The following is a 72,089-nucleotide window of genomic DNA, read 5'->3' as shown; positions in this document are numbered from 1 at the left end:
CTCCTAACCCCAAAATCACTCAACGGAGCTAACAGAGTCGAAGAAATTTCATTCCGGATAAGTCTTCACACAGTTCTAACTACGGTCCAAACTCTAAGGCTTAAACTCACAACTAGGGACTAATTGTCCCTAAACTCCCCGAATTCCATAACCAAACACTCCGGCATATCCCAAAAGCAAAAACAAATATGGGGAAAGCAGATATTAGGGGATCGAGGCTCAAATTCTCAAAATGACCGGCCGAGTCGTTACACATAGATATCGATTGGGTAACGATTCGTAACTCCTTTATGGTTATATTCCACTAATATATGGTTGATTTCATCATTTAATTTCGGATTTTTGGGCTGAAAAGTTGGGAATATGGGGGAAAGGTTCTTCAACCAAATTTCTGAGTTTTGATTGGGATTTAGACATCGGATTTAAGTAATTTTGGTACGAGTGAACTCGTGAGTGAATGTGTGTTCGTATTTTATGACTTTTACCCGATTCTGATATGTGGGCCCGGCTCGACTTTTTAGGAAGGATTTTGGATTTTTTATTGAAATCTTGATTTCAATATTTCATTAAGTAGATTAGTCTATTATAGTTGTATTTATGATATGTAATTGTTTTTAGCTAGATTTGGGCCATTCAGAGTCGGATATTCGTGGAAAAGGCATTGTTACCGATTTATTGAGCTTGGTTCGAGGTAAGTGTCTTGTCTAACTTTATGTGGGGGAAATCCCTTTAGTATTTGGTACTGTTTTGATATGTGAGCATCGTGTACATGAGGTGGCGAGTACGTACACTGGCTAACTACTTTAAAAATCTGATTTCTACTAAGTAATAATCTCATTTTCCTTCTTATTTGAGTCTTACCAATATGTGTAGTATCCTGTTAGACTAAAATAGCATGCCTACTTGCCTTAATTGTTTATCCGAACTCCGTGCAACATGTTTTAGTGAAATTCCTATTTTTTCCTTGACTTGAACAAAGTCTCAATTGTAGTTTTTCCTGTTGTGACTGTTATTTCTGTTGGTTGAGCTATATATTTACTTTGGGACTACGTAACGGTATTACGGGAGATCCCCCTATACTGCATATTTACTTTGGGACAGCGGAACGGTATTACGGGAGATCCCTCTATACTGCATATTTACTTTGGGACTACGGAACGGTATTTCGGGAGACCCCCCTGTCTTGCATATTTACTTTGGGACTACGGAAGGGTATTCCGGGAGATCCCCCTATGCATTTATGTTTGGGACTACGAGACGGTATCTCGGGAGATTCCCTGTTATATTTCTGTGTACTGAGCTGTTACCTTCTATGGATTCTTTCTTGTTAAAATTTAGTCTTTATTTTACTGCGATATTTCATTCTTGCCTTGCCTTATTATTATTTATACCAGTAGGGTCCTGACCTAACCTAGTCACTACTCGACCGAGGTTAGGCTTGTCACTTAGTGGGTACCGATTGTGGTGTAGTCATGCTACTCTTCTGCATATATTATTCGTGTGCAGATCCAGGTGCTCCTTATCATCCACAATAACAGTGAGCCAGGATAACTTTGGAGACTTCAAGGTATATTTGTCGTGTCTGTAGACCTCGGAGTCCTCTTCTACTCTTTCCTATGTCCATTATCTTCCGTATTTTTCTTTTGTTAGACTTTGATGTATAGAGACACTAGATTTTCTTTTTGTAATTTATGATTCATGATGTTCCGGGTTTTGGGATTGCTATGTAATTTTTTTGATAGTTGGTTATTATACATGCCGAGCGGCATGGTACCCAGTATGTTGCTATTGTTATAGTTAGTTTTCAAATTTATGTTTTCATTTCATTATTCCCCAAATGTTAGGCTTACCTAGTCGTAGAAGCTAGGTGTCGTCACGGCATCATACGGAGGGAAAATTGGGTCGTGACAAGTTGGTATCAGAGCTCTAGGTTCGTAGGTGTCGTGAGTCACAAGCCAGTTTATTAGAGTCTCGCGGATCGGTACGGAGACGTCTGTACTTATCTTCGGGAGGCTATGGAACTGTTAGCAAAGTTTCACTACTTTGATTCCTTATCGTGCGAAAATTGTTGACTTCAAAAAATTCTAAACTTCTGTATTCTATTCTCTCACAGATGATGAGGACACGTACAAGAGGATCTGATGACCGGGCACCCGCGCCCCCTCCTAGAGCTGCGAGAGGCCGGGGCCGGGGTAGAGGCCAAGGACATCCACATGTTGCAGCCAGAGCACCTGCACGAGCTGCTACAGAGGAGCCCCCAGTAGCTCCAGCTGGAGGGCAGACACCTGAGGTACCTGTTTCTGCACTAGCCCTCCAGGAGGCTCTAGCCGAGTTTCTCAGCATATTCAGCACCTTAGCTCAGGCTGGATTGATTCCACTTGCTCCTACCACATCTCAAGCCGGGGGAGGAGCATAGACTTCCATCGTCAGTACTCCAAAGCAGCGGGTTCAGGTCGACCAGGTTCCAGAGATTGTACCAATGCAGCCAGTAGCTCCAGCTCAGCCCGAGGTTAGGGCAGCAGCTTCTGAGGTGGAGCAGCTCAGACTTGAGAGGTAAAAGAAGTACCACCCACCTACCTTTAGTGGATTGGCTACAGATGATGCTTAGGGTTTTTTGGAGGAGTGCCATCGTATTCTCCGTACTATGGGCGTAGCGGAGATGAGTGAGGTTTCTTTTACTACATTCCAGTTTAGATGAGAAGCCTATCAGTGGTGGCATGCTTATGAGCCGAGTAGTCCGGATAAGGCAGTTTCATTTACATGGACTCAATTCTCGGACGTGTTTGATAGAGTATGTCCCTCAGAGCCTCAGGGACTCATGGGGCGCGGAGTTTGAGCAGTTGCACCAGGGTGCTATGACTGTTTCAGAGTATGTAGTTTGCTTCAGTGATTTGGGTTCGACGGTTTATTGAGGGACTCCACCCTAGTATCTGTATTAGTATGGACAGGGAGTTAGAGATGGATATTTCTTATCAGCAGGTTGTAAGTATCGCCAGGATATTGGAGGGCATGCTTGCCCGGGATAGAGAGGAGAGGGAGGCCAAGCGGTCTCGAGAGACTAGTTCTTATTCTGGTGCTCGTACCCCAACAACTCGCCATGGTAGGGGTTATGTGAGTCGCCCCGTTCATTCAGCTCTTCCATCCTCCAGTGGTGTTCCCTCTCCTTGTAGACCCCAGGAGCCTTATTATGCACTGCCATTATCTAGTGTGCCTCCTGCATGGGGTGTTCCCAGTGGCTAGTCCAGCAGATCTAGCCCGAGCCAGCCACAGTAGCCACGCCCTCCCAGAGCTTGTTTTGAGTGTGGCAACACTCACCGTATGGTGAGGGATTGCCCCAGATTTAGGAGGGGTGCACCTCCACAGACTTCTCACTCACAACGTGCTCCACCGGGTCCTCAGGCTATGATTACAGCACCAGCTGCCACCCTACCTGCTCAGCCAGCCCTAGGTGGAGGTCGGGGAGGTAGAGGTCTCCCTAGAGGGGGAGGCTAGGCAAGATATTATGCCCTTCCGACTCTTACTGAGGCAGTTGTTTCTGATTCTATCATTACAAGTATTGTTCCAGGCTATCATAGAGATGCGTCGGCATTATTTGACCCAGGCTCTACATATTCCTATGTGTCCTCTTATTTTGCTATATATTTGGGTGTATCTCGGGATTATTTGAGTTCCCCTATTTATATGTCTACTCCTGTGGGAGATTTTCTTGTTGAGGACCGCGTGTATCGATCGTGTTTGATTTCTCTTAGTGGTTTTGAGACCAGAGCCTATTTATTATTGCTCAGCATGGTGGACTTTGATATTATTTTGGGCATGGACTGGTTGTCTCCCCATTATGCTATTCTTTATTGTCACGCTAAGACCGTGACGCTGGCTATGCTAGAATTTCCATGATTAGAGTGGAGAGGTACCTTAGAGTATACTCCCAGTAGAGTTATTTCATTTCTTAAATCTCAATGAATGGTTGAGAAGAGGTGTGGCACATATCTAGCTTATGTGAGAGATGTCAGTATTGATACCCCTACAGTTGAGTCAGTTCCAGTAGTGAGGGACTTTCCAGATGTGTTTCCAGCTGATCTTTCGGGCATGCCGCCCGACAGAGATATTGATTTTGGCATTGATCTATTATCGGGCACTCAGCACATCTCTATTCCTTTGTATCGTATGGCTTCTCCTGAGTTGAAGGAGTTGAAGGAGCAGTTATAGGAGTTTCTTGATAAGGGCTTCATTCAGCCCAGTGTATCACATTGGGGTGCTCCTGTCTTGTTTGTTAAGAAAAAAGATAGTTCTATGCGTATGTGCATTGATTATCGCCAGTTGAACAAAGTCACAGTGAAGGACCGGTATCATTTGCCTTGTATTGATGACATATTTGATTAGTTACAGGGTGCTAGAGTGTTTTCCAAGATTGACTTGCGTTTAGGTTATCATCAGTTGAAGATTCGGGAGCCAGATATCCCGAAGACTGCTTTCAGGACCAGATATGGTCACTATGAGTTTCTTGTTATGTCTTTTGGGCTGACCAATGCCCCGGCAGCTTTTATGCACTTGATGCACAATGTGTTCCGGCCTTATCTCGACTCATTCTTCATTGTGTTTATTGACGACATTCTGGTGTACTCTCGGACTCGGGAGGATCATGAGCAGCACCTGAGGACTGTGCTTCAGACCTTGAGAGAAAAGAAGTTATATACAAAATTTTCAAAGTGTGAGTTTTGGCTAGACTCAGTGGCATTCTTGGGTCATATAGTATCGAGTGATGGAATCGAGGTGGATCTGAAGAAGATTGAAGTAGTGTAGAGTTGGCCCAGACTGTCCTCAGCTATAGGTGGACAGAGGAATGTGAGGAGAGCTTTTAGAAGCTCAAGACAACTTTGACTACAACCCCAGTATTGGTATTGCCTACAGGTTCGGGGTCTTATACTGTATATTGCGATGCATCGCGGATTAGTCTCGGCGTGGTGTTGATGCAGGACGGTAGGGTGATTGCCTACGCATCCAGACAGCTGAAGGTGCATGAAAAGAACTATCATTACCATGACCTTGAGTTAGAAGCTATTGTTCATGCCTTAAAGATTTGGTGGCATTATTTGTATGATGTTCCTTATGATATTTACACCGATCACCAGAGTTTGCAGCATCTGTTCAAGCAGAAGTATGTTAATTTGCATTAGAGAAGGTGGTTGGAGCTGCTTAAGGATCATGATATCACCATTTTGTACCACCCTGGGAAGGACAATGTGGTGGCCAATGCTTTGAGTCGCCGGGCAGAGAGTTTGGAGAGCTTAGCATATCTACCAGCAGTAGAGAGGCCCATGGCGTTGGATGTTCAGACCTTAGCCATCCAGTTTGTGATATTGGATATTTTTGAGCCGAGTCGAGTATTGACTTGTGTGGTCTCTCGATCTTCTCTTTATGATCATATCAAGGAGCGTCAGTATGATGACCTCATCTGCTTTTCCTTAAGGACACGGTCCAGCACAGTGATGCTAAGGAGGTCACTATTAGAGATGATGGTGCATTGAGGATGCAGGACAGGATATGTGTGCCCAATGTAGATGGTTTGCATGAGTTGATTCTCTAGGAGGCTCACAATTTGTGGTACTCTATTCATCCAGGTGCCGCGAAGATGTATCAGGACTTGAGATGACATTACTGGTAGAGGATAATGAAGAAGGACATAGTAGAGTATGTGGCTCGATGTCTGAATTTCCATCAAGTAAAATATGAGCATCAGCGACCAGGTGGATTTCTTCAGAAGTTAGAGATTCCGGAGTGAAAATGGGAGAGGATCACGATGAATTTTGTTATTGGACTTCCACGGACTAAACGAAAGTTTGATGCAGTTTAGGTGATAATAGATAGGCTAACCAAGTCAGCTCATTTCATTCTTGTGATGACTACCTATTCTTCCGAGCAGTTGGCTCGAATTTATATCCGCGAGATCATCAGGCTTCATGGTGTACCGGTATCTATCATATCTGACCAGGGTATACAGTTTACATCATGGTTATGGAGAGTTGTACAGCAAGAGTTGGGTACTCGGGTTGAGTTGAGCACAATATTTTACCCTCAGACGGACGGACAGTCCGAGCGCACTATTCAGATACTAGAGGATATGCTTCGCGCTTGTGTGATAGATTTTGGGGGTGCTTGGGACCAATTCTTTCCACTTGCAGAGTTTTCTTACAACAACAGTTATCCGTCCAGCATTCAGATGGCACCGTATGAGGCTTTGTATGGTAGGTGGTGTCGGTCCCCAATGGGTTGGTTTGAGCCAGGCGAGGCCAGATTATTGGGTAAGGACTTGGTTCAGGATGCCTCGGATAAGGTTAAGGTGATTCAGGATAGACTTCGCACAGCCTAGTCCAGACAGAAGAGTTACACGGACCGAAAGGTTCACGATGTTGCATTCATGGTTGGAGAGCATTTCTTGCTCCGGATTTATCCTATGAAGGGCATTATGAGGTTTGTAAAGAGGGGCAAGCTGAGCCCAAGGTTTATTGGTCCCTTTGAGGTGGTGTGATGAGTTGGGGAAGTTGCTTATGAGCTTGCCTTACCTCCCAACCTAGCAGGAGTTTATCCGGTATTTCATGTTTCGATGCTCTGGAAGTATCACGACGATCCGTCTCATGTATTTGATTTCAGCTCAGTCCAGTTGGACAAGGATCTATCTTATGTTGAGGAGCCAGTGGCTATTTTAGACAGGCATGTCAGAAAGCTAAGGTCAAATAACATTACTTTCGTGAAGGTTCAGTGAAGGGGTCAGCCGGTCAAGGAGGCGACTTGGGAGACCGAGCATGATATGTGCAGCCGTTATCCTCATCTTTTCACCACTTCAGGTATGTCTCTATACTCGTTTAAGGATGAACGATTGTTTTAAGAGGGGGATGATGTAACGACTCGGCCGGTCATTTTGAGAGTAATAGCCCTGATCTCGTATTTACTGCTTCTCCCATATCTATTTCTGCTATTGTGACTTGTCGGGAGGTTTCATTTTGGTTTTTAGAGTGTTTTGGGACACTTAGTCCCTAAATGGAGGTTTAAGCCTTAGGATTTGGACTGTAGTTAGAACTATGTGAAGACGACTTCGGAATGGCATTCAGTCGGTTCTGTTAGCTCCGTTAGGTGATTTTGGGCTTAGGGGCGTGTCCGGATTTTGTTTTGGAGGTCCGTAGCTTATATAGGCTTGAAATGGCAAAAGTCGAATTTTTGGAGATTTGGACCGGTAGTGAAAATTTTGATATCGGGATCGTTTTCCGATTCCAGAAGTTGCAGTAGGTCCACAATGTTGAATATGACTTGTGTGCAATATTTGGGGTCAATCGGACGTGGTTTGATAAGTTTTGGCATCGGTTGTGGAAATTTGAAGTCAAGTTCTTTAAGTTTGAATTGGAGGGTGATTCGTGATTTTAGCATTGTTTGATGTGATTTGAGAGATCGACTAAGTTCGTATGGTATTTTAGGACTGGTTGGTATGTTTGGTTGAGGTCCCGGTGGCCTCGGGTGTGTTTCGGATGCTCAACGGGCCATTTTGGACTTAAGGAAGATAGCAGATTTTTTCGGTGTTTTGTTGCAGACTTTTTCTTCATCGCGTTCTCGAGGGAGGTCTCGCGATAGCGTAAGGCAATATGAGAGGCCAGCCAAAGTTGTTCTTAGCATTCGTGAATTTGAGGACGCGATCGAGTAAGCTAGCTGGGTGAGAGGATGGAATTTTTCTTCGCGTTTACAGATAGGGGCATGCGAACGCGTAGTGAAGTTAGGTGGTGCTTCACGAACGCAGAGGCAAGGTCGCGTTCGTGTAGGGTTAAGTGGACCAAAGTTGGGCCACGCACTTTGCTCACCGCAAACGCGAAGGGTTGTTCGTGATCGCGTAAGTATGAGAGTCAAAGCATCGCATTCGCATGGTGTTTTACGCATTTGCGTAGAGTTAATCCTGAGGCAGCGAAGTTGTTCTTCGCGATCGCGAGGCTATTTCCGCAATCGTGGTTAAGGAAATGTCTGGGCAGTAATAAAGTTTCCAAAACGGGGGTTTTGCCATTTTATCAAAAACTTGAGTTTAGAGCTCGGATTTGGACGAGATGTTTTAGGGATTTTTAGAGATATCGATTGGGTAACGATTCTTAACTACTTTATGGTTATTTTCCACTAATCTATAGTTGATTTCATCAATTAATTTTGGGATTTTGGGTTGTAAAGTTGGGAAAATGGGGGAAAGGTTCTTCAACCGGATATCTGAGTTTTGATTGGGATTTAGACATCGGATTTGAGTAATTTTGGTACGAGTGAACTCATAAGTGAATGGGTGATCGTATTTTGTGACTTTTACCCGATTTCGAGACGTGGGCCCGGGTCGACTTTTTAGCACGGATTTCGGAATTTTTATTAAAATCTTGATTTCAATATTTCATTAATTAGATTAGTCTATTATAGCTGTATTTATGATATGTAATTATTTTTGGCTAGATTTAGGCCATTTGGAGTTGGATATTCGTGGAAAAGGCATAGTTATTGATTGATTGAGCTTGGTTTGAGGTAAGTGGCTTGCCTAACCTTATGTGGGAGAAATCCCCTTAAGATTTGGTACTGTTTTGATATGTGAGCATCGTGTACGTGAGGTGACGAGTACGTACACAGGCTAATTGCTATAAAAACCCGATTTCTACTAAGTAATAACTTGTTTTTCCTTCTTATTTGAGTCTTACCAACATGTGTCCTGTTAGACTAAAATAGCATGCCTACTTGCCTTAATTGTTTATCTGAACTCCGTGCAACATGCTTTAGTGAAATTCCTGTTTCTTCCTTGACTTGAACTTAGTCTCAATTGTAGTTTTTCCTGCCATAACTGTTATTTCTGTTGGTTGAGCTGCATATTTACTTTGGGACTACGGAACGGTATTACGGGAGATCTCCCTATACTGCATATTTACTCTGGGACTACGAAATGGTATTCTGGGAGATCCCCCTGTCTTGCATATTTACTTTGGGACTACAGAACGGTATTTCGGGAGATCTCCCTGTCTTGCATATTTACTTTGGGACTACGAAACGGTATTTTGGTAGATCCCCCTGCGCATTTATGTTTGGGACTACGAAACGGTATCTCGGGAGATCCCCTGTTATATTTCTGTGTACTGAGTTGTTACCTTCTATGAATTCTTTCTTGTTAAAATCGAGTCTTAATTTTACTGCAATATTTCATTCATGCCTTGCCTTATTGTTATTTATACCAGTAGGGTCCCGACCTGACCACGTCACTACTCGACCGAGGTTAGGCTTGGCACTTACTGGGTACCGATTGTGGTGTACTTATGCTACTCTTCTACATATGTTTTTCGTGTGCAGATCCAGGTGCTCCTTATCAGTCGCACTATCAGTGAGTCGGGATAGCTTTGGAGACTTAAAGGTATATCTGCCGCGTTCGCAGATCTCGGAGTCCCTTTCTACTCTTTCCCATGTCCATTATCTTTCGTATTTTTCTTTTGTTAGACTCTGATGTATAGAGATACTAGATTTTCCTTCTGTAGTATGTGATTTACGATGTTCTGGGTTTTGGGATTGCTGTGTATTTTTTTTGAATAGTTGGTTCTTGTACATTCCAAGCGACATGGTACCCAGTATATTGCTATTGTTACAGTTAGTTGTTAAATATATGTTTGCATTTTATTATTCCGCAAGTGTTAGGCTTACCTAGTCGTAGAAACTAGGTGTCGTCACGATGTCATACGGAGGGAAAATTAGATCGTGACACATCTGCAGCTCTGCTTCTGCTCCACATTTCCTCAACATCTTAAGGAAAGCTTTTGCCTCCTCCATACACCCTTTCTTAATGAGAAACCCCGGGGTCTCACTAAGAAAGAAAGACAGTACAAGAAATGGCAAAGCAAAAAACCTACAACTGGAAAAGGACCATCTCTAACCATAACAGAAGTTGTGACATTCTGCCATATTTACTGCTTTCATGGTGGTATTGCCACAAAGCACCATGGAGTTATAAGCAAGGGAAATCCACTTTAGTGTCTTTCCAAAATTGATGTCACTCAATATAATGGGAATAACCACTAACATTGTAACTTGTTTAAGTGTGACATGCAATATGAAGGACAAAAAATTTAAAACTATATATTATGATATTTCCTATTTCACAACATAGCAAATGGTAATAATGGTTCGTTGGATAATACTAACCTTGAACACTCATATTTTCGGCAACTAATTTGGCACAAGCCAATGGAGAAAAGATTAAACCTACATTAACTCATCCTCCACGACCAGGGCATGGATATATTAAAAGTAAATAAATCTTATTACGAATATTATAATAAAAGAATTTATATGCATACTAGAGAGATTAATGTTACTTGATAAGTATTTTTCACAACAATAAAGTAAATATGAGATTTTAGTCCTTAAAGAAGTTAACAAATGAGTCATGTGCATGTTATGTGCATCTTTTTCCATGTGAATGAACTACTAGGGTGAGGTTTTATTTTTGCGTAAATTATTTTAGTAATAATAATATGTGCATAATGCTAGCATAAAATTCAGTTTAGTAGATTCCAATTAAATATGAAAGAAAATCAAAGTCACTTGATAGACATTTCTATCATTCTTCAGTAAGGCTTTGGCTTGCACTTGGAGAGAGAGAGAGAGAGCCTCAGTGAAGAATATCTCATGTCTTTTAACTACGCCTACATTATCAAGGTAATCAACTAAAAAATTGATTCCACGTAGCAATGTGTTGCTTGAAACCTCTCTAAATTCATTGGTTGGTTAATATGCAGATTTAAGCTCCTGATCTGCCACATAGGTAAAGTGTTGCTGCCTTCCTAGAAAAGAACATATACCCCAAATCTCAGGAATACATAAGAACAATAAATGTAAATTATAATTTTACAGTAAAAGAATAACTTACAGCTACATGGCTTCACCATTGCCATCTTTTGGAAGAAACCTCTTCCAAAACCAATGTTATTTGAAGAGATCTTCCTCAACTCCTTCGCCATCTTTCTTTTCTCTCTCGCACAAAAATTTATAAATTGAGATACACATTCCCAATGTCAGAGCAGTAAATAGCATAAATACCCATGCCTTGAGAGCACAAAGGTGCACCAAAACAAATGGATTCATGATTAGGGACATGAGCAAATATATGCTCGTCTCCCAGCATGCGCCTAACGCCCTAATCTCTTCGACGTACGATTCTTCTGTCCACTCAAAAGAACCCGAGAATATTGAATAGCAGACTATGAGGGGGATGGAAAATGCCATGCCAGCATAGGCACTCTTTTGTCTCAATTGAAAGATATAGTCTCCTACCAAAACGTAGAGACCCGACAAGGAAACCTGAAAAAATCTGAGAAAAGTGATATTAAATTAGATATGCTATATTTCAGTTAATAAAAATTAATCTATATAAAGGAAACCTAAATAAGAAAGAAATGAAGAAGTCCATGTGCTAAAATCATGATTAAACATGCCGAGACATCTGCAGCTCTGCTTCTGCTCCACCTTTCCTAAACATATTAAGGGACGTTTTTGCCTCCTCCATACGCCCTTTCTTAATGAGAAACCTTGGGGTCTCACTAAGAAAGAAAGATAGTACAAGAAATAGCAAAGCAAAAAACCCACGACTGGCAAAGGACCATCTCTAACCATAACAGAATTTGTGACATTCTGCCATATTTACTGCTTTCGTGCTGGTACTGCCCTAAAGCATCATGGAGTTATAAGCAAGGAAAATCCACTTTGGTGCCTTTCCAACATTGATGTCACTCAATATAATGGGAATCACCACTAAGATTGTAACTTGTTTAAGTGTGACAGGCAATATGAAGCACAAAAGATTTAATACTATATATTATGACATTTCCTATTTCACAACATAGAAAATGCTAATAATGGTTAGTTTAATAATACTAACCTTGAACACTAGTATTTCCAGCAACTAATTTGGCACAAGCCAATGGAGAAAAGATTAAACCTATATTAACTCATCCTCCACGACCAGGGCATGGATATATTTAAAGTAAATAAATCTTATTACGAATATTATAATAAAAGAATTTATGTGCATACTAGAGAGATTAATGTTACTTGATGAGTTATTTTTACAACAATAAAGTTAATATGAGATTTTAATCCTTAAAGAAGTTAACAAATGAGTCATGTGCATGTTATGTGCATCTTTGTCCATGTGAAAGCACTATTAGGGTGATGTATTATTTTTGCGTGAATTATTTTAGTAATAATAATATGTGCATAATTCTAGTATAAAATTTAGTTAAGTAGATTCCAATTAAATATGAAAGAAAATCAAAGTCACTTGATAGTCATTTCTATCATTCTTCAGTAAGGCTTTGGCTTGAACTTGCAAAGAGAGAGATCTCCAATGAAGAATATCTCATGTCTTTCAACTACGCCTACATTAGCAAGGTAATCAACTAAAAATTTGATTCCCCGTAGCAATGTATTACTTGAAACCTCCCTAAAGCCATCGGTTGGTTAATATGCAGAAGTAATCTCCGGATCTGCCACATAGCTAGAGTGTTGATGTCATCCTAGAAAAGAACATATACCCAAAATCTCAAGAATACATAATAACAATAAATATAAATTATAATTTTACAGTAAAAAAATAACTTACAGCTACACGGCTTCAACATTTCCATCTTCTGGAAGAAACCTCTTCCAAAATCAATGTTATTTGAAGAGATCTTCCTTAACTCCTTCAGCGTCTTTCTTTTCTCTCTCGGGCAAAATTTATAAATTAAGAAGCACATTCCTAATGTCAGAGAAGCAAATAGCATGAATATCCAAGCCTTGAGAGTACAAAAGAGCAGCAAAATGAAAGGATTCATGATTAGGGACATGAGCAAAGATATGCTCATCTCCCAGCATGTGCCTAACGCCCTAATCTCTTCGGCGTACGATTCTTCAGTCCACTCAGAAAGGCCCCGAGAACATTGAATAGCAGCTTATGAGGGGATGGCAAATGCCATACCAACATAGGCACTCTTTTGGCTCAGTGAAAAGATATAGTCTCCTACCAAAAGGAAGAGACCCAGCAAGGAAACCTGAAAAAATCCAAAAAAAGTGATGTCAAATTAGATATGCTATATTTCAGTAAATAAAAATTAATACATATAAAGGAAACCTAATTAAGAAATAAATGAATAAGTACATGTGCTAAAATCATGCCTATGCATGCCGAGACTAGATTCATCCGTCGGCCGAAGAAGCGGTAACTCGGATAAGTGAGTCCAGCAACTCCAGCTCGAACAACTTCGGCAATGAGTGGAGAGACGAATGAGGCATTATAGGTGTATCTAGCTGACTGTAGAAGTAATGGTCCAAAGAATAGTAATGATTCTAAGCCCAATACTTGCTGGAAAATTTGAGTCACTATGTTAAGCAGTAAAAGTGGCGAGTGTGACAATTTCTTTCTTTTTCTCTTGCCTTCATTTTCCATCATGCCTGCCAATATTTGTAGCTCTACCTCTGCTCCACATTTCATCAACATCTTAAGGGACTCTTTTGCCTCCTCCATACACCATTTCTTAATGAGAAACCTCGGGGTCTCACTAAGAAAGAAAGACAATACAAGAAGTGGCAAAGCCAAAAATCCACTACTGGCAAAGGACCATCTCCAACCATCACGGAAGTTCTGACATTCTGCCATGTTTACTGCTTTAGTACTAGTACTTCCCCATAGCATTATGGAGTTATAAGCAAGGAAAATCCACTTTGGTACCTTTCTAACATTGATATCACTCAATATAATGGGAATTGCCTGCATGATTGTAATTTGCTTAAGTGTGACATACAATATGAAGCACAAAAGTTTTAAAACTATATATTCTAATATTTCCTATTTCACAACATAGCAAATGGTAATAATGGTTAGTTGGATAATACTAACCTTGAACACTCATATTTCCGGCAACTAATTTGGCACAATTTAATGGAGAAAAGATTAACCCTACATTAACTCATCCTCCACGACCAGGGCAAGGATATATTTAAAGTAAATAAATCTTATTACGAATATTATAATAAAAATATTTATGTGCATACTAGAGAGATTAATGTTACTTGATGCGTAATTTTCACAACAATAAAGTAAATATAAGATTTTAGTCCTTAAAGAAGTTAACAAATGAGTCATGTGCATGTTATGTGCATCTTTTTCCATGTGAAAGCACTACTAGGGTGAGGTTTTATTTTTGCGTAAATTACTTTAGTAATAATAATATGTGCATAATGCTAGCATAAAATTTAGTTTAGTAGATTCCAATTAAATATGAAAGAAAATCAAAGTCACTTGATAGATATTTCTATCATTCTTCAGTAAGGTTTTGGCTTGCACTTGCAGAGAGAGAGAGAGAGAGAGAGAGAGAGAGAGAGAGAGAGAGAGAGAGAGAGAGAGAGAGAGAGAGAGAGAGAGAGAGAGAGAGAGAGAGTCTTAGTGAAGAATATCTCATGTCTTTTAACTACGCCTACATTAGCAAGGTAATCAACTAAAAAATTGATTCCCCGTAGCAATGTGTTACTTGGAACCTCCCTCAAGCCATTGGTTGGTTAATATGCAGAATTAAGCTCTCGATCTGCCACATAGGTAGAGTGTTGCTGCCATCCTAGAAATGAACATATACCCCAAATCTCAAAAATACATAATAACAATAAATATAAATTATAATTATACAGTAAACGAATAACTTACAGATACACGGCTTCAACATTGACATCTTTTGGAAGAAACCTCTTCCAAAACCAATGTTATTTGAAGAGATCTTCCTTAACTCCTTCAGCATCTTTCTTTTCTCTCTCGGGCAAAATTTATAAATTGAGAAGCACATTTCTAATGTCAGAGCAGCAAATAGCATGAATATCCAAGCCTTGAGAGCACAAAAGAGTAGCAAAATGAAAGGATTCATGATTAGGGACATGAGCAAAGATATGCTCATCTCCCAGCATGTGCCTAACGCCCTAATCTCTTCGGCGTACGATTCTTCAGTCCACTCATAAAGGCCCCGAGAACATTGAATAGCAGCTTATGAGGGGGATGGAAAATGCCATACCAACATAGGCACTCTTTTGGTTCAGTGGAAAGATATAGTCTCCTACCAAAAGGAAGAGACCCAGCAAGGAAACCTGGAAAAATCCAAGAAAAGTAATATCAAATTAGATATGCTATATTTCAGTTAATAAAAATTAATCTATATAAAGGAAACCTAATTAAGAAATAAATGAAGAAGTACATGTGCTAAAATCATGCCTATGCATGCCGAGACTAGATTCATCCGTCGGCCGAAGAAGCTGTAACTCGGATAAGTGAGTCCAGCAACTCCAGCTCGAACAACTTCGGCAATGAGCGGAGCGACGAATGAGGCATTATAGGTGTATCTAGCTGACTGCAGAAGTAATGGTCCAAAGAATAGTAATGATTCTAAGCCCAACACTTGCTAGAAAATTTGAGCCACTATGTTAAGCAGTAAAAGTGGCGAGTGTGACAATTTCTTTCTTTTCCTCTTGCCTTCATTTTCCATCATGCCTGCCAACATTTGTAGCTCTACTTCTGATCCACATTTCCTCAACATCTTAAGGGACTCTTTTGCCTCCTCCACACACCATTTCTTAATGAGAAACCTCGAGGTCTCACTAAGAAAGAAAGACAGTACAAGTAGTGGCAAAGCCAAAAATCCACTACTGGCAAAGGATCATCTCCAACCATAACGGAAGTTGTGACATTCTGCCATGTTTGCTGCTTTGGTACTAGTACTCCCCCATAGCATTATGGACTTATAAGCAAGGAAAATCTACTTTGGTGCCTTTCCAACATTGATATCACTCAATACAATGGGAATCTCCTGCATGATTGTAATTTGCTTAAGTGTGGCATGCAATATGAAGCACAAAAGTTTTAAAACTATATATTCTAATATTTCCTATTTTACAACATAGAAAATGGTAATAATGGTTAGTTGGATAATACTAACCTTGAACACTCATATTTTCGACAACTAATTTGGCACAATTTAATGGAGAAAAGATTAACCCTACATTAACTCATCCTCCACGACCAGGGCAAGGATATATTTAAAGTAAATAAATCTTATTACGAATATTACAATAATAAAATTTATGTGCATACTAGAGAGATTAATGTTACTTGATGAGTAATTTTCACAACAATAAAGTAAATATGAGATTTTAGTCCTTAAAGAAGTTAACAAATGAGTCATGTGCATGTTATATGCATCTTTTTCCATGTGAAAGCACTACTAGGGTGAGGTTTTACTTTTGCGTAAATTATTTTAGTAATAATAATATGTGCATAATGCTAGCATAAAATTTAGTTTAGTAGATTCCAATTAAATATGAAAGAAAATCAAAGTCACTTGATAGACATTTGTATCATTCTTCAATAAGGCTTTGGCTTGCACTTGCAAAGAGAGAGAGAGAGAGCCTTAGTGAAGAATATCTCATGTCTTTTAACTACGCCTACATTATCAAGGTAATCAACTAAAAAATTGATTCCCCGTAGCAATGTGTTACTTGGAACCTCCCTCAAGCCATTGGTTGGTTAATATGCAGAATTAAGCTCTCGATCTGCCACATAGGTAGAGTGTTGCTGCCATCCTAGAAATGAACATATGCCCCAAATCTCAGGAATACATAAGAACAATAAATGTAAATTATAATTATACAGTAAACGAATAACTTACAGCTACACGGCTTCAACATTGCCATCTTTTGGAAGAAACCTCTTCCAAAACCAATGTTATTTGAAGAGGTCTTCCTTAACTCCTTCAGCATCTTTCTTTTCTCTCTCGGGCAAAATTTATAAATTGAGAAGCACATTTCTAATGTCAGAGCAGCAAATAGCATTAATATCCAAGCCTTGAGAGCACAAAAGAGTAGCAAAATGAAAGGATTCATGATTAGGGACATGAGCAAAGATATGCTCATCTCCCAGCATGTGCCTAACGCCCTAATCTCTTCGGCGTACGATTCTTCAGTCCACTCATAAAGGCCCCGAGAACATTGAATAGCAGCTTATGAGGGGGATGGAAAATGTCATACCAACATAGGCACTCTTTTGGTTCAGTGGAAAGATATAGTCTCCTACCAAAAGGAAGAGACCCAGCAAGGAAACCTGGAAAAATCCAAGAAAAGTAATATCAAATTAGATATGCTATATTTCAGTTAATAAAAATTAATCTATATAAAGGAAACCTAATTAAGAAATAAATGAAGAAGTACATGTGCTAAAATCATGCCTATGCATGCCGAGACTAGATTCATCCGTCGGCCGAAGAAGCTGTAACTCGGATAAGTGAGTCCAGCAACTCCAGCTCGAACAACTTCGGCAATGAGCGGAGCGACGAATGAGGCATTATAGGTGTATCTAGCTGACTGCAGAAGTAATGGTCCAAAGAATAGTAATGATTCTAAGCCCAACACTTGCTAGAAAATTTGAGCCACTATGTTAAGCAATAAAAGTGGTGAGTGTGACAATTTCTTTCTTTTCCTCTTGCCTTCATTTTCCATCATGCCTGCCAACATTTGTAGCTCTACTTCTGATCCACATTTCCTCAACATCTTAAGGGACTCTTTTGCCTCCTTCACACACCATTTCTTAATGAGAAACCTCGAGGTCTCACTAAGAAAGAAAGACAGTACAAGTAGTGGCAAAGCCAAAAATCCACTACTGGCAAAGGACCATCTCCAACCATAACGGAAGTTGTGACATTCTGCAATGTTTGCTGCTTTGGTACTAGTACTCCCCCATAGCATTATGGACTTATAAGCAAGGAAAATCTACTTTGGTGCATTTCCAACATTGATATCACTCAATATAATGGGAATCTCCTGCATGATTGTAATTTGCTTAAGTGTGGCATGCAATATGAAGCACAAAAGTTTTAAAACTATATATTCTAATATTTCCTATTTTACAACATAGAAAATGGTAATAATGGTTAGTTGGATAATACTAACCTTGAACACTCATATTTCCGACAACTAATTTGGCACAATTTAATGGAGAAAAGATTAACCCTACATTAACTCATCCTCCACGACCAGGGCAAGGATATATTTAAAGTAAATAAATCTTATTACGAATATTACAATAATAAAATTTATGTGCATACTAGAGAGATTAATGTTACTTGATGAGTAATTTTCACAACAATAAAGTAAATATGAGATTTTAGTCCTTAAAGAAGTTAACAAATGAGTCATGTGCATGTTATATGCATCTTTTTCCATGTGAAAGCACTACTAGGGTGAGGTTTTACTTTTGCGTAAATTATTTTAGTAATAATAATATGTGCATAATGCTAGCATAAAATTTAGTTTAGTAGATTCCAATTAAATATGAAAGAAAATCAAAGTCACTTGATAGACATTTGTATCATTCTTCAATAAGGCTTTGGCTTGCACTTGCAAAGAGAGAGAGAGAGAGAGAGCCTTAGTGAAGAATATCTCATGTCTTTTAACTACGCCTACATTATCAAGGTAATCAACTAAAAAATTGATTCCCCGTAGCAATGTGTTACTTGGAACCTCCCTCAAGCCATTGGTTGGTTAATATGCAGAATTAAGCTCTCGATCTGCCACATAGGTAGAGTGTTGCTGCCATCCTAGAAATGAACATATGCCCCAAATCTCAGGAATACATAAGAACAATAAATGTAAATTATAATTATACAGTAAACGAATAACTTACAGCTACACGGCTTCAACATTGCCATCTTTTGGAAGAAACCTCTTCAAAAACCAATGTTATTTGAAGAGGTCTTCCTTAACTCCTTCAGCATCTTTCTTTTCTCTCTCGGGCAAAATTTATAAATTGAGAAGCACATTTCTAATGTCAGAGCAGCAAATAGCATTAATATCCAAGCCTTGAGAGCACAAAAGAGTAGCAAAATTAAAGGATTCATGATTAGGGACATGAGCAAAGATATGCTCATCTCCCAGCATGTGCCTAACGCCCTAATCTCTTCGGCGTACGATTCTTCAGTCCACTCATAAAGGCCCCGAGAACATTGAATAGCAGCTTATGAGGGGGATTGAAAATGCCATACCAACATAGGCACTCTTTTGGTTCAGTGGAAAGATATAGTCTCCTACCAAAAGGAAGAGACCCAGCAAGGAAACCTGAAAAAATCCAAGAAAAGTAATATCAAATTAGATATGCTATATTTCAGTTAATAAAAATTAATCTATATAAAGGAAACCTAATTAAGAAATAAATGAAGAAGTACATGTGCTAAAATCATGCCTATGCATGCCGAGACTAGATTCATCCGTCGGCCGAAGAAGCTGTAACTCGGATAAGTGAGTCCAGCAACTCCAGCTCGAACAACTTCGGCAATGAGCGGAGCGACGAATGAGGCATTATAGGTGTATCTAGCTGACTGCAGAAGTAATGGTCCAAAGAATAGTAATGATTCTAAGCCCAACACTTGCTAGAAAATTTGAGCCACTATGTTAAGTAGTAAAAGTGGCTAGTGTGACAATTTCTTTCTTTTCCTCTTGCCTTCATTTTCCATCATGATTGCCAACATTTGTAGCTCTACTTCTGATCCACATTTCCTCAACATCTTAAGGGACTCTTTTGCCTCCTCCATACACCATTTCTTAATGAGAAACCTCGGGGTCTCACTAAGAAAGAAAGACAGTACATGTAGTGGCAAAGCCAAAAATCCACTACTGGCAAAGGACCATCTCCAACCATAACGGAAGTTGTGACATTCTGCCATGTTTGCTGCTTTGGTACTAGTACTCCCCCATAGCATTATGGATTTATAAGCAAAGAAAATCCACTTTGGTGCCTTTCCAACATTGATATTACTCAATATAATGGGAATCGCCTGCATGATTGTAATTTGCTTAAGTGTGACATGCAATATGAAGCACAAAGGTTTTAAATCTATATATTCTAATATTTCCTGTTTCACAACTTAGCAAATGGTAATAATGGTTAGTTGGATAATACTAACCTTGAACACTCATATTTCCGGCAACTAATTGGCACAAGCCAATGGAGAAAAGATTAAACCTACATTAACACTTCCTCCACGACCAGGGCATGGATATATTTAAAGTAAATAAATCTTATTATGAAAATTATAATAAAAGAATTTATGTGGATACTAGAGAGATTAATGTTACTTGATGAGTTGTTTTCACAACAATAAAGTTAATATAAGATTTCAGTCCTTAAGTAAGTTAACAAATGAGTCATGTGTATGTTATGTGCATCTTTTTCCATGTGAAAGCACTACTTGGGTGAGGTTTTATTTTTGCGTAAATTATTTTAGTAATAATAATATGTGCATAATGCTAGCATAAAATTTAGTTTAGTAGATTCCAATTAAATATGAAAGAAAATCAAAGTCACTTGATAGACATTTCTATCATTCTTCAGTAAGGCTTTGACTTGCACTTGCAGAGAGAGAGAGAGAGAGAGAGAGAGAGAGAGAGAGAGAGAGAGAGAGAGAGAGAGAGAGAGAGAGAGAGAGAGAGAGAGAGAGAGAGAGCCTCAGTGAAGAATATCTCATGTCTTTTAACTACGCCTACATTAGCAAGGTAATCAACTAAAAATATGATTCCCCGTAGCAATGTATTATTGAAACCTCCCTAAAGCCATCGGTTGGTTAATATGCAGAATTAATCTCCGGATCTGCCACATAGGTAGAGTGTTGCTGTCAATCTAGAAAAGAACATATACCCAAAATCTCAAGAATACATAATAAAAATAAATATAAATTATAAATTTACAGTAAAAAAATAACTTACAGCTACACGGCTTCAACATTGCCATCTTTTGGAAGAAACATCTTCCAAAACCAATGTTATTTGAAGAGACCTTCCTTAACTCCTTCAGCATCTTTCTTTTCTCTCTCCGGCAAAATTTATAAATTGAGAAGCACATTCCTAATGTCAGAGCAGCAAATAGCATGAATATCCAAGCCTTGAGAGCACAAAAGAGCAGCAAAATGAAAGGATTCATGATTAGGGACATGAGCAAAGATATGCTCATCTCCCGGCATGCGCCTAACGCCCTAATCTCTTCGGCGTACAATTCTTCAGTCCACTCAGAAAGGCCCCGAGAACATTGAATAGCAGCTTATGAGGGGGATGGCAAATGCCATACCAACATAGGCACTCTTTTGGCTCAGTGGAAAGATATAGTCTCCTACCAAAAGGAAGAGACCCGGCAAGGAAACCTGAAAAAATTCAAGAAAAGTGATATCAAATTAGATATGCTATATTTCAGTAATAAAAATTAATCTATATAAAGGAAACCTAATTAAGAAATAAATGAAGAAGTACATGTGCTAAAATCATTCCTATGCATGCCGAGACTAGATTCATCCGTCGGCCGAAGAACCTGTAACTCGGATAAGTGAGTCCAGCAACTCCAGCTCGAACAGCTTCGGTAATGAGCGGAGCGACGAATGAGGCATTATAGGTGTATCTAGCTGACTGTAGAAGTAATGGTCCAAAGAATAGTAATGATTCTAAGCCCAACACTTGCTGGAAAATTTGAGCCACTATGTTAAGTAGTAAAAGTGGCGAGTGTGACAATTTCTTTCTTTTCTTCTTGCCTTTATTTCCCATCATGCCTGCCAACATTTGTAGCTCTACTTCTGCTCCACATTTATTCAACATCTTAAGGGACTCTTTTGCCTCCTCCATACACCATTTCTTAATGAGAAACCTCGGGGTCTCACTAAGAAAGAAAGACAGTACAAGAAGTGGCAAAGCCAAAAATCCACTACTGGCAAAGGACCATCTCCAACCATAACGGAAGTTGTGACATTCTGCCATGTTTGCTGCTTTGGTACTAGTACTTCCCCATAGCATTATGGAGTTATAAGCAAGGAAATTCCACTTTGGTGCCTTTCCAACATTGATATCACTCAATATAATGGGAATCGCCTGCATGATTGTAATTTGCTTAAGTGTGACATGCAATATGAAGCATAAAAGTTTTAAAACTATATATTCTAATATTTCCTATTTCACAACATAGCAAATGGTAATAATGGTTAGTTGGATAATACTAACCTTAAACACTCATATTTCCGGCAACTAATTTGGCACAATTTAATGGAGAAAAGATTAACCCTACATTAACTCATCCTCCACGACCAGGGCAAGGATATATTTAAAGTAAATAAATCTTATTACGAATATTATAATAAAAAAAACTTATGTGCATACTAGAGAGATTAATGTTACTTGATGAGTAATTTTCACAACAATAAAGTAAATATGAGATTTTAGTCCTTAAAGAAGTTAACAAATGAGTCATGTGCATGTTATGTGCATCTTTTTCCATGTGAAAGCTCTACTAGGGTGAGGTTTTTTTTTGCGTAAATTATTTTAGTAATAATAATATGTGCATAATGCTAGTATAAAATTTAGTTTAGTTGATTCCAATTAAATATGAAAGAAAATCAATGTCACTTGATAGACATTTCTATCATTCTTCAGTAAGGCTTTGGCTTGCATTTGCAAAGAGAGAGAGAGAGCGCCTCAATGAAGAATATCTCCTGTCTTTCAACTACGCATACATTAGCAAGGTAATCAACTAAAAAATTGATTCCCCGTAGCAATGTGTTACTTGAAACCTCCCTAAAGCCATCGGTTGGTTAATATGCAGAATTAAGCTCCTGATCAGCCACATAGATAGAGTGTTGATGTCATCCTAGAAAAGAACATATACCCAAAATCTCAAGAATATATAATAACAATAAATGTAAATTATAATTTTACAGTAAAAAAATAAATTACAGCTACACGGCTTAAACATTGCCATCTTTTGGAAGAAACCTATTCCTAAACCAATGTTATTTGAAGAGATCTTCCTTAACTCCTTCAGCATCTTTCTTTTCTCTCTCGGGCAAAATTTATAAATTGAGAAGCACATTCCCAATGTCATAGCAGCAAATAGCATGAATATCTAAGCCTTGAGAGCACAAAGGAGCAGCAAAACGAATGGATTCATGATTAAGGACATGATCAAAGATATGCTCGTCTCCCAGCATGCGCCTAACGCCCTAATCTCTTCGGCATACGATTCTTCAGTCAACTCAGAAGGCCCCGAGAACATTGAATAGCTGACTATGAGGGGGATGGCAAATGCCATGCCAGCATAGGCACTCTTTTGTCTCAGTTGAAAGATATAGTCTCCTACCAAAAGGAAGAGACCCGACAAGGAAACCTGAAAAAATCCGAGAAAAGTGATATCAAATTAGATATGCTATATTTCAGTTAATAAAAATTAATCTATATAAAGGAAACCTAAATAATAAAGAATTGAAGAAGTCCATGTGCTAAAATCATGCCTAAACATGCCGAGATTAGAGTCATGCGTCGGCCGAAGAAGCTGTAACTCGGATAAGTGAGTCCAGCAACTCCAGCTCGAACAACTCCTGCAATGAGCGGAGCGACGAATGAGGCATTATAGGTGTATCTAGCTGACTGCAGAAGTAATGGTCCAAAGAATAGTATTGAGTCTAAGCCCAACACTTGCTGGAAAATTTGAGCCACTATGTTAAACAGTAATAGTGGCGAGTGTGACAATTTCTTCCTTTTCCTCTAGCCTTCATTTTCCATCATGCCTGCCAACATCTGCAGCTCTGCTTCTGCTCCACCTTTCCTAAACATATTAAGGGACGTTTTTACCTCCTTCATATGCCCTTTATTAATGAGAAACCCCGGGGTCTCACTAAGAAAGAAAGATATTACAAGAAGTAGCAAAGCAAAAAACCCACGACCGGCAAAGGACCACCTCTAACCATAACAGAAGTTGTGACATTCTGCCATATTTACTGCTTTCATGCTGGTACTGCCCCAAAGCACCATGGAGTTATAAGCAAGGGAAATCCACTTTGGTGCCTTTCCAACATTGATGTCACTCAATATAATGGGAATCACCCCTAAGATTGTAACTTGTTTAAGTGTGACGGGCAATATGAACCACAAAAGAATTAATACTATATATTATGACATTTCCTATTTCACAACATAGAAAATGCTAATAATGGTTAGTTTAATAATACTAACCTTGAACACTAGTATTTCCAGCAACTAATTTGGCACAAGCCAATGGAGAAACGATTAAACCTACATTAACTCATCCTCCACGACCAAGGCATGGATATATTTAGAGTAAATAAATCTTATTACGAATATTATAATAAAAGAATTTATGTGCATACTAGAGAGATTAATGTTACTTGATGAGTTGTTTTCACAACAATAAAGTTAATATGAGATTTCAGTCCTTTAGGATGTTAACAAATGAGTCATGTGCATGTTATGTGCATCTTTGTCCATGTGAAAGCACTATTAGGGTGATGTATTATTTCTGCGTAAATTATTTTAGTAATAATAATATGTGCATAATTCTAGTATTAAATTTAGTGTAGTAGATTCCAATTAAATATGAAAGAAAATCAAAGTCACTTGATAGCCATTTCTATCATTCTTCAGTAAGGCTTTGGCTTGAACTTGTAAAGAGAGAGAGCCTCAATGAAGAATATCTCATGTCTTTCAACTACACCTACATTAGCAAGGTAATCAACTAAAAATTCGATTCCCCGTTGCAATGTATTACTTGAAACCTCCCTAAAGCCATCGGTTGGTTAATATGCAAAATTAATCTTCGGATTTGCCACATAGGTAGAGTGTTGCAGTCATCCTAGAAAAGAATATATACCCAAAATCAAATGAATACATAATAACAATCAATGTAAATTATAATTTTATAGTAAAAAATAACTTACAGCTACACGGCTTCAACATTGCCATATTTTGGAAGAAACCTCTTCCAAAACCAATGTTATTTGAAGAGATCTTCCTCAACTCCTTCGCCATCTTTCTTTTCTCTCTTGGGCAAAAATTTATAAATTGAGAAGCACATTCTCAATGTCAGAGAAGCAAATAGCATTAATATTCAAGCCTTGAGAGCACAAAGGAGTAGCAAAACGAATGGATTCATGATTAGGGACATAAGCAAAGATATGCTCGTCTCCCAACATGCGCCTAACACCCTAATCTCTTCAGCGTACGATTCTTCAGTCCACTCAGACGGCCTCGAAATCATTTAATAGCAGCCTATGAGGGGGATGGAAAATGCCATGCCAACATAGGCACTCGTTTGACTCAGTTGAAAGATATAGTCTCCTACCAAAAGGAAGAGACCCGGCAAGGAAACCTGCAAAATTTCGAGAAAAGTGATATCAAATTAGATATGCTATATTTCAGTTAATAAAAATTAATCTATATAAAGGAAACCTAAATAAGAAAGAAATTAAGAAGTACATGTTCTAAAATCATGCCTAAACATGTCGAGATTAGAGTCATCCATCGGCCGAAGAAGCTGTAACTCGGATAAGTGAGTCCAGCAACACCAGCTCGAACAACTCCAGCAATGAGCGGAGCAACGAATGAGGCATTATAGGTATATCTAGCTGACTGCAGAAGTAATGGTCCAAATAATAGTATTGAGTCTAAGCCCAACACTTGCTGTAAAATTTGAACCATTATGTAAAGCAGTAAAAAGGGCGAGTGTGACCATTTCTTCCTTTTCCTCTTGCCTTCATTTTCCAATATGCCTTCCAACATCTGCAGCTCTGCTTCTGCTCCACATTTCCTCAACATCTTATGGGATTGCCTCCTCCATACACCCTTTCATAATGAGAAATCTCAGGGTCTCACTTAGAAAGAAAAACAATACAAGAAGTGACAAAGGAAAAAATCCACGACTGGCAAAGGAACATCTCCAACCATAACAGAAGTTGTGACATTCTTCCATATTTACTGCTTTCGTGCTGGTACTGCCCCAAAGCGCCATGGAGTTAGAAGCAAGGGAAATCCACTTTGTTTCCTTTCCAACATTGATGTCACTCAATATAATGGGAATCACCACCAAGATTGTAACTTGTTTAAGCGTGACATGCAATATGAAGCACAAAACATTTAAAACTATATATAATGATATTTCCTATTTCACCACATAGAAAATGCTAATAATGATTAGTTGGATAATATTAACCTTGAACACTCATATTTCCAGCAACTAATTTGGCACAAGCCAATGGAGAAAAGATTAAACCTACATTAACTAATCCTCCACGGCCAGGGCATGGATATATTTAAAGTAAATAAATCTTATTATGAATATTATAATAAAAGAATTTATGTGCATATTAGAGAGATTAATGTTACTTGATGAGTTATTTTCACTACAATAAAGTAAATATGATATTTTAGTCCTTAAAGAAGTTAACAAATGTGTCATGTGCATGTTATGTGCATCTTTGTCCATGTGAAAGCACTATTAGGGTGAGATATTATTTTTGCGTAAATTATTTTAGTAATAATAATATGTGTATAATGCTAGTATAAAATTTAGTTTAGTAGATTCCAATTAAATATGAAAGAAAATCAAAGTCACTTGATAGCCATTTCTATCATTCTTCAATAAAGCTTTGGCTTGCACTTCCAAAGAGAGAGAGAGCCTCAGTGAAGAATATCTCATGTCTTTCAACTACGCCTACATTAGCAAGTTAATCAACTAAAAATTTGATTCCCCGTAGCAATGTTTTACTTGAAATCTCCCTAAAGCCATCGGTTGGTTAATATGTAGAATTAAGCTCTTGATCTGCCACATAGGTAGAGTGTTGCTGCCATCCTATAAAAGAACATATACCCAAAATCTCAAGAATACATAATAACAATAAATATAAATTATAATTTTACAGTAAAGAAATAACTTACAGCTACACGGCTTCAACATTGTCATCTTTTGAAAGAAACATCTTCCAAAACCAATGTTATTTGAAGAGATCTTCCTTAACTCCTTCAGCATCTTTCTTTTCTCTCTCGGGCAAACTTTATAAATTGAGAAACACATTCCCAATGTCAGAGCAGCAAATAGCATGAATATCCAAGCCTTGAGAGCACAAAGGAGCAGCAAAATGAATGGATTCATGATTAGGGACATGAGCAAAGATATGCCCATCTCCAGGCATGCGCCTAACGCCCTAATCTCTTCGGCGTACGATTCTTCAGTCTATTCAGAAGGCCCCGAGAACATTGAATAGCAGCCTATGAGGGGGATGGCAAATGCTATGCCAACATAGGCACTCTTTTGGCTCAGTTGAAAGATATAGTCTCCTACCAAAAGGAAGAGACCCAGCAAGGAAATCTGGAAAAATATGAGAAAAGTGATATAAAATTAGATATGCTATATTTCAGTTAATAAAAATCAATATATATAAAGGAAACCTAAATAAGAAAGAAATGAAGAAGTACATGTGCTAAAATCATGCCTAAATATCACGTGACTAGAGTCATCCGTTGGCCGAAGAAGTTGTAACTTGGATAAGTGAGTCCAGCAACTCCAGCTAGAACAACTTCGACAATGAGCGCAGCGACGAATGAGGCATTATAGGTGTATCTAGTTGACTGCAGAAGTAATGGTCCAAAGAATAGTATTGAGTCTAAACTCAACACTTGCTGAAAATTTTGTGCCACTATTTTAAGCAGTAAAAGTGGCGAGTGACAATTTCTTCCTTTTCCTCTTGCCTTCATTTTCCATCATGCTTGCCAACATTTGTAGCTCTGCTTCTGCTCCACATTTCCTCAACATATTAAGGGACGCTTTTGCCTCCTCCATATGCCATTTCTTAATAAGAAACCTTGGGGTCTCACTGAGAAAGAAAGACAATACAAGAAGTAGCAAAGCAAAAAACCCACGACTAGCAAAGGACCATCTCCAACCATAACAGAAGTTGTGACATTCTGCCATATTTACTGCTTTCGTGCTGGTGCTGGTACTGCCCCAAAGCAACATGGAGTTATAAGCAAGGGAAATCCACTTTGGTGCCTTTCCAACATTGATGCCACTCAATATAATGGGAATCGCCTCCATGATTGTAATTTGCTTAAGTGTGACATGCAATATGAAGCACAAAAGATTTAAAATTATATATTATGATATTTCCTATTTCACAGCATAGAAAATGATAATAATGATTAGTTGGATAATACTAACCTTGAACACTCATATTTCCAACAACTAATTTGGCACAAGCCAATGGAGAAAAGATTAAACCTACATTAACTCATCCTCTACGACCAGGGTGTCGATATATTTAAAGTAAATAAATCTTATTACGAATATTATAATAAAAGAATTTATGTGCATACTAGAGAGATTAATGTTACTTGATGAGTCTGTTTCACAACAATAAAGTAAATATGAGATTTTAGTCTTTAAAGAAGTTAACAAATGAGTCATGTCCATGTTATGTGCATCTTTGTCCATGTGAAAGCACTATTGGTTTCATGGCTTAATTTACTTTTTTCACTTCAGCCTTAGTTTTCTTAAGTTGCTTTCATGGCCAAAACTATCAGATTAGGGACAGGGGCGACCCAAGAAGATTGGTGGCCTAAAGCCAATTTTTAATTTGGGGCCTTTCAGAAGGAAAAAAAAAATTATCATAACATCGATAATTCATTCCAATGTTCCTACATATAGAACAACACAATTTAGCGCAATTGTCGCACAATAACTCACTTAAACCAACAAAATATAGGGCGAGTAATGTGCTAAAAGTATAGAATTTTGGCCTAACATCAGTTGTTAATAGTTTCTTTTATAAATAATTTAGTCTCTCCTAAGATATTGTTGATCTTAGATAATAGAATCAAATTCATATAGATACCTCACTAATGATATCACTCGTAAAATTTAAATAATGAAAAGTTTTATATTCGCGACAAGGGTTTAGGGGGAGTGATTCTCTTTCTGCATTTTTTGCTCAAACGGTTACATCACTACTAAATTAAAAGTTATCTTGAATTTTTATAAAATATTTTATTTCTTATTTTAACATACCCAATATATTTAGACCTTGCCTCTAATGATTGTTGTGAGATGTATTTGATCCAACTTATCTTAATTAAATATATTGGATTCGAGTCCTATGGTTAAAAAATCCTATTAAAATGTGTTCTCTCTTTTATTAGGTCTTACGCGGTACGAATCTAGATTAGTCGGGATCTCAATACAAATACGAGTAAAAAAATAAAAGAAAAATTTGGGGCCCTCGAAATTTGGGGGCCTAAAGCCTTTGCTTTAGTGGCTTGACCCTTGGGCCGCCCCTGATTACGGAGATTGAACATAAAATACTTGAAAAGCAACCTTCGTAGTAGGTCATCTCACTTAGTATATGCAATATTACCTGAGATTGAACATAAAATACTTGAAAAGCAACCTTCGTAGTAGGTCATCTCACTTAGTATATGCAATATTACCTGAAGTCTCAATTACTAAGTATCTATTGCATACTCAATCTCTCGCGAAATTATTAACATACCTCAATAGAACACTAGGAATATCTATAAAATTGTAGTTTTGAATGCAAAATTCATGTTTTACTTTGAATTAGATGCTAATTTTATTTTTTAAAATATATGATTTTTCAAGGGTGACAAATGATGTTACCTTCTTGTTAGGTCATTTCTCCTAAAAGATGTAATCACCTGATGATCCTCAGGAATTTTAATCCCAGCACATACAAGCAAGTGAATTCACATTTTTTCGACATATCTTGTTCAGATATTGTGGTATCGAATTAATTTATTGCCTATGATAAGTTCCCTTATGCAGCTATCTCTCGGCAAACTGCAGTGTGACAGAATTGTGTATACCTCCTGGTCCATAACATATTTTTTCTGTAGGCAGTCCTGCCTCTTTTAACCGAATGTGAAGGTTAACATTAGCTCATTGACTGGATCGGATGTTCAATTTACACATAGTTATATATATAATTTAAAAACAAAAGCAAATGATGTCAATGCATTGAGTCTCTTTGACTATTTGGTGTATCTTTTATGTGTTGTGCTAATAATTTTTCATTTAAACCAGCTTGGCAAAGAACGTGTACTTCCTTCAAAATTCAGAAGGTGCAGGCTTAACCCCATTTGATTGCTGGCTTTGTTTAAGAGGGGTCAAAACGATGGCGCTGCGTGTATTAAAGCAGCAGGTATTAATTTTTCTTGCTTTTTAGTTTTCTGTGCTGTGATTACTTGCTATACCACCTTTTTCATAGACATATACCTTCCCTCGTCAAATCTATTATTCTTGTTCCTAGAGAGTGAGAAACTTTTTGGTACTATTGAGACCCCCATATGCACGGTCCATAGATGCAGCAATATGATATCTGAAGGCGCTAAAAGAGGACAAGGTAGACCAAAAATTACACCGGAGAGAAGCTGTCTCAAAAGTTTTATGATCTCTCAGAATCAATAAGGATTTAGCTAAAAACAGAACAAAGTAGAAGCACAGGATTTGGGAATATCGAAAAGTTGGAACTAAACTTAGTTTTCTTTGGTACATAGTCAAAACTTAGTTGTTGTTTTACATTAGGTTCAGAGTTTGTACAATCTTTTTATTCTAGTCAGAAACTTGTATATTCGTGTAGAGTAGTCGTGTTGCTCTCCAATTTTACCTCATTGCCTCGAGTTCTTTTTTCCTCCTATTTATACTTTTACTGGTGAGTGCTTGCCTGATAATCATAGCATTCAGAAAAGATTCTGTCGAAGTTACATTTATATATGGGCGCTATGTGTTTCCACAATATGACAGGAAAATGCACAAAAAATTGCTGAATTTTTATCATCCCATCCTCGAGTGAAGAAGGTTAACTATGCTGGTCTTCCCAACCATCCTGGCAGATCTTTGCACTATTCTCAAGTATCATTATTTATTCCTAACTTCTACTTTTCTAAGTTTAGCAGCAATACTCTTTATGTTTTCAGTTGGCATTTGACTTTTTCATGCTGGTATTACAGACAAAGGGTGCAGGATCTGTACTGAGTTTTTTTACAGGGTCATTGGCACTCTCTAAGCATGTAGTTGAGGCTACCAAATACTTCAGCATTACTGTCAGTTTTGGTGAGTTTCTTCTTATACTCTATCCTCTCTTTCCTATATAAAAGTTCAAATTTTACCTATAGAAAATGCATAAAAATGCCTGTCAACTTTTGTATCTGCACTTTTGTCTTCTTTAACAAAAGCGACATTTGCTTCGTCACTAGACAAACATATTCCACCAGAGGCTTTAAAATTCAGAAGGACAATGGATATTCTTAATTCGTTGTGGACCGCTATATAGAATAGATAGACAAGTAAGAAAAACTAAAGCTGCATGTGATATTAAATTCAGAAATTTATTAACACTTTCATTTTAGCTCTGGAAGTGAATTCCTTGGGAATAATGTGTCGAATCAGTTCCCTCTTATGCCAGTTTACTTGAGGAAATGTGTCATTTTGGTCCGTTGGCGGTCTTCAGGGAAAATAGCTGAGAACAGATGATCTTTTATAGAGTTGTCATGCAGTCCATTATACCCCCTTGAAATTTTGGGTTCTTCGTGACAGCAGAGAATAAAAAGGATATAAGGGAAAACTAAAAAAGGGCAGTCCGGTGCACTAAGCTCCCGCTATGTACGGGGTCCGGGGAAGGGTCGGACCACAAGGTTCTATTGTACACAGTTTTACCCTGCATTTCTGCAAGAGGTTGTTTCCACTGCTCGAACACATGACCTTCTCGTCACATGGCAGCAACTTTACCAGATATGGCAAGGCTCCCATTTAAGGGAAAACTGAAATTTGTAAATTACTCTACCATGGAAAAGCAAAAAAAGTATCCTTTTGTTGGCTGTAATGAAAAACCTGCCATCCACAGGATGAATTAGAGACTGAAGCGAATGATTTCCTAGTGATCTATCTTGGTTCTTGCTAGAAGGGTGTTTAAATCTGCAAAGTATGCCTCATTTACATGTCTTCTGTTCTATTAGTACATTTTACTTTGACTCAATCCTCATTTCTGGTCCCCCACAAAATTTGCAGGAAGTGTGAAGTCACTCATATGCCTGCCTTGTTTCATGTCGCATGTGGCTATACCTGCTGAAGTACGCCGAGTCTAGAGGTCTTACTGAGGATCTAGTTCGAATTTCTGTTGGGATTGAAGATGTTAATGATTTGATAGCCGATCTAGACAATGCACTTAGAACTGGGCCAGCATAACTTGAAACGGTTCACTAGAGTTTATCTCATGGATTACAGATGCCAATCTTGATGCCCTTTCAAATAAATGCCAGTATGCATCACGCGAAGAGTCAAGATTGCCAGCAAGGGGATCGTCAGCTGGCACTCGTATACTCAATGTGTGCTCTCTCTTGTAGTTACCAGTTTGTTCATAAATTCAAGAGTTGGCTTAACTAAAGGTGATGAAAGGCATGGTGTTAAACGTGATCTTGTTGTTTCTGCACCTCTTGGTTTTGGAAAGAATGATAAGCAAATGAAGTTGCGCAAGTTCAGTAGTCGAATATTTCTACTCTTTTGGTCGAATTTATCTGACTCTATAATAATCCAGAACATTTAATGACAAGAAAACAGTTGTCAACTGTCACGACCCAATTTCACCTATAGGTCGTGATGGCGCCCAACACTATAGCTAGGCAAGCCAACTAATAAGTCATACGTACATTGGTTAAACTTTTATTCCAAGAAAATAATAAAATACCAACTTCTATAATGTGTGTGTGCCAAGACCCGGTGTCACAAGTGCATGAGCATCTAGTAGATTATACAAAACTCCAAATACTGTCTGAAATGAAATAGACAGAATATAAATATAAGAAGAGACTCTGGTAGCTGCAGAACGGCTCAGAAAGGCAGCTCACCACTATACATCGGGATGACGTGGGTATGTGATGATAGGTCCTCCACTAGCACCTGTCTCAGATCCTACACAAAAAGTGCAGCAAGTGTAGTATGAGTACGTAAACAACGTGTACCCAGTAAGTATCAAGCCTAATCTCGAAGTGGTAGAGACGTATTATGTGCGTCACCTCCAAACAATTCACATAATACGTATATTCTGAGTTCATACCCTCAGCTCCAAGATTAGAAGAGTTACTTACCTCAAATCGTGTAATTATTTACTCCGCTATGCCTTTGCCTCGCAATTTTGCCTCTGAAAGCCTCGTATCTAGTCACAATTAATTCGTTTCAGTCAATACAACTTACAGGAATTAATTCGATAGGAAAATACTAATTTTCCAACAAAATCCAAAATTGCACTCAATAATTGATGTCTCGGAATCTAAAAAAACTCACAAAATCCGACAACTCATTCAATTACGAGTCCAACCATACTAGTTTCATTCAATTCCGACTTCGAATCGACATTCAAATCCCAAAAATTCATTTTATAAATTTCTATAATTTTTCCTTAAATTTCCATCTCAAACTACTAATTGAATGATGAAAATGATGATATATTCATGTATATTAACCAAATCTGAGTTAGAATCACTTACCCCGATGAATTTCTTGAAAATCCCACGAAATATCGCCACAAACCGAGCTCCCAAAGTCCAAATGGGAAATAATACCCAAACCCTAGGTTTTATAATACACAATAATCTGACCCCTCATTATGCCGACCGCACAATTTTTGTGCGGTCCGCACATTCCAAGTTCTGCGGTCGCACTCCAAATTGTGCGGCCGCACTTCGTTGTGGCTTAAAGGATATAAGCCTCCGAAGTCGGACCATCGAACGTGCAGAACCCCCTGAAGTGCGACCGCAGAAAAGATTATGCGGTCTGCATTTTTCTTCTGCGGTCCGCACATTTTCATCTGCTGCAGCACTGTTTCATATGCTACAGCATTAAAAATGTGCCTCATCACATACAATTGTGTGGTCCGCAATTCCAACATTCCAAAACAACATCAGAGTGCCAAAATGCCTGGATATCGCTCAAAACTCACCCCCGAAACTAACCGAGCCACTCGGGATCCCGTTCAAATACACCAACAAGTTTCATAACATAACACGGACCTATTCGAGGCCTCAAATCACATCAAACAATATCAAAACGATGAATCACATCACAAATCAAAATCTATGAACTTTGAACTTTTAAATTTTATATCTTGTGCCGAAACACATCAAATCAATCCGGAATGACTTTAAATTTTGCACAAAAGTCATAAATGACATAATAGAGCTATAAAAAATTTTAGAACTGGATTCCGACCCCGATACCATAAAGTCAACTCCCCGGTCAAACTTCCCGAAAAATTAAGTTTTCGCCATTTCAAGCCAAATTCCACTACGGACTTCCAAATAACTTTCCGGACACGCTCCTAAGTCCAAAATCACCATACGGATCTATTGGAATCATCAAAACTCTATTCCGGGGTCGTTTACATATAATTTGCCATCCTGTCAAATATTTCAACTTAAGCCTTAATTCTTGGAACTAAGTGTTTCAATTCATTCTAAAACCTTTCCGATAAGTCTTATAATTATACTTGAACATATAATAAGCAGTAAATGGGGAAACGGGGCTGTAATACTCAAAACTACCGGTCGGGTCATTACATTCTCCCCCACTTAAAATACGTTCGTCCTCGAACGTGCCAAGAGTTATTTCCAAGCCCTCACATCATTATTCCATCTTACCATGCATATACCCGGGGGTGATCCCATGCCACCCTATTCCATGGACCTGACAACACAACATAATTGAAGATCATTACATTAACCTTAGTCCGTAAACTTAGAACCCAATTTCCAACATCCGGAATTTCTTATAAGACACGAGTCTCACATCTACACATTGTATAAGTTTGAACAAGCTGTATCATGCCATAACCATAACCCCAGATATAATCACATAACTTACTACACAACTCGCATACTTGCAACACTATTCCTGATCACTGTAACTACTCAAAACCAACCTGGTACTGATATTAAACCCCATATCAAACAAAACCCCGTTCCAAAACCTTCGTACACTGCTGATAATGAAAGAAACACGTATAAATCTCATGACCCCTTATCATATCAACAAGTCATGGAGATCTCTCGCCCCAACTATAACCATAATCACTTCCTAAGCCGACTTTCAATAATATACTCTCGAATATACCGTAATCAAATATGATAGTACCCATTCTAGGTCCAATGACCTTATATTATTAAACACAACTATCCCACAGACATGCCACATCAATATAACTCTAGCCACCACTGCGCAATCCGTGTACCTAAATATGGGAGATGTATCAAGGAAGAGAACCATATTGCAAGTTCAACAAGCACCACCACAACCACAATATTACAACCAACTCCTCAAATTTCATGAAGAGGATAACCGTAGGCACATGTGCACAATTGTAGATGAAGGAAATTAATGAATCATATAAATTATCATAGAAATAAATTCCCACACATGGCACGGACAACTCGTGCCAATAATATGAATCACCCGACATGGTCACAGACCTCCAGTCACAGCATATCATACAGAAGCAATTAAACAAGTACACTTGTATATGATAATGAAATAAGATTCTCGTGCTCCTGGACTGGTATAAATAACACATCATAGTGTAAACATGTGCAAAGTCTGCTATCACACTTCAAATCGGCAATTTAACACAAAAATAGTAACTACCTCGTTTATTCAGGGAATTAGCCTCTTTGTAACCTCAAGTGTAGCCCAAATAGTTCTCAACAAAGGTAAGAACACGAGAAATATTATAACTTTATGCTTAACAGTCAACTCTAGGCATATCATAGCCTAAGCATTCTTTCGAGTATAAATACCTGCCCCAATGCCCGCACTTGGCTCAAACCTCACATATATGCCCACTTATAGCGCGTGGCTATCACAAATAATTAACGCAACTAGTGCCTCAACTGAGTTAAAATAAAATACTCACCTCAAATAGGCCGCAACCCGAAATAATATACTTCTGAGAACTCCTAGTCTCCAAATTCATCGAACGCATGAATCACCGTAACTGATCCCAACTCCAGCACTAAAATGACTAACACATCTTCCATTCACGATAATCCCATGAGAAATACTTTCATAATTCTTCCGTTCCACATAGTAATAATTTGAATATCAGCAGTCTATCAACCAGGTGAGTACTGCAATACCGATGAACATTTGTAAGTCAAAACACAACGCGCCTTCTGAAATGCGCATCCTTCTCAGGAATTACCGGGCAATTATAACATTCATCGAAATATCTGAAACTGACCATGTTGTCCAACATTCGTTAGCTTCTCTTCAAGACTGAACTGTCACCTTGTACATGTAAATCCTAATCCCGCATAACACACCACATCTATTATGCCATCATATGACAAGCACAAGAATCCCATTATCAACTCTGAGTCACCAACAAATTACACAACCAGTTAGTTAGAAACCTTCCTATTGCTTCCTTCCAGGGGGAAATCACAATCACCAAAACCTAAGAATATTGCCACCAAAACATTTGTAGAGTCTCACCACATCATAATTACCCCTATAAATACCACAACTGAAACACCCACTCTGAAAATACCTTATTTGAGTCTAAGGCCGTTTCATTCACCTTCCTGATACCGAAATATAAAATCCATAATTATATACAAAAATGCCACAAGTCTCGACACCATCCAACTTAAATCTCATATTTTAGCCATAAATAAATCCGCCAAAAATTCTCAATTGCTACATATTAATCTTGAATCCATTAGAACTTTCTCAAGAGTCGTCCACTCTGCTCAAATATCAATTGCACCGCCCAAATGGGCCGAAAGACACATGCCCCATTAGTACAACAACACCTAAAGAAGTACCCCTGCCTTAACACCATCAATCAAATTTATACTACGTGCGCACTACATCCTTCATAAATAACAATTCACTCATTCCATGATTTTCATATATTCATAAGTACAATATAACCCGTATCCAGGAATTTTCTTATTCGAGTCATCCTCGATCTCAACCTCTGCAAGTAATAACTAACCCACAAGTATGCCTTAGCCCAAAACTAAACCTTTACATATAACCATGAAATTGAATTGTCAATAGCAGGCTCCCCCACTTGGCTCAAAGTCATAAATTAAAACACTCGATAACTCACAATACACATACTCTATTACTGCCATAATACCGACATCAGTTCAACAAAAATTTTTCTCAAGCTCATGTAACGCCAACCATAAAAATACCTCAATCATCCGCTAAACTCGCATTCATTCTCTTGACACTCAAGTCAACTTTCTCAACCAGATTCAAATTCAAGTCTCAACACCTATGCCCCGCTGGCAGAAAAGAAACTCTCCACTCAACATTATAAGGAACACACCTACGTAGATTACTTTCCACGAGATAACCCACCTTCTTAGCCTCAAATTGGCATCGTATTATACCCTTTCGCATCCACAATTACTACGCAATCACTTAATCTTCCTGAGTCCAAACTCATTAACAAGACATGAAAATCTAATTCTCTCCACAATTAAACTGTATGACATATCCTTCAACACACTCACAATTTGAGACTATACGTTACATCAAACAAAAATCAAGCACCCAATATCCCTCTTTACATTCCAAGGAAACACTTCTCGCCACATTCACATCGTCTTAACACATCTCGTGATTACATCATACTCATCACAAAGCCATTTCACCACTCATCGAGCCACAAATTCCACTCGTAGGGACATTACCGAACATATGAGTCCAAATGTACATGTTACAACTGAAGCTACCGAGCTTAAGCTGCGGTTCAACCATGGCCTCAAGTCCTCCAGACTGGTCCATCACCAAAACACAGAATACACATCTCGCACATCATCCCTGAAATCACAATCCAGTGATACACAGCTGATACGGAGTGCTCACATGCGCACACGAATGTGTGGATGGAATTCAAAGAGTTATATATCAAGCTGAATAAATTTCGCACGATAAAGAAAGAAAGATGGGAAATTATCCTAAATGCCTTGTAGCCTCTCGAAGATAAGTATGGACGTCATCATACCGATCCGTAAGACACTACTAGACACTTGCTCATGACTCGTAGAACCTATGAACCTAGAGCTCTGATACCAAATTGTCACGACCCAAAATCCAACTAGTCGTGATGACACCTAACCCAACCCGCTAGGTAAGCCAATTATCAACTATTCAATTCCAATGAATTTAATAAGGCAATTAATTAAAAGAAAATATATGAAACCAATACATTTCCCCAACAACTGGTAGTACAAATCATGAACTTCTAAGATTAGAATTTACAAAGCTGGTGTAAAATAAAAATACACCATCTGTTTGAAAAGTACATAAACAAAGTTTTATGAATCTAAGGCTACCATGAACAAGAGACAGCTACAACCGAAATGCAGGTACATCTTCAGATCCAGTTCCCAACGAACACAGCAACATAATCTGCCAACATCTGCACGCAAGGTGCAGAAGTGTAGTATGAGTACAACCGACCCCATGTACTAAATAAGTAACAAACTTAACCTTATGTCAAAAGTAGTGACGAGCTTGTACAAAGGTCGGGTCCAACACCAATAGCTAACAACAATTTATAACAACATAACGCAAGTAGTAAAAGAAGTAACTCAAAGATATAACGCTCAGCTAAATCATAATTTCTGAAAATAGTTCTGCCTTTCCAGTACATCCGGGAAAACCCAAATCGTTTACCGAAGTTACCAAAACATGAGTAAGTTTGAAAACAGTAATTTTTTCAAAAATATCCATTCCACAATAAATAAGATGTTTCATTTTTCTTTCCAGATAGCTAGTGAAAATGCATCATTATGCCCATAGGCCAGTATGTGTGAGAAGTCATGAATGACATGATACCGTACAGCATAAGAAAAAAGCATCTATATGCATGTATGTCAAATATGCATGCCAATGCGATGCAACTCAGTGATAAAACCATATGCATACTCTTAGAGTATCATTTCACTCAGTCCTCCCAGTCACTCAATCCTCCCAATCGCTCAGCACTCGGCACTCAGCACTCGCACTCAGTAGGTACCTGTGCTCACTATGGGTGGTGTGTTCAGACTCTGGAGGGGCTCCTTCATCCAAGCCCTATAATCTGCACGGATAACTCACGTGATGCACGGACAACTCACGTGCTATAGTATCAATATATGTATCCGCACGGACAACTCACATGTTATAATAAGTCAATCTGGCCTGCTGCGGCGTGCAACCCGATCCCATAATAATAAAATATATAAAGCCAATATGGCATGCTGCGGCGTGCAGCCCGATCCCATAATTATCCTTACAATTAAGCCCTCGTCCTCACTCAGTCATCAATCTCTCCAGTCTCTCGGGCTCACAATACCATAAAACTAGCCCAAAATGATGATATGATGAATCAATAAATAGCAACAGAAACTGAGAGATGATATGAAATGAATGAGCATGACTGAGTATGAAATTTCAATTTAAACAAATAATTCAACAGCAATATAACATATGTGGGTCTCAATAATACTGGCACGTAGCCTCAGCATAATTTTTTAATATGATTCTAAGCTCAATTTCTTTAACACATAAAACTACATAGAAAATGCCAAGATTATTTGACTACAAAATTCCACGAAACCAATTACGTCACAATTTATATAGTGCATGCCCAAACGCCCGTCACCTATCATGTGCGTCACCTCCAAACAATTCACATAATACGTATATTCTGAGTTCATATCCTCAGCTCCAAGATTAGAAGAGTTACTTACCTCAAATCGTGTAATTATTTACTCCGCTATGCCTTTGCCTCGCAATTTTGCCTCTGAAAGCCTCGTATCTAGTCACAATAAATTCGTTTCAGTCAATACAACTTACAGGAATTAATTCGATAGGAAAATACTAATTTTCCAACAACATCCAAAATTGCACTCAAAAATTGACGTCTCGGAATCTAACGAACCTCACAAAATCCGACTACTCATTCAATTACGAGTCCAACCATACTAGTTTCATTCAATTCCGACTTCGAATCGACATTCAAATCCCAAAAATTTATTTTATGAAATTTCTATAATTTTTCCTCAAATTTCCATATCAAACTACTAATTGAATGATGAAAATGATGATATATTCATGTATATTAACCAAATTTGAGTTAGAATCACTTACCCCGATAAATTTCTTGAAATTCCTACGAAAAATCGCCACAAACCGAGCTCCCAAAGTCCAAATGTGAAATAATACCCAAACCCTTATTTTTATAATACACAATCTGACCCCTCATTGTGCTGGCTGTACAATTTTTGTGCGGCCCGCACATTCCAAGTTCTGCGGTCGCACTCCAAATTGTGCAGTCGCACTTCAACACTTTGCACTACCAGGCTTTAATACAATGCCCATAACGTTCTGTACAAATGTCCAAATGATTATTGCTATACATTTTGGGAAACTAGATTCAAAGAGCTACAACTTTAGTGTTTGAATCATCTCCAAATTCGTTGTGGATTAAAGGATATAAGTCTCCGGAGTCTAACCATCAAACCTGCAGAACCCCCTGAAGTGCGGCCGCAGAAAAGATTGTGCGGTCCGCATTTTTCTTCTGCGGTCCGCACATTTTCATCTGCTGCAGCACTGTTTCATTTGCTATAGCATTAAAAAATGTCCCTCAGCACATGAAATTGTGTGGTCCGCCCTTCCAACGTTCAAGAACAACACTAGAGTGCCGAAATGCCCGGATATCGCTCAAAACTCACCCCCGAAACTCACTGAGCCGCTCGGGATCCGGTTTAAATATACCAACAAGTTTCATAGCATAACACGGACCTACTCGAGGCCTCAAATCACATCAAATAACATCAAAACGATGAATCACATCACAAATCAAAATCTATGAACTTTGAACTTTCAAATTCTATATCTTGTGCCGAAACACATCAAATTAATCCGGAATGACTTCAAATTTTGCACACAAGTCATAAATGACATAACATAGCTATAAAAAAAATTAGAACTGGATTCCGACCCCGATACCACAAAGTCAACTCCCCGGTCAAACTTCCCGAAAAGAATCAATTTTCGCCATTTCAAGCCAAATTCCACTACGGACTTCCAAATAATTTTCCGGACACGCTCCTAATTCCAAAATCACCATACGGATCTATTAGAATCATCAAAACTCTATTCCGGGGTCGTTTATACATAATTCACCATCCTGTCAAATATTTCAACTTAAGCCTTAATTCTTGGAACTAAGTGTTCCAATTCATTCCGAAACCTCCCCGATAAGTCTCATAATTATCCTTGAACATATAATAAGGAGTAAATGGGGAAACGGGGTTGTAATACTTAAAACGACCGGTTGGGTCGTTACATTTATATAGGTCACGTATAGATCAGAATTAAATTCTATTTATAGAAAGACTTCTTGCTAGTCTATATATAACAAACACATCATGCCTTAGAACATCATAAGAAAAAGATTTCTTCATGAGGGTCTTTAGTGGTCCCTTGGTCTGATTTTGCAATTTGGTTCTTCGCTCAATTGCTGCAAAGCTTTTTGTGAAAGACACTCTTTTTTCCTTCTTTATATTTCGGTGAAGTCATCGTTTCTCCAGCAAAAGTTAAGAATAAGTCGATTTGCTAACTCCTCCAACTAGACTTTGCATCAAATGTCTGAATAGAGAAATGGAGGAAGCCAAGAGAATAAATACACGAGACTATAACTTAAAGATTAACCCTTCTTTTGGTCAAAAAGAGAATACTTAATTTATTAATTAAGCAGTAGAGTCATTACAAGTTGGGATTTGCAACTACTAAAGAACAGAGTTGCATTACAAATTTCCCCACGTGGAATAATTCCATAGCCATTGACACTAACAGCTCCGTGCTCTTTCAGAACACATCAGCAATCATCCAAGTTCAAGCATTGGATTGAATAAATCATAATGTCAGTACCCCCAAAAATTTGCAAAACCAACATAAAAGAGATATTTGAATCCCCCCACCCCCTTCTCCCACCAGAACAATAAAATTAAAAGGAAAGAGAAAATAGTACCCGAGAAAAACAAAAGTTCAAGTATTCTCGACTACACATTACATCAGATCTTCACAATCACAGCCCTATTTACAACTTATACATCATAATATGCTTTGTTTCTACTTACTAGGACTGACCTCATTTTGCGAAACTTCTTAGCTTACATTATTTCCTACTCTTCATACAACAGGCATGATACCATACTGATTGAGTTATAACCTTGATTGTAACCAACCAATGCCTGCAAAGGGGGTTGAAGCATTTCCTCATTTACAGAACATTATACTGGAATAATTGGACCTGCAAGCATTGAAATCATTCAAACTAAATAAAATGTGATAGTCATAGGAGTTAACCCAACAAATACTATATAAAGAAAAAATTGCTCAGCTTAACTAAGCTGGAGTATAGGTGCAAACTATATTTCTAAACATGATAGTTTACATATTGAGGATAAAGTTGCACGATGGTACCATCAGAATGAAAGTTCACTCAATCGCTGGCAAAATCATCGTAACTCAAGCCTTCTGATATAGCATCCAATCTCTTGATATCTGCAGAAAGTTAAGTAGATATCATTATTGGTAGGTGCCCATAACTCATCTTCAAAGTTCACCTCTTTTTGCTGCTTCATGCGAGCGCTTTATGACCTAAAACAAGCACCCAACCTATAAGTCCAATACGGGCTTTCTTCTAACAATCCCTTATATTTGGTATGTCAGGAAATGACATTGTTCTGTTTCAAATTGATATGTGCCGAAATAAGACAGAGAGAGCTATTGAGTAGTGAGACTTTCTTTTCCAAATTAACCATAAAAACAAATACCAGAATTGAGATGCCACACAACCTTGATTTTCTTCACTACCATGAGGATCCAGGAAATTGCCAGTATCTGTTGCTAGGAAGGCCGGTCCAGAGTAGCTCTCCATTATATCTGTAAGAGCAGATATGAGAAAGATAAAGCTCTGGACAGAAGTGATATATTAACTCAGAAGAAGGCAGGCACAAACCAGAACTGTTGGAAAAATCTGCTGTTAAATCTGACAAACTGAAGTTTCGAGGAATATGCCCCAAGAACCCAAACGAAGTTGAATAAGAGGGGGGTGAATTGTGGACTATTAAAACTTAGTTGACTAAGATTTAGTTTAGTCGACTAGTTTCCGTACAGTACACAGATAAGACAGATGAATGCAGTGAATTTGAAGGCAACACAAGACACAACAGTTTTTATATTGGTTCAGTAGCGGTGTGTTACTTACGTCCAGTTTCCCTTGGGTCACAAGGGTTCTTTTAGATCTTTGATAAAGAATTACAACAGTGATGGTTTTTGGCTCGTTCACCACTAACGATGTTTAGCAATAATGATTTTTGGATGTTAACACAACTCTCTTTTGTATTCTAACTCCTTGTATCTTTTATGACACTTGTATACTCAACAATACAATGTTTGTACTTAGATTTAGAGAGACTTAGAAGACAGTGTTTGTAGTTGCGCACAGCACTCCCTTGAGTTCACTAGTTACCTTATAGGCAAGTATTGTTGTGTGTTTGTGTCTGATTCCAGCAAGGTATCTTTGATTTCTTCAAGAGAGATGATTGTTGGATTAGAGCAGGGTGTCTCTGATTACTGAGAGAGAGATGGGGTGGAGTTTGTTAAATCATGGAGTGCTCTGTTCCATGTCATTCCCATGCCGAGATGCTTCATACTTTCTTTGAAGAGATGAGCGCATGTCAAATGGTTTCCAGTTGGTGGGCGGATTAAATAATGAAGGAGTGCTTGATGACAAGAAGCACCACTTCCGATTGTCTCACACTATGATGTGTTTTCCACCCAACTTGTCTCCCATTTCTTTTGTCATTCTTTCTTGATTTTTGTTAGATTTGAGTTACTGTCGTTTTGATAGCTTGATCAACAACGAAGGGCCTGATGTCTTGTTCTTTGCAGTCAAAAGTAAATAGTTATTAGTTTTGTACACTTGTCATCATTGAAACTTAGATATAACAATCTCCTCTTTTTGATGATGACAATAAAGAGAGAGTAAACAGAGTATACTTCCCTTTAGAGTTGTACCCATTATTGCTCCCCCTGAGTTGTTGATTTACTTCTCCATACATGTTCTTCCCCTTTGACATCAATAAAAAAAAATCGGTGCAACTTTCGAGTTGTACTCATTACTGCTCCCCTTGAGTTGTTGATTTATTTCTTCATACATGTTCTCCCCCTTTGACATCAATAAAAAAGAAAGGTACAAGCCCAGTATATAATAATATGCATTCAGATATTATGCACACTAGATGAAAAAATAATATACAGATAATATGCATACTAGTTAGGGCAGCATAAGTAATGCCTTCAACAGAGGCATAGAGTGATGGTTCATACATACAGATGCAAAAAATAAGTTTTTCAAACAAAAGCAAGCACGAGAGATTGTTTTTAGCCACGCCTTAATTTCTTCTTAGGAAGTATTTGAGGGTATTGATCACTTTGGTGCAGAAGGATTCATAGGAGGTTTCAACATCTTTGACGAGCTTGTCTATTTTTTCTAGCATGGAGTTGAATGCCCTGGTTCCTTGCCTCTGTGTGGCTCCCATATCCATCCTAAGCTTGGCCACATTTGTACTTGTTTCCTTGGTGACTTCTCTGATTTTGTTAATCTGCTCTTTCATCTCAACTAGCATAAGTCTTACACTGTCTAGATATTGTTGAATCTGTTGAAAATTTTGAGAGGCAGTTGACTGAGACTCTGGTGGTTCAGTGGGAGCTTCAACCTGGGACAGTCTCAACTTTGGCGCGCTTAACCCATCCATCATCACTTAAAGTGTAACCCATCATAGAGAATGTTGTCTCATCATAGGTACTGGTAATGTGCTTAGGTATGAAAGGTGTCAAGTCAACCTTCATAACTCCAAGAATATGTGAAATAAGGAGGCCATAGGGTAGACAAGCAGCAGAAGAGGATATATCCTTGATACTCTCAAGCATGTATTGACGAATCCATACAAACCAGTTGGGTCTTTTGTTGTTCACAAGACAGTAAAGAACAAAGATATCTCTCGTGGATAAGGTGCTAAGGGACCCGGTCCTAGGAAGTAGAGTGGTGGCTATCATGTGGGCCAAGACCCGGTGTTCAAACTTTAGAATTTTGGGACCAATGTCGGGAGGATTATTAGACAGGAAGGCTTTTGCTTCTTCTAAGGAAACTTCAAGTCTTTTGGCCAAGAATTTTGCACAAAAACTCATACCCATTAAACTTAGCAGAAAAAATCTTCTCAAATTGATAAGAGTCGAGAACAATTTGAGTGTCTAAAACCATAGATTCCAAGTCCTCTTTATCATTCACAAACAAATTTGCATAGAACATTCTCACAAGCTCTTCATATACGGAGCTCTGAATAGTATCGAATAGAGAGGAAAGGCGTTGAAAATCGAAAACATCAATCACATCACAGTGCAGATTTTTCATAAGAGAGAGGCTTACAGTGCGTTCATAGGCCATAGATTTCGACTTATAGGACTCAAACCTTGATTTCTCATTTGGTCCATAGAATATTAATTTGTCCTCTGGCCCAAATTTAGTACTCTCCACTTTCCCTTTCTTGCATGCAGATTTTTGGGGGTTTGCTCCATGGGCCTCTTTCCTGCCTTTTTCTGGCTAATGGGAAGGTCCTCAGACAATTTACTGCTTTCATTATCAGTTTTGAGAGGGTCTGAGTCGATGGATGATTCCAAATCTACAGTTTCTTCAGGGTTGAGGATTTTCCGAAACCTTCTGCTTCGTCTGGTCGTAGTGGAAGATGAGAGGTTTTTTTTCACCATGGTGAGGGTTTCTTCGGAGGATATGAGAAGTGAGAGGGAGTAGGAGGATTCTTATCTAGACTTTGGAGGGCTGAAGAGTTTCATTGGTTGAAGGTGAGGACGGATTCAGAAAGGAGTGATTCTTCTGAGGGGATGTTTCGGCGGTACTAATGTAGGTGTAATAATTACACTTTTATCAAAGTAAACTTAACACTTATAAGAGGAAAGTAAAGAGTTTTAATTGTATATAAAAAATTTGTTTTATAAAACACACATGATGCCAATCTTTTTCCGCAGTAGACAAAATCTTTCTTCTAAAAGAGGTTTTGTAAAAATATCAGCAAGTTGAAATTCAGTACTAATGAATACTAATGCAATATCACCTTTAGCAACATGATCACGAATAAAATGATGCTTTATTTCTATATGTTTTGCTCTGGAGTGATGCACAAAATGTTTTGCCAAACAAATAGCACTAGTATTATCACAGAATATGGAAGTTGTGGTAAGAGATAAACCATAGTCGAGAAGTTAATGCATGATCCAAAGAACTTGTGTACAACAACTTCCAAGAGCTAAATATTCTACTTCAGTTGTTGATAAGACAACACAATTTTGTTTCTTACTATGCTAGGAAACTAGTGCATTTCCCAATAGTTGTCATGTGCCGCTAGTACTTTTCCTGTCGATCATATCACCTGCAAAATCTGCATCTGAAAAATCTTGACACGAGACTTTTTTAACCTCCCCACTAGACACTTTCCAATCTTCCAATGTGCAATGCACTCAGTAGAACCTCGATGTGATCCGTGTTGACAAGACTTGGCAAAGGAGAGTTTGATCAGCCTACACATAACAATACATAAATTAAAATCTATTTTGTCCTGCGACAAATTACAAAGTACCCTAAAAGGAGAATTTTAATTAAAGGAATAAATATTCTTGCAAATTTGAAGGACATGTAATGCTATAGTATTAGTCAACTACATCAAAATACAGGTTATGAAAGTTGAGAGAGTCGATAAGGAACTTCCAGAAGCATTTGGTATTACCAGTCTGACATTTGTCCATTATATTCCTTGTATCCTTTTATATCGACTAGCTCCCTATTTTAGTTTGTTCTAAATACATGACCTATTAACTAAAATAGCAAAAAAATTATTTCTAGCAAATTAATAAAGTAATAAAAAGAACGGTTCACCAGAACCTAGTGCAACAGGGAGACATTAAAAAGGAATTACAATTTTCAACATATAGTGTTCTTCAGCCTACTTACACATAACAAGAGATTCATGCTCAAAAAGAAAAAGAAAAACATGTCATTTACAGTCACTGTGTTAAGAACAAGACACCACGTGAAAGCTTCGATCTTTACTTCGAACTTCCGCTTTCCCTATGAATGATGCTGGAGGCAAAAGCATGTAGTTTGAACAAAACAATCAGGAGAAAAAAGACTTGCATGAAACGTATTGAGCACAACTACCTGTTTCCTACTCCATAGCCCAAGACAGAACAAAAAGGAAGACACGTTCCTGTTCCATCAATCAGATATAGAAAATGAGCACCAATCTAACCGTAATATTTAGCCTAGGTAGAAGCTGTCTTCTAGTAAATAAAACTAAAAATGTCCATTGCTCTTGCTCAGCTCCTTGCACTACTAATCACCTTAAAGGTTCGACTACCAAACTATCAGTTTTTCCAAATTAAGACATGTCAAAGTTTTCCTTGGATTGGTATGCCCTTCAAAAACTATACATAAATCAACATCAAGTTGCTTTTTATATCATACAACCCGAGCAACCATGAACAACACAAACGGAACAGAAAATAGCTCACAACTATAGGAAGACAATGGGAGATTGCGCAAAAATAGCCTTCCACTCGCCATTTGCTACATAAAGTGAACCTCCTCCCTCCTATATAAGTATTCAAAACCCGCAGCTGATAACAAGCTAGGATCTTTATCTTTGGAACACAGGGGTATGGAACATGATTCAAAGTTCTAGTTTTAAATTCATTCTTAATTATTTAGTTTTAGATTTTTGTTTTTGCAAATAATTACAAATTAACCACAGAGGAACGGGAAAAAAGGACAAAACACCTAGTAATGTATAGCCTACCAAGTTATAAATATATATGTACACGGATAAAACCGATTTCGGGGATCGATTTCACTCGATAAGATCGGTGCTCGACCTAGATCGAGGCCCGGTCGAGCCTAGTACTTGATCGAGCTTGGTATTAGATCGAACTCGGTCTCGAAGGTCGACCAGATTTCTGGAGCAACATGAATATCGAAGACAAAGGTAAGACCGGTCCCGATCGAGCTGTACCAAATTTCAGAAATAAGAGGACTATCAACATCGATCAAAATCATCAAACTCGTCCTCGACCGCTATAAAGGGCGTGCCCGGTCCTGCCTTGGGAACCTCGGAAAAGCATCGCCAGCTCAACCGACAAGGGTCCGTAATACTCTCCACTAATCAATGATCACAGCGCAAATCACGGTGCTAGTGGGAACAGTTTCCAACTGTCATCAAGGCCCATACTTTTCCATAGAATAATGTAAAAAAGGAGGAGACTCCTCCCCTTTAAAGGAGTGAAGATGAATTAGTGATAGGGACATTGTAAGATATCAAGAAAACATATAGCCAATTCTAATTTCTTGCTCATTTTATGCTCTGCTCTTACTTAGTCATTATTTCGTGTTGAACAGAAATCAATCTCATAAGCGAAGGCTTGCTCCATTAGTAAAGGTTGTATTTATATTTATATTGCTAATCCCTACATCAATCTATTTTCTCGCCTTTGTATCAGATTGTGTCCTTAGAACTACGCACAAATTTAATTGTTATACAATTTTAAGGGTAAACAGTTTGGCGCTCACCGTGGAGCTAAGGATAATAGTAGTTATTTGAAACAAACCTACATAACACACTGCTTTACGCTTGTTCTTGGGAGTATCTTTGATTTCAGGTCTAAGATGGCTAACCCCCGACTAGCATTCCAAAATATCGATAACTAGTCTGGCCACCAAGGTGAAAACAACAGCGCGACACTTAGTAACGCAAGGCCACCTGATGAAGCCCTCAGAATCAGGGCGGTAGATCCAAATGATGTAAACTCTCATGTGGCTATCGACGTCAACTTGAACACCAATCCCGAAAACAGCATTCGTGGAGGAACTCGATCTGTGGCTCGAAGCACGCAAAACGCCGAAGGAGACGGAATCAGCCTACGCATGATTTTCGAAATGCTTCAAGCTCAACAGGTAGAAATTGCTCATTTGCAAAGTCAAAGCCAGATCCCGAGTAGGAACGAGCCCGATCCACCTAAAGAAACTACCCACGGGGCAGAACCGGCCGTGGTAAGATCAAATGAACAAGAGTCAGGCACAAACCCCGAAGTCATGAGGATGCTCGAAGAACTGACGAAGCGAGCCGAGACATGGGAAAAGAAAATCGAAGCTAATGACAAGAAAGTCGAGATCTACAATTCCAGGGTGGATCAAATTCCGGGGGCACCCCCGTTATTGAAAGGGTTAGACGCCAAAAAGTTCGTGCAGAAACCCTTTCCTCCAAGCGCATCCCCGAAACCAATTCCCAAAAAGTTTCGTATGCCCGAAATACCCAAATATAATAGGACAACCGACTCCAACGAGCATGTGACCTCTTACGCTTGTGCCATTAAAGGAAATGACTTGGGGGATGACAAGATCGAGTCAGTCCTATTGAAAATATTCGGAGAAACCCTGTCTAGGGGAGCCATGATATGGTATCACAAATTACTTTCTAATTCTATTGACTCTTTTGCTATGCGTGCAGACACTTTTGTAAAAGCACATGCAGGGGCTATCAAGGTCGAAACCAGAAAATCAGACCTGTTCAAAGTTAGGCAAAAGGATAACGAAGCTCAGAGAATTCGTATCCCGTTTTCAGATGGAACGGATGGACCTACCCCCGGTCACCGACGATTGGTCTGTTCAAGCCTTCACTCAGGGATTGAATAATCGGAATTCTGTTGCTTCACGTCAGTTGAAGAAAAACTTGATGGAATACCCTGCCACTACATAGGCCGATGTACACAACCGGTACCAATCGAAGATCAGGGTGGAGGACGGTCAGTTCGGGGCCCATTCAGAGTCTTACCCTAGCAGGAGCCTTAAGAGAACCAAAAGAGACACCGACCGAGAGCCAGGGTCTAGTAGAGATCGATACCGATCGTATAATGATGATAGGAGGAACGGTGGATTTGCCCGCAACCATACGCGAAACGAAAGAAAAAATGATCGGGGGCTCATGACCAAAAACGGTTTCGACAGGTCGATCAGGCCAAAAGAGGCACCGAGATTGTCAGAATATAACTTCAGTATCGATGCAGCTGCCATCGTATCGGCCATTGGGCAAATCGAAGACACTAAGTGGCCTCGACCCCTACAATCCGACCCATCTCAAAGGAACCCCCGCCTAGTATGCAAATACCATGGAACCCATGGTCATAGAACCGAAGATTGTCGACAGTTAAGAGAATAGGTGGCCCGATTATTCAATGAAGGGCATCTTCGAGAATTCTTGAGTGACCGAGCCAAGACACAATTCAGAAACAGGGACTCCAACAGGCGAATAGAGCAAGAGGAAGTCGAACCTCAACAAGTCACTAGCATGATCATTGGTGGGGTCGATGTCCCACAAGAACCAACATCGAAGCGCACCAGCATGCCCATCCTTAGGGAAAAGAGAGTTAGAGAGCACGAACCGGAAGGAGTCATATCTTTCAGCGATGAGGATGCCAAAGGGATCATTCAACCTCACAATGACGCCCTGGTAATATCTGTACTAGTAAATAAAACTAGAATTAAACATGTGTTGATTGATCCATGTAGTTCTGCCAACATTATCCAATCGAGGGTTGTAGAACAGCTCGAGCTATCAGATAAGATCATCCCCGAAGCTCGAATCCTGAATGGGTTCAACATGGCATGCGAAACCACTAAAGGGGAGATCATATTACTAGTGAACTCCGTATGAGTTATATGCAGAACCAGATTTTACGTGATCGAAGGAGACATAGGTATAAATCCCTTCTCGGGAGGCCGTGGATCCATCATATGAGGGAGGTACCCTCGACCCTCCACCAAGCATTAAATTTCCCAGTCCCGGAGGGGATCAAAACAATCTATGGAGAACAACCGACAGCAAAAGAAATGTTTACCGTCGAGGAAGTGATCCCAATATCGACTCTCACAACACCAGTGAAATCTAGTTCGAGCCCCGACCTTAAGGCCAAATAGCAATCACTGATTCCAGCCTCGACACAATCGAGTGAGCGAAAAACGATCGAGGACGACGATCATGAAATACCTCGGTCTTTCGTGGCGCCAGATGACTCCGATGTTACTAAATCAACGATCGAAGAGCTGGAACAGGTCATATTGATCGAGTATATGCCCGATCGCAAGGTATATTTGGGCAAAGGGTTAACCCCCGAGCTTAGGAAAAACTTTATTCATTTTCTCTTGATTAACATTGATTGTTTTGCTTGGTCCCACTTCGACATGACAGGGATCCCACCGGAGGTGACCACTTACAAACTAAGCCTAAACCCAAAGTTCATTCCGGTCAGACAAAAAAGGAGGCCCCAGTCCGAGATAAAACACACTTTCATCAAGGACGAGGTATCCAAACTTCTTAAAATAAGATTTATTCGGGAAATGAAATACCCGGAATGGTTAGCGAACGTAGTGGTAGTCCCTAAGAAAGGAAACAAAATAAAAATGTGCATAGATTATAAAGATTTGAATAAGGCGTGTCCCAAAGATTCTTTTTCTCTACCTAACATCGATCGTATCACTACCGGCCACGAGATCCTTAGTTTTCTTAAATGAAGATAATTAAATCAAAATTATCTAGGGATTGCATTTAATAATTAAATCAAAATGAGTTAAACATAAAAAGAGCCATTTCTTAAATGAAGATAGAAAAAGAACGAACTCTAGGACAAAATTACCTTCCTCGTAATCAGTTGGCCGGAAAATCAACTCGCTGACGGAGCTGAACTCCAGATTCCGCTTTCCTCCTTTTGCAAAGTTTGTTCCGACACCAGATTCTTGATAAAATACAAAAATGGCCCATTATGTTTGATATAAGTTTAAATTAATCCCTTAAATATATTCTTGAGCAATTTTAAACCTTTAAATTAGCCAAAGGTGAAAACTTTTAGTTTGTGTCGAATATTTAACTGACGGAGCTGAACTCCAGATTCCGCTTTCCTCCTTTTGCAAAGTTTGTTCCGACACCAGATTCTTGATAAAATACAAAAATGGCCCATTATGTTTGATATAGGTTTAAATTAATCCCTTAAATATATTCTTGAGCAATTTTAAACTTTAAATTAGCCAAAGGTGAAAACTTTTAGTTTGTGTCGAATATTTAACTGACGGAGCTGAACTCCAGATTCCGCTTTCCTCCTTTTGCAAAGTTTGTTCCGACACCAGATTCTTGATAAAATACAAAAATGGCCCATTATGTTTGATATAGGTTTAAATTAATCCCTTAAATATATTCTTGAGCAATTTTAAACTTTAAATTAGCCAAAGGTGAAAACTTTTAGTTTGTGTCGAATATTTAACTGACGGAGCTGAACTCCAGATTCCGCTTTCCTCCTTTTGCAAAGTTTGTTCCGACACCAGATTCTTGATAAAATACAAAAATGGCCCATTATGTTTGATATAGGTTTAAATTAATCCCTTAAATATATTCTTGAGCAATTTTAAACCTTTAAATTAGCCAAAGGTGAAAACTTTTAGTTTGTGTCGAATATTTAACTTACTTTGATTGTTAGATTTAACAAGGAGAGTATTTCCAAAATTGGTGGGGAATAAAGTTCTATTATTGGTGCATTTTTCTAAAATGGCTATGAGCAAGGATAGAAGAGTGAACAAGGCGACTTAATTTATTTATTCTTTCCAACTTCAAAGGATCCTATAACTTTTTGTTATTGCTTTTATATTTATTTGTTGTCTTTCATGTTGTTGGTTTTATTTTTCAGGTTTTGTTGTCACATGTCCATTGTCTCTGAGCCGAGGGTCTTCCGGAAATAACATTTCTACCTCTTTGAGGTAGGGGCAATGTCTGCGTACACTCTACCCTCCTCAGACCCCAGTGGTGGGATTATACTGGATTGTTGTTGTTGCTGCTTTATTCAACATGATTTCATACAAATATAATTGTATGAAGTTTCAAAATTATAATGCTATTTGATCGAGGGTCACAATGCCCAACTAATAATATACATTAAAGATAGAGCTACTTTCATCTTAATGGAACAAGATACTATATTTATTTGTTTGTTCTAGTCCCTTGTGATTGATTGAATAAATTTGTGACAAAATTAGAAGAGTATATGGCTAGTGTTAGTTTAACCTAAAGGTATAAACGATATTACAATATCAAAAGAGTTTTTTTATTTTGCAAGTAATCCTTACAAATACTAGCTCCATCAGAAGATGTTTAATTTGTCAAGAATGCCCTTAAAATTTAAATAAAAAAAACAATAAAGATGAAACTAATGTGAGATTTTTTGACAATCTTTCGAATAATTTCTAAAGATTGAAAACTGCTAAAACCATTAGAATTTCAACGAGATAAAGTCCTTGGGATTTTAGGGGAGTAAAAAAGGTTGATTTTTAATTTATAAATTTTCAAATATTGATCAAATTCCACTAACTTGAAAAAGAAAAACAATTTATTTGCCAAAACGGACAAAAATAGACTATGATTTACCAAAACGGAAAACTTAGGTTTAACAAAATTTAAGTGTTAACAAAAACACCACTTTTGTATATTAAATGCTTCTCCATTCATTTACAAGAAGAAAAATGAACACATTTCTATCTACAATAAAAAGATCTATTTACCTCTTATGTTAGCAAACAAAATTGGCTGTGATGTTATAAAGAGACAAAAACAAAGTTATCTGACAAAAAAAAAGGAAATTATATTTGCATTGATCATAAGATTAGACAGTAGTTAGGCCACTGTATCTCGGCCTTGTTCTCTCTGGAGATAGACCTTCTTCAATGGACTTTCTCTTATTATTATTGCCTTGAGATTGCTGAATTTGCTGTATTTGTTCTATACTGTCTAATTCTATTTTTGGTTGTGGTTGTGATTGTTCTGATGGAACCTTTTCAATTTCTGATGATTCTTGATTTTCCTTTGTGACAATTTTCTCAGGTTCATGAAAGCTTTTGCACTTGGTTTTCATCATATGGGGTTTAAGCTTATTGACATCTGATAATCTGACTGGTTTCAAGAAAAATTCTTCAGCCCCTTCTTCTAAGCATCTGATGAATCAGTCAGAAAACATTATTAACCTTTATTGTTTATCCAATAATCTTCAAGAAAATAAGATAAAATTAAGGTAACATTGTGCTTGTTAGTAGTTGCCTATTGATTCTTGAAGGAACATTCTCAGATGACATAATGACTACTGGAATGTTTCTAAATGATGAAGACTCCTGTCACAAAAAAGAGTACAAATATTAATTTACCAAATAGATAAATTGATTGGCAAAAGAATCTAGTTGTTTCAGCAGGGGTCCAAAAAAGGAAAGACATAAAACCATAGGCACATGTCCTTTTAACATCTAATTATGCGGTACACATACATGTGGGCAAGGTAGTCTGGTGCACTGAGCTTCCGCTATGCACGGGATCCAGGAAAAGGCCGGACCACAAGAGTCTATTGTAAGCAGTCTTACAATACATTTATGCAAAAAGCTATATTCACGGATCGAACCCATGACCTCCTAGTCATATGGAAGCAACGTTACCATTTACGTTGCAAGGCTCCTTTCTCAACTTTGCCAGTACACATACAGGTGGGCTAGATTTCCTAACAAGATTCTCAACTGATCTCAAAATTGAAAGGTTAGAAAAGGACCCCATAAAGCTAATGGGAATGCCAGAAACAATTTGATGGGGAAAATTTGTCCTAAAGTATATTACGAAGAAAGGAAAATGATGTACAAATCAGAAAAAGAATTAAAAGAGGAATATGGCAGCAAGATGAAAAAAAGAAGAAACTTTAAAGCATACCTTAATTTTCTTGAGCAAATCATAGCCTGTCATACCAGGCATACAGTAGTCAGTGATAATAAGATTTACTTCCACTTCCTGCAAATTCCAGAAAACAAAAAAGATTAAATTTTTAAAAAGAAGTTTTGGCGTAACTGATAAAGTTGTTCTTAATCGACTCTTGCAGAAATGCAGGTTAAGACTGCGTACAATATACTCTTATGGTTCGGACTTTTCCCGGACCCCACGCATAGCCGGAAACTTGGTCCACCAAGTACAAGAAAGTTAGTGAAGTGGGAAAATGAACATTACCTGATGGTTATGAGGACAAGCACAAGGAGGATTTGGGTGATTATGTTCATGTTCTTGTAACCCCAAAAATTCTAAGGCTTTATTTTCAGAATCCACAGTAGTAACTGCCATTATAAAAAAAGCAGATGCACACAGTAGAAAATCAATAAAAATCTTATCTTGGAATCCCTTTGACAAGAAAAATAAATGGAAATAAAAACAAGAAAACTTAAAAAGTTACCTTGGCAAGCAGAGGTTCTAAATAGCCTCTCAATGAGCTTTCTGTCAATCAAGCTATCATCTACAGCTAAGACATGAAACTGTTGCTCAGCAGCTGCCATTCCCATTGCTCTAATTCTTTTGAGGAGAAAAGTTTGGATTTTTACTTAACCTTGGTGGGGTTTGTTTGTTTGTATTGGTATTGGTTGTGGTGTTTTTTTTTCTTTGTCTATATTTCTGTTATGAGTATGAGGAAGAGGAGTTTGGAGGAAGAAGAGTGGGGGAGGTTTGGCTTTGTAATGAAATAAGTCCTACCAAATTCCACAACAAACAAAGCAAGATCTGACCAGATTTCATCCCAAAGATTACAAGACTAACCAAGTGTTAAATTTCACAAATAGTCATATAATTATGATATTTTTTCACTAAAGTCATATAATTTTATTTTCTCATACAAAAATCATAAAACTTTCGCTATTTTACTCAAAAAGTTATAGTTACCGGCAAAGACAATTCTCCGGTAATTTTTTCGGATTCTACCTTTTTTTAAAAAAATTTAAATTCAATCTAATAAATTATGACTCAATTAAAATAGAAAAAAATACATCATATATCACTTGGGTCATACAGCCCATCCGAAAATAGTCCACATTTGAAGCCCTAATCTCGTTTGGCCCAGGTTGTATATATTTTAAAATTTTATTTTCACCCGATCGCCCACAAATATTATTAACGGTATTTTAGTTTTCTTTTTAAATTTTTCTCTCTCTGTTCTTCTCACGCTTTTTTCACAGAAGTACGAAGGCAACATTCCTCCATTGTTGCGTCTCAAGTCATTTCTCGAGCTTTCACTCTTATTTTTTGGTAATTTTCATTTCATTTTATGCTTTTTCCATTGTTTTGGTTTTAAATTTTGTTTTATTTTTAATTTTTTGTCTTTTCTGATTTTGAATATTTTTATTTTACAATGTTGTGTTTTTCTTTCGATTTTGTGTTCCTTCTATCTTCGTTCTGGGCCTAAACTTGGTATTTCAGTTTGCATGTTTTATTATTTCGACTTTTAGGGTATAATTTATTTTTTGAGTCTTGTTCCAATTTGGGGAAATTGGCTTCTGTTTTGTGTTCATGGCCTTTATTTTTGGTTTGATTTTTGTGTTTTCCTTCACTTTCATTAAAGCTTTGTTTGTTTTATTGTAGAAAATGCATTCAAAAATGCCTGCTTCTAAAAGTCGTATGAAGGTTGTTGCAAAAGGTGTTAAGCTTGATTTTGTGAAAAATTTGAGGGACTTGTCCTCAACCGCTGATTCTGAAGCGAATGGGCATGTTTAGGCCCCCGATGATGATGATTTTAAGTCTCCTTCTCCTACAAAAAAGTCGCTGCAAGAGAGCAGTCGAATGACTTGTTCACAAACAAAGAATACTCCTACTCCGGTTAACAATGTTAGAATAAGGAGTAAGAAATGTGGGAGACATGAAAAATCCAAAGAAAAGCTGAAATTTGATTTGGTTGATGAAGATGATGTAGGCCCCATTGTTAAACCGAAAAAGAGAAAGATCAAGGACGTTAAACCAAAAAAGAGCAAGATCGAGGACGATGTTGAGAATGGTCTTGATTGCATATCCAAAGAACAAAGGATTGCTACTCGCCATTCTGATGCTTTGCAGATTAATCTGGTTAATAATGTGCCATGACATTTCAAATGGTAGTTCAATCTCAGTTGTTTTATTATTTTACTATTTGTGTACATATTTATAGTAACGTACAGAGAATCTGATTTTTTTTTAATGACAGTGATTGTAGTGCTTTTGTTGCTGGCTTTGCTGAGTATTTCATCCTGGGTAAGGAAATTCGAAAAGATAATTTTGACATTTAGACACTTCGCACCATGTGGGGATCTCTGTTGTGGGATTATGGAAGGAAAAAATAACAGTCCGATGCAATTAACGGCGATGAAATCACAAGAAGACTTTTCAGGAAGAGGAAGAGAGGACGACCGAGAAAGTAGTTCTATTTTTTTTTCATTTTAATATAGATGAATTTATTTTTGTGTAGTTTGTGGTAGTCATTACACATTGTCGCTGTGAATGAATTACATTTTAATGAATATTTCAGTTACTTTTTTCTTTAACAAAGTATGTATTTTCGTTATTGTTGCAGTTTTGTCAATGTTGCGGGGTTTATACATACATACATACATATATATATATATATATATATATATATATATATATATATATATATATATATATATATATATATATATATATACACACACACACACAATTTTATACAAACTTATACTCTCATTTATACATTTGTATACATATAATGACACTGATTGTTTGCATTTCTGTTTTGCATTTGTACAATCTATCAATATATTTAGCAACATTAAAAACAGTAACACACTATTATTGGATAATCAAAACATGTATAACGAAACATATTTAACATAATTGCAACATATAGTATAAATTATAATTCTTTGTTGACATTTGTAACTCAATTGTTTGTGAAACTTAACTACTCAACATGGCCTCACATGCAAAAGTTTTTTTTAAAAAAAAAAGTTAAAAGCACATTATATATTATTATACATAGTTATACATCCTTATACAAACAGTAAAATGCAAGTAAGCAATTCCATGCATCATTATAGTTAATTCGTTTTACCGTCATTTGCTCCGATGCAATCAGATTTTTCCGAAGGAGTTTGTCGTACTTTTCGCCAATCTCTGTAGATGTCTCCATTGCACTTTTTCTGTTTTTGTTGTTCAACTTTAGTAGCAAAATTGTCATGTACTCCAGCAATCGCATTATTAGTGGCTCTCTAGCATCTTTGTTTGGAATTAATTGACTTTGCAATATTAGAAGTCATTACAATCGACCTTTTTACTTTGGAGTATACCCTAGACTACCTTTCGTAGCCAATTTCGAACAAGTAAGGCTTCATCCTCAGATAAATTTTGCACATCTCTGTCATATGGTAGTAAAACTTCTCTATCATGTAAGCTTTAGCCAAAATGAAGAAGATATCCTTCAGTTGTTTGTTATGTTTCTTGAATGTGCGCTTGACATTCTGCCACAAGTGAACATGCAAATACAATGTGGAACTTCTCGGCACACAACTTTTGTGGCATTGAATATGCTTTCATTACTATCTGAAACTATACACATCTCATCCCTAACACCAAAAGTACCCTTTATCTAGACGAATAATCACTTCCAAGATTTATTATTCTTTGAATCTACAATTGCATTTGCAAGTGGAAGGATTTTTCATGTTTATACAAAGTAGATATTAGGATTCAGACAATTATACAAATCTTATACACAGTTATACACGAACATACAACTTTTTACATACAACAAATCTTATAAAAATAGCAGCTCTGAAATCCTATACACGTTTATATATGAAACTACAACATTATACAAGCTGTAGAAACAAGGTAGATGCAGTCAACTCACCAGCTCCATCCTGTGTGCAAGCAGTCAATACAGTACCCTTATATATTGCTTTAAAGAAACTTCTGTCAACAATCATTACCGGTCTGCAATACTCCCAACCCTTGATAGATGCATATAGCGAAACATATGCGTAAAGAAAACATCCATCTTATGATTTGTGCAACTTTGTAACCGTTCCTGGATTTGTATGCTCCAACATATACAAATATCTCGGCAACTCCTTATATGAATCGCTCAGATTCCCTCTTATCATTGCCATTGCTATCTCTTTAGCTCTACGTCCTTTCATATAGCTCACTTCAACCCCGTCTTGCTTCTGTATGACCTCTATTATATCATTTGGGGTGTAAACCTTTTTTTGGATTAACATAATTATCCTTGACTATACTATCAATTACACCCGAAGTAACTAGACGTTGTGTTAAGTATCTTTCATTATAGTCGCATCTGTGATTATTATTGTAACTTCTCACCTTGAATATGTTTGCCTTGTAAACGGCATAAGATTTGAAACTCCAAGCACAATTGTCATCCACACACATAAGGTGATACCTAGGGTTAAAGATCATTCAACTTCTAGATACACTTGTATACTAAAACATAACTAGATATATACTAATTTTAATACCTCTATACAAATATATACTACTTTATACATATTTATACATATATATAATAGAATATGCAACTATTGCCATATCTTGTTGCGCTTGATCTCTTCACCTTGAATTGTAACATCTTGCATACATCCAAGTTTTTAATCACATTGACAAATGTGTCTTTATCTTTATAAACTTGATCCTCCTCAACCAATTCGTTTAACATATTATCTATTATACCATAATCGGTGTTTTCAATAAATTCGATATCAGGAATAATCTCAATGCTATCAATTGTGGATGCATCTTCAACATCATTTTCACATTAGCCTTTATCTATACAACTGGAACTTGTAGTAACCAAACAACTGGAACTTGTAGCAACCAAACAATTATCATAAATCTCTTTCACAGTCACATATAACGGGTACTCAGCGAAATCCAAATTTTCTTCTTTAATTCAATATACACCCGAACACCAGTATCGTTGTAAATCAGGATCGGTGGCAAACCATCCTCTGGGAGAAACTTAATCTATAATGTATTTAACTCAGAATCAACTCTAATTTGTTTCGAAATTGCTTCAACTAAATTGTTGTAGCTGAATGTAGACTCGATTATTACACAATCGCCGACGAAATTGATAAATTTGTTGTCATCCCATTTACCACTATGAAAAACAAAAACTGGATAAAGCTCCATCGAATAAAAAGCTGAAATCAAAATTGCATAAAAAATGATGAAGAAGAAAATGATAAAAAATGCAAAATTGCAAAAAGTTGAAATCAAAATTGCAAAAAGCTGAAATCAAAATTGCAAAATTGCATAAAAAATTATCAAAATTGCAGCAAAAACAATTCACTTTTTGTGTTTGATTTGCTATTAATTCGAGATGAAGAAGAATTTCAAGGTTTTTTGGAGTTGCATTGAGTGTAAAATCGCATTTTTGTAGATTTGGGGAAGAAGAATGGAAAGAATGAGAGAAAATCCCGCTTCTGAATCCCAAAAAACGGAAATAACTCCCATTTTTTCGGATATGGGCATGCTATTTTTGGGCTACTCGATTGTAAATTGAAATATGAGCTATAAAATTGAAAAGTAGAGAGCTCAGTTGTTTTTATGTGAAATTTTCCCATTAAAATATGCCTGACCCGACCCGACATCCATATCCACATATTAAAACATCCCCCAACTCTATTATTACAGCATTAGAAATTATTCAACAACGTTCAACAAAATTAGAAAAAGAACCACAAATAATGAGGACAAAAATCAACAAAAAATGCTCAAACAAAACCACCAGTAATGATAAAACGTTTTTACCATGAAAACTGATAATTAAGAGCAGATACATATCAGCATTCAGGAGTTGCCATCTGAGGGACTTCATATTAGTCCTTAAAAGGAAAATATTGATTGTATCCAATAAGACACCCCTGATTATTTTAATTTCTTATTGTTTTCACCATGTTAATGTCCTGTTGATTTGACCCATTATTATTTGTTAGCAGTATATTACTAAGCCACGTTAATCCATATACAATTTAGTTAAAATAAAATACGTTCCTTTTCAAATTGAGACTCCTTTACAAAAAAGTGTTTTTGCAGACGATGATCGTTAAATCACATTCTGTGGTAATCCTTTGTTGCCGTCAAAATTGGGGCATGTTTTAATTTGTGGATAATGATATCGGGTCGGGTCGGGTCGTATTGAGTCATGCATATTTTAATTGAGTCATAATTTATTAGACTGAATTTTTAAAAAAATAAAAAAAGGGTAGAATACGAAAAAATTACCGGAGAATTGTCTTTGCCGGTAACTATGACTTTTTGAGTAAAGTAGTGAAAGTTTTATAACTTTTTTATGAAAAAATAAAGTTATATGACTTTAGTAAAAAAATATCATAATTATATGACAATTTGTGTAATTTACCCGACGAGCAACAGAGAAAGAAAAGATAGGTAAAATTAGAGTAAAAACAGAAAAAAGTATTTGAGGATTTCTTGGAAGTTGGATTTTACTACCTATAATAATAATAAGAAAGCATTTACAGAACGGAGAAATGTATAGCTACACATATATACACACACATATATATATATATATATATATATATATATATATATATATATATATATGTGTGTGTGTGTGTGTGTGTGTGTGTGTGTGTGTGTGTGTGTGTGTGTGTGTGTGTGTGTGTGTGTGTGTGTGTGTGTGTGTGTGTGTGTGTTGGAAGCATTGGGGGGGGGGGATGGGACCCACAAATCCTACAAAGAGATACAGGTGAGATAAGCAATGGTGCCTTTGTTCCTAGTGTGAAATCATGTGCACTTACCATATCTTGAGCAGGTGTGGGAGTAGTGTGCAAAGAGAGGCCAATTTCTTTTGATTCCCTTTTAAGATTTGCTTCCTATGGCCATTCTATGTGTACCCCATCTATGTATGTTTCTTTTGACCCCACCATTTATGTGTATCCCCCCTCCTTCACTCTTCAAATGCTAAAGTAAATACCTTTTTTTTTAAATTTTATATGACACAATTTTTTTTTATTTTCGTTTGAAGAAGAATAATACTTTTTATATTAGAAACGATTTAACTTTAAATAATTCAAGTTGGATGTGTGTCAAAGTAGAACTTTATATGTAAATTGCTTGATGGAATTTCCTTGCAAAATTAGTATTTAAATTGCATTATTATTCTTCGTAAGTGTGTAGAAAGAAGCAATAGGGAGGCAAGAAGGCCTGATATATGATGTTTGTCAATGTACAGCTTTATATATGTTCATATTATTTGTTCAACGTGTAGTAATTGGATAGAGAAAAGAGGAGACAAACACATTGACCGTAAAAAGATTTATGAGAAAAGAAAATATTAAACTAAATTGGGACCCTTAAAGATTCTCTCCAATTACCATGTCGAGAGAAGTGGCTATAAAAATTTATTTGAAAAATTACACTATATAGAAGTTGTAAGAATAATAATAAAAAATTATAAAATTTGTATTTTATATATATATATATATATATATATAAATTATACAAATTTTATATATTTTTCGGCTATCAAATATAAATAGTTTTTGACACATGCTAAAAGCAATAATACCCCAAATTTATTTGTATCCAATCTTAATATTAAACCAATGAATGCAACCTATATGTTTTTATATTCACATTTATCATGTTCTCACTTTAACTTTAAATAAACTGTTAAAGGCTTAAAAGCTAATTATTTAATTTTAGGTATAAATATTGTGTGCGAGTAAATATTTAATAAAGGAACTATAGACTTGATTTTTTTTAACTGTAGACTAGATCATTGACTCTTTCTCTATCCTTTTTCTTTTCTTTTGATTTTCACTCGGAGAGATTTGTAATGTCCCTCTTTTGATGTTGATAGTTAATTTTTTTAAATAATGATATTGCGTGATTTCACTTGTTTTAGTATAAAACAAAATTGTCTTGCAATTTCTATTTATCATTATCAAGAATCTCGTCTTCTTTTTTTTTTTTAAGTAAATCGTCGAGAATAAAGGGAAAGTAAAGAGACAAGAAAATTAGTTGTAACAAAAATAAGAGAATAAAAATAGATAATTATGACTTCGTATCACACGTTTGTCTAGAGTGCCCACAAGTAATGAGAAGAAGTATTGTTTGTAGCTAGCGAAAAAGATTCCCCGACACTCCATATTTTATGGTACAACTTATTACACTAAATCCGCATCCCAAAGATCATAAGAAAAAGAAGTGTCATTGTGGGGGGCAATATGGATTTATAGTTTTATACCAACAAAAATATGACAGGTCTTTAATTCACTTTACTAAGATCACAAAAAAAAAAAAAAAAAAAGGCTACCTAATTCAAAAAATTTATTAAAGTAGTGAGTACTACTCTTTCTAGTGATGGAGAGGTGTATGGTGCTAAGGGCCATCCCATTTGAGCTCTCAATTGAGGAGTTGAAAGACTGGTTGATGAGATGCATTCTCTATAAGTCTATATACTACGTACGACTATGAGTTAAAATTATGTGATGATTAATTTATCCATTCAAACTGAGTGACACTATATTTTATTTTTTCAAAATTTAGGGGAAAGAAATACTACGCTACTAATGGGATATATACTTCAACCGTAGTAAGCAAGGAACTAACCAAGTGAGTTAGCCATCAATCCGAGCTACACTATATTAACAAATACGTTTACTTCAAAATGTTAGTAGGATTTCAAGGGAAGGCACGATGATTGTTATTTGAAAGATGTATGGAGGGACAAATGAAAATATTTATCGAGTTAATCAGGAATTTCAACTTTCAAGAATGCGAGGTAAGGTATAGAGCAAGGATAATTCGAGGGTTAATTCTTCACATGTATTTGAATCTTCTACTTTCAAACAAACAATAAATTGAACGTGGTATGGAGATTAACAAGTCCTTCTCCATAACTAATTAGAGATGAATGTGCAGAATATTTTTTTAATTTCTAATACATTTCTTTAAGTGGGAGGGGATTGTGGACCTTGTATTTTAGTTATAGGACACTATTCCTCCATGTTTAGGACAAGGAGAGAATATTACTATGGATTATGAATATAGTGTAAGATTCTAGCAGATTGTGTCTACCTCTTGAGGAACCTTGCATGTTTTCCCTCCCTATTGTTCATCATCACTTTGACCCTACCATTGCTCCATGGACATTTATTCCCATGTTTTATGGATCCATACAATTTTTGGTCTTTTTTTGCTTAGGTTAATATATTAGGACTACTAATCACAATAGTGTAATCAATTTTTTTTAAAGCACGAAAAAATACGCAATCAAGTTCTTGCAACATATTCTTAAAGCTTAAGAAAGCAAGATAACTTTTCATAATAGTAAGCTGGTAGAGTTTAAGTTTATATATGAAATGACACTGCATAAATATTTAACACCATCGGATTAAATTGAACTACAATAACATATAACTTTTTTAAGCACGACCGGTATGGTAAAAAAATATTGTTAGGATCGGAAACTCGGGTAGTGCGGAATTTAGCCAAACAACGGTATAAATGACAATAACAAAGACAATGCAAGTTGATAATAATGGTAATTAAAGAAGATAAAGAAGGAACCAATTTAACGTGGTTCGGTCAATGTGACCTACGTCCACAAGCGGAGAGGAACAATTTCACTATAGCAACAAGAGTACAAAAGAGAGTACAAAATTAGAGTAAATACTCTAATTTATCCCAAATACTCCAAGAGAATAACCTCACAAGATCACTCCAAAGAAAAAGTTTACACAAATATTTCTCAACACTCAACTCTCTTACAAAATACTATAATGAAAGAAAGGAAAGGCGGGAGACGTTTGTCTCAAACTTTGGTGTGTTTGATATGGATATTTGCTAGTCTATTTATAAGAAAATAAAATGGTCATTGTATGGAATATGATTGTCCAGCAAGGCCTTTAATGAATGGACATAAAATGTCCAATAAGTGACCAATGAAAGACCATAGAGAAGCCAGCAAGGCTTATAGTCTATGGCCAAAAGTAGGTCACGTATATTACAAATTTTCGCCTTGGACTAGTTTTGGCTGATATAATAAAGTTGCTCTTCCTTCTCCGTAAAAACTCAATGGGCGAAATCATTCTTCATAAATGCCAATCAAGTTCAAGCAAAGCTTGAACTTTACATCTGGAAGAGGCTTTGTAAACATGTCAGCAGGATTGTCTCTAGTGTTGATCTTCCGAACAGAGACTTTTCCTTCAATAATGATTTCTCGGATGAAGTGATATTTGATATCAATGTGCTTCGTCCTATCATGATACATCTGATCTTTAGTCAAGTGAATGGCACTTTGACTATCACAGAAAAAGGGTAATACCACCTTGGTGTGAACTGAGTTCAGCAAATAGGCCCTTCAACCATAAGGCTTCTTTGATCGCCTCGGTCACTGCCATATATTCTGCTTCGGCAGTAGATAAAGCTACTACATGTTGTAATGTAGCTTTCTAAATAATAGCGCAACCACCAATGCAAAATACATAGCATGTTAGTGATCATATTTTGTCAAGATCACCTACATAATCTAAGTCTACAAAACCAACCAAAGTGTCAGTATTTCTTCCAAACTCCAAACATGTGTTTGAAGTACCTTGCACGTATAAGAGAATCCATTTCACAGCCTACCAATGTGCTTTACCAGGGCAAGCCATATATCGGCTTACCACGATCACTACTTGAGAAATGTCTGGACGTGTACAAACCATTGCATACATAATACTGCCGACTGCACTGGAATAATGTGATGACCCAAAATGTCATCTTTAAATTTAATAATTAATTCTGTATTCTAACACCTCGAAAAGCACTATTTATCCTCGACTTGCGTGTACAGTTCATAAAATTTTTCGGAAAGTTTTTATGTGAAAAGTGGATTAAAATGTGAATTAGAGCTTTAAAAGTCAAATGAGTTGACTTTGGTCAATATTTTGAGCAAACAGACTCGCATCAGTGTTTTGACAGTTCTGGTAGGTCCGTATCGTGATTTGGGACTTGAACGTATGCCCGGAATCAAATTTCGAAGTCCCTAACCCGAGATATGGAATTTTGATGAAAAATTAAAAGTTTAAGTTCAAATAGTGGCTGGATGTCGATTTATATGCAAACTACCCCGGAATAGAATTTTGATGACTCCAACTGCTTTGTATGGTGATTTTGGACTTAGGAACGTGATCAGAATTTTATTTGGAAGCCCGTAGTGAAATTAGGCTCAAATGGCTAAAACAAGAATTTAAGTTTGGAAGTTTGACCGGGGAGTTGACCTTTTGATACCGGACTTGGAATACAGTTCCGAAAATTTTCATAACTCCGAGATGTTAGGCTATAATTCCATATTTTAGTACATTATTTACCATATATTTCGGGACTTTAATGCTAAACTATACTATATTTGTACTTAATTTAGTCTATTTTATGTACAGGTACGTTGAAAACGAAATTGGGAGCAAAATAGAAATTTTATGTGTATTTTATATACTACAATAATGAAATTGTGATTATTTAATTACTGGATAAAAGAAATCAAAAGAAGACAAAATAAACAAATTCAAAAGAAAGGAAAAGAAAGAGACAAAAAACGTGAAAGAGAAAGACAAGAAACAAGGATGAAAGCTGAAGAAAATGTAAGGCAACATAAATTGAAAACGAAGCAGCAGTGTCTGGCGAGGCGAAGCAATTTTCTCGCGTTTGAGCACACGACGCGCAGCCTGACGCGAGGTGCGTTTTGCATGGCGACGCATGTTTCGAGTTTCAAGCCTATTTTGTCTCCTATTTAGTTTTGGGCTGGATTATTTCGTCTAGGTCTTTACCCTACACGTATAAATAATTATTAAACACCATTTTTAGAGAGGAGGCCGAGATTGGATAGAAAGACCGATATTAGACCGGGGATTCGACCTAAGGAGGAAAGAACACACTAGGAACAAGGCGCATAATTCTTCTACGAGTTTTTCACTTCCTTCTTCCTATTTTCATTATTGGTTATGAATTCTAGTATTGTAGTTATTTGTTATCTAGAGTTTTGACGGAACCTATTGGAGGATGATTTTCTTGTTACGTTAATATAGATTTGCCGTAGTATTTTCTCTATTTGTTCAACTATATTATTCTTGTGGTTGATTGAAGGGCCCTCAATTAGCTGTGCCTATTTAGTATGTATTACTCTGGAGAGAGTGCATATTTAGGTAGTTGTTGAACAACATCACTCTTAAACGTATATGAGGGATCAATACGGAAGATTTAAAGGTGAGATTAGGGATAACGAAACCTTGGTACGATCTGAGTGAGCTGTACTTAATGCCAGCTAGCGTAATTCGGGAGAATATATCTAGTAAATTGTGGTAATTACTCGGGAGAGAGTTACGACAGTTAGAGTGCTCATGATCGGTAGAGAAGACTTAGGCAAATTTATAGGAAATGTAGCGGAAAGGATTCCGACAATTGGAAAAATCATAACTCTAGACCTCCTTAGTCTTGTCTAGAATTTCATCCATGTTAGTTGATAATTTTACTGCTTTATAATATTTGCTAGATAATTAGTAGAAATAAAAATCAAATCTTTATAACTAGAAAATTATTTGAACTTGTGTTTCTTTGCAATATTGAACAACTAGAGCTAAGCCTTAGTTCTCTGTGAGATTCGACTCCGGACTTGTACTCCGAATTAAATTTACAACGACCGCTTAGTCCTTTTTATACGGCATAGTTGGGCGTGATCAAATTTGGGTCCGTTATGTCATTTATGACTTGTGTCTAAAATTTGAAGTCAATCGGACTTGATTTGATAGGTTTCGACTTCGAATGTAGAAATTGAAAATTTTAAGTTTCATTAAGCTTGAATTGGAGCATAATTCGTGGTTTTAGCGTCGTTTTATGTGATTTGAGGTTTCAAATAAGTTTGTATGATATTTTAGGACTTGTTGGTATATTTGATTGAGGTCCTGAGGGTCTCGGGTGAGTTTCGGATGGTTAATGGATAAAAAGTTGGGCTTAAAACAGCTGCTGCAATTTTTCTATTCTGTTGGAAATTCTGGGCTGTGATCGAGCCCAAGATCGAACTCCCTGATCGGACTCCCTGGTCGAGCTCCCTTATCAGACTCCATGATCGGACTCCATGATCGAGCTCCCTGATCGGACTCCAGGATCGAGGTCCATGATCGAACTCCCTGATCGAGGTCCATGATCGGACTAGACAGATCTGTAAGTTATAAAAACAGGGGCATTCGTCACATTTTCCATTTTTGACGAACTTGAGCTTGAGCAGAGGCGACTTTTGACAGATCTTTAAGGAAAGACATTGGGGTAAGTGATTCCAACTCGAATTTGGTCTATATACATAAATATATCATTGTTTTCACCATTTAATTAGTGTTTTGAGATTAAAATTTGGGAAATTTTTAGAAATCTCATAGAAACGAATTTTTGAGATTTCGGTATCGATTCGGAGTCGGATTTGAGTGAAACTGGTATGGTTGGACTCGTAATTGAATGGGTTATCGGATTTCGTAACTTTCGCCGAATTTCGAGATGTGGGCCCCATGGACGAATTTTTAATTAATTTAGAATTTTTTATTGAAAATGTAGTATTTTCTTATAGAATTGATTCCTATAAATTTTAGTGATTGTATCGAATTATTGTTGGTTAGATTCGAGCCAATCGAAGTTGGATAATCGAGGAAAAGGCCTACTAGTGGATTAAATTGGAGCAAGACGAGGTAAGTCTCTTGTCTAATCTTGTGAGGGGGGAATTACCTCATAGGTGATTAAATTAAATAATTGTTGCTAATTGTGGGGGCTACGTACGCATGAGGTGACGAGAGTCCGTACGTAGCTACTATTAATGCTAAAGTCCGGGTAGTTTAGGACTCAAAAGCATGAATTACTTGTGTAAATTATACTCTTTGATTAACTAAATTATTTGATATATATATATATATATATATATATATATATATATTGTGAATTGTTAGTGAAGATATTAAAGGATGGAAATCTCATATGCTTAAATTTTCTGTTTAAATTAATTACTTGTTAAGAGAAATTGTTCTTCCTCCTGAATTTATCTTATAATAAATATACACTCATTCCGAAAGTACATAAGAAAATGTCCTCCTTTTTTGTGGAGCGGGTCGAACGCCTCGACAGGATAGATACATCTATGAATCGTGCCACACGTCCCTCGGCAGTGTACACGATATTCTGGATTGGGTCGTACGACCTCGGCAGAAATCATGCTTAATAATAATAATTACACAATACTTTGATAGTTTATTGTAGCTCGTGAAGCTAATTGATAAATTGAAAATCTTTGGAATTTAAGAATTTTATCCCTGCTTGTTAAGGAATTATTATTATTCCTATAAATGAGATGTATTGATAAATTGGAAATTTATTGGAATTGAAGGAATTTAGTTAATATATTGAGAATTGTTGCATTTGAAGGTATTTAATTATTTCTGCTGGTTAAATAAATTATTGTTATATTCTGTGAATCATGCTGAATTATATATTCTAGTTTTATTTCAATTATTATTATTGACCCGTAGTGAGTGTCAAAGTCGGTCATCTCGTTTCTACTTCTTCGAGATTAGGCTTGATACTTACTGGGTACACGTTATTTACGTACTCATACTACACTTGCTGCACTTTTTGTGCAGGACCTGAGGCAAGTACTAGTGGGGGGCCTTTCGTCTTACACCCACGTTATCCATAGGCATAATGGTGAGCTGCCTTTCTGAACCATTCTCCAGCTACCAGTGTCTCTTCTTATATTTACATTCTGTCTATTTTATTTCAAACAGTATTTGGAGTTTTGTATAATCTAATAGATGCTCATACACTTGTGACACTAGGTCTTGGCACTCACACTGGTTGAATTAAGAGTTGCTTATTTTTCTTGGTTATTTTAAATTACTAGTTGGCTTGTCTAGCTGTAGTGTTAGGCGCCATCACGACCTATAGGTGAAATTGGGTCGTGACAAATAAGGTACCTGTTCCATATACCTCTCTTCTTCCTCTGACTGCGGGGACTGAACAGCTAATAACTTAAAATGAGCAGCAAGAGGGGTACTCATTGGTTTAGCATTTTTCATGCCAAACCTCTCCAAGACTTTTTCCAAGTACTTATTCTAGGTCAGGAATAGCCTGTTGGATCCTCAATATCTTTTGATCTCCATGCCAAAGATTTTCTTAGCTGCTCTCAAATCTTTCATCTCAAATTCACTTTACAACTGACTTTTCAAATTGTGAATTTCTGTTAAATCCTTAGCAACAATGAGCACGTCATCAACATATAATAATAGGTACATAAATGAACCATCATTTAACTTCCGGAAGTAAACACAACTATCATACATGCTCCTTGAATAACCATGACCCAACATAAAGGAATCAAACCTTTTATACCATTGTGTTGGAGACTGCTTTAATCCGTACAAGGATTTCTTCAACAAGCAAACATGATCTTATTTTCCTTTAATTTCAAATCCTTCGGGTTAATGCATGTATATTTGCTCCTCAAGTTCGCCATGTAAGAAAGCTGTCTTAACATCAATTGTTCTAATTCTAAATCATACATGGCAACAATGGCAAGCAAGACACGAATAGAGCTATGTTTAACAACATGTGAGAAAATATTATTAAAATCAACTCCTTGTACCTGACTATAGCCCTTTGCAACTAATCATGCCTTATACCTCGCATCTTCAACCCCTGGAATGCCATCCTTTTTCTTGAAGATCCATTTGCAACCAGCAATTCTTTTTCCTCATGGCGGCTTCACGAGAGACCAAGTACCATTCTTGTGACGAGACTCAATTTCTTCATTCATTGCAATCAGCCACTTGGCTGAATCAGCACCAGAAACTGCTTTTGAATATTTTGATGGTTCTCCAATTTCTTCAGTTTCCTGTGCAACTGAAAAAAGCAAATGCAACATAATCTCCAAATCTTAATGGTTGTTTACCTTCTCTTCTTGGTCTATGTTTGGATATAGAATACTCCTCTTCTTCTCGTTCAACTTCAGGAGTCTCAACTTCAGGAATTTCAGTTTCTGGCTCAACTTTAGGAGTTTTAATTGTATTTTGCTCCAAAGTGGATGAGCTTTGTTCAGAAAGAATGTCAATCTCAACCTCCACCTGCTTCTGTGTACTCTTTCCTTTGTCTGTATTACAAGAACTAGAAGACTATTTTCTAGAATGTAACATAGAGGATTCATCAAAGGTTACATCTCTGCTAATTATAAATTTTGGTGTCGTGGGATTAGGATACCATAATCGGGATCCTTTCACCCCACATGTATATCCAAGGAAAAGACACTTTTTAGCCCTTGGCTCTAATTTTCTATCATTTACATGCATATATGCAGGGCAACCAAATATCTTTAAATTAGAAAAATTAGCAGGAGTACCTGACCACATTTCCTCTAGAGTCTTCAAGTTCAAAGGTGCAGAAGGAGTTCGGTTGACAATATAACAAGCTGTAGAAATAACTTCTGCCCAAAAGGCGTTTGTCAACCCAACATTTGAAATCATGCAACGAGTCCTTTCCAAAAGAGTTCTATTCATCTTTTCTACCATACCATTTTGCTGAGGTGTCATTCTCACAGTACGATGTCGAGCAATTCCTTCATTCTTGCAAAATTCGTTGAATTCATCATTACAAAATTTCAAGCTATTATCTGTTCTAAGCCGCTTAACCTATTTTTCTGTTTGCTTCTCAATCAAAACTTTCCATTGTTTGAAATTTAAGAAAACATCACTTTAATTTTTCAGGAAATAAACCCAAACTTTTCTTGAATAATCATCAATGAAAGTTAACATATACCTGGTACCACCTTTTGATGGGGTACGTGAAGGACCCCAAAGATCTGAATGAATGTAATCCAAAGTACCTTTTGTTCTATGAGTCGCTGGAGATTTGAAGCTGACTCTTTTCTACTTTCCGAACACACAATGTTCACAGAACTCATATTTTTAGTATTTTGGCCACATAAAAGACCTTTTTTGCTGAGGATGGAAAGACCTTTTTTTGCTCATATGCCCCAATTGCATATGCCACAATTTGGTGATGTCAGAATCTGATTTATCTGATATTGAAATTGCAGTAGCACCTGTAATAGTAGATCCCAAAAGAGTATA

The 72,089-nt window shown here is 37.2% G+C and overlaps 2 protein-coding genes and 1 long non-coding RNA gene across 4 annotated transcripts; all 3 read right to left on the bottom strand.

Annotated features, from left to right (window-relative positions):
- Positions 1-21,110: 21,110 nt before the first annotated feature.
- Positions 21,111-21,963, bottom strand: LOC107795062 (sugar transport protein 2-like). The gene is made up of 2 exons (XM_016617626.2): positions 21,349-21,963; positions 21,111-21,242 (listed from the first exon to the last, which is right to left on the bottom strand). The coding sequence occupies exons 1-2, from the start codon at positions 21,961-21,963 to the stop codon at positions 21,111-21,113; spliced, it is 747 nt and encodes a 248-aa protein (XP_016473112.1).
- Positions 21,964-41,649: 19,686 nt separating this feature from the next.
- Positions 41,650-51,965, bottom strand: LOC107795060 (uncharacterized). 2 transcript variants are annotated; one of them, XR_001650034.2, is made up of 6 exons: positions 51,755-51,965; positions 46,375-46,594; positions 43,473-44,171; positions 42,797-42,883; positions 42,422-42,502; positions 41,650-42,248 (listed from the first exon to the last, which is right to left on the bottom strand). It is a non-coding gene; the product is annotated as an uncharacterized LOC107795060 (long non-coding RNA). The 2 variants fall into 2 exon arrangements; XR_001650035.2 differs by lacking the exon at positions 51,755-51,965 and adding an exon at positions 47,232-48,559.
- A 1,600-nt stretch (positions 51,966-53,565) lies between these two features.
- Positions 53,566-55,672, bottom strand: LOC107795059 (two-component response regulator ARR9). The gene is made up of 5 exons (XM_016617625.2): positions 55,358-55,672; positions 55,138-55,241; positions 54,847-54,924; positions 54,196-54,266; positions 53,566-54,092 (listed from the first exon to the last, which is right to left on the bottom strand). The coding sequence occupies exons 1-5, from the start codon at positions 55,461-55,463 to the stop codon at positions 53,765-53,767; spliced, it is 687 nt and encodes a 228-aa protein (XP_016473111.1). The 5' UTR covers positions 55,464-55,672; the 3' UTR covers positions 53,566-53,764.
- Between the last annotated feature and the right edge of the window lie 16,417 nt (positions 55,673-72,089).

This window comes from Nicotiana tabacum, chromosome 24, assembly GCF_000715075.1.
Source record: "Nicotiana tabacum cultivar K326 chromosome 24, ASM71507v2, whole genome shotgun sequence".
NCBI classification, from domain to species: domain Eukaryota; kingdom Viridiplantae; phylum Streptophyta; class Magnoliopsida; order Solanales; family Solanaceae; genus Nicotiana; species Nicotiana tabacum.
Note: the sequence above shows the minus strand (reverse complement) of the source record. Positions and strands in the feature narration are given on the sequence as shown.

Excerpts from the sequence above, each read along its gene's own strand:
- LOC107795062 (XM_016617626.2), bottom strand. The coding sequence starts at position 21,963 with ATGCAGGCGATTCCCATTATATTGAGTGATATCAATGTTGGAAAGGCA. Across the intron at positions 21,243-21,348 it reads TAGGAATGATTTTAGCACAT|GTTTCCTTGCCGGGTCTCTT; the intron begins GTACTTCTTCAT and ends GAATTTTTTCAG.
- LOC107795059 (XM_016617625.2), bottom strand. The coding sequence starts at position 55,463 with ATGGGAATGGCAGCTGCTGAGCAACAGTTTCATGTCTTAGCTGTAGAT. Across the intron at positions 55,242-55,357 it reads TAGAACCTCTGCTTGCCAAG|TTACTACTGTGGATTCTGAA; the intron begins GTAACTTTTTAA and ends TTATAATGGCAG. Across the intron at positions 54,925-55,137 it reads CTTGTCCTCATAACCATCAG|GAAGTGGAAGTAAATCTTAT; the intron begins GTAATGTTCATT and ends TGGAATTTGCAG.